The sequence below is a fragment of the Carya illinoinensis genome, chromosome 2 (assembly GCF_018687715.1).
Source record: "Carya illinoinensis cultivar Pawnee chromosome 2, C.illinoinensisPawnee_v1, whole genome shotgun sequence".
In the NCBI taxonomy this organism is placed as follows: domain Eukaryota; kingdom Viridiplantae; phylum Streptophyta; class Magnoliopsida; order Fagales; family Juglandaceae; genus Carya; species Carya illinoinensis.
Window position 1 is genome coordinate 1570754 of NC_056753.1, and position 72089 is coordinate 1642842.

The 72089-nt window shown below is 35.6% G+C and overlaps 4 protein-coding genes and 2 pseudogenes across 4 annotated transcripts; 3 read left to right on the top strand and 3 right to left on the bottom strand.

The window, feature by feature from the left end:
• Window positions 1-1480: 1480 nt before the first annotated feature.
• Window positions 1481-9753, top strand: LOC122296311 (annotated as a pseudogene).
• A 1452-nt stretch (window positions 9754-11205) lies between these two features.
• On the bottom strand, window positions 11206-12765 carry LOC122296318 (mitogen-activated protein kinase kinase kinase 20-like). The gene has a single exon (XM_043105914.1). The coding sequence runs from the start codon at window positions 12707-12709 to the stop codon at window positions 11540-11542; it is 1170 nt and encodes a 389-aa protein (XP_042961848.1). The 5' UTR covers window positions 12710-12765; the 3' UTR covers window positions 11206-11539.
• A 7828-nt stretch (window positions 12766-20593) lies between these two features.
• LOC122301593 (protein RALF-like 34) lies at window positions 20594-21589 on the bottom strand. Its single transcript, XM_043113002.1, has 2 exons — window positions 21245-21589; window positions 20594-20689 (listed from the first exon to the last, which is right to left on the bottom strand). The coding sequence occupies exons 1-2, from the start codon at window positions 21587-21589 to the stop codon at window positions 20594-20596; spliced, it is 441 nt and encodes a 146-aa protein (XP_042968936.1).
• Window positions 21590-26310: 4721 nt separating this feature from the next.
• On the top strand, window positions 26311-27501 carry LOC122301953 (transcription factor HEC2). The gene has a single exon (XM_043113298.1). The coding sequence runs from the start codon at window positions 26549-26551 to the stop codon at window positions 27347-27349; it is 801 nt and encodes a 266-aa protein (XP_042969232.1). The 5' UTR covers window positions 26311-26548; the 3' UTR covers window positions 27350-27501.
• Window positions 27502-45619: 18118 nt separating this feature from the next.
• Window positions 45620-49026, bottom strand: LOC122296326. Its single transcript, XM_043105927.1, has 5 exons — window positions 48241-49026; window positions 47032-47377; window positions 46614-46695; window positions 46138-46389; window positions 45620-45914 (listed from the first exon to the last, which is right to left on the bottom strand). Exons 1-4 carry the CDS (start codon window positions 48815-48817, stop codon window positions 46180-46182), a joined length of 1215 nt encoding a protein of 404 aa, XP_042961861.1. The 5' UTR covers window positions 48818-49026; the 3' UTR covers window positions 45620-45914; window positions 46138-46179.
• Window positions 49027-59725: 10699 nt separating this feature from the next.
• The window catches only part of LOC122301594, a 14211-nt pseudogene continuing 1847 nt past the window's right edge, over window positions 59726-72089 (top strand).

Here is a 72089-nt window from a genome sequence, read left to right on the forward strand (position 1 = left end):
GCAGACCGGAAAATATTATACTTGTTGTCGGATCAAGCCGACGTTTGGATCGGATCAATGAGTTAGATGTTGAGAGACTTAATGGACCAAAATTCTTTCGACTCAACTCAAAATGCTTTCGACTTTAGCAATGGAAATACAATAATTTGTTTATAACTAAATATAAAAAAAAAAATTATTATTTTATTTATTTTTTACTGTTATAAGTACAGAAATTTTGAATTAAAATGAAAATTATTAATATATTAATATGTAGTAGCAATTGAGTTGTAATATGATTAGTGATGTATGATTGTCCTTGAGCAGAAATAGTATTCGGACACGAAGAACACTAATGACAATAATATAAGGCCAGAATTACTTACCAGAAATTCAAAAAACAAACCTAGAATGCGAAACAACACAACATGACAAATAAAGAAAAATGAATTTAATAAGGACGTTAAAATACTTCTGTAATTCTTATTACCATTGAAACTCTTTCTAACTGAGAGCAATGCGATGACATTTGTGATTCTCTGTCATGAGAGACGTTTGAAATTAAATATCTATTTTTTAACTTTTTATAATTTTTTACAGGATCATGTCATATAAACGATTATCATAAGGTTAATTACTGCATTAAATTACTTTTGTAACTCTTATTGAATCTCTCTGTCACATGGTTAATGAAGAAAAAGAAATATTTCTGTATTAAATTATTTGTTTGTAATCCTTATAAAAGCTTTCCAGTCTGGTGGGTGTTTGGGATAGTAATGTTACGTATAGTTTTGAAGTGGATAAATGTCGTGCAATCCTTTTAAAAAAGAGGAGTCTACGATTAAAAAAGTTAGTTTTTTTCATGTGGGTCTTGTAATAATTAAATTTTTTTAAAGAGATTACATGACGTTTACACAATCACAACTGAAAATATAGAATTACGAGACGTTTATACATTCTACGACTATATGTAGTATTACTCTTATCATAAAATGGATAACCCACCTCCTCTGTTTAAAAATAAAAAGATTAAAAATAAAGAGTTATTGTTGAACGATCTCAACCCTCTCTAGTCTTTTTGTTGCCTCTCCTTGTTTGTCTCTTGAGAAATGGTACTCAACCTCCCCAATTTTCACATACTATATATTTTTTTAAAAATTTAATTTTTTTAAATTTAATTTTTTTTTTGAGTTTATTCTTAAATTTTTTATTCATTATTCATATATTAAATATTTGATAAAAAAATGGTAAAAATTAAATAAAGTGTAACGTGTGGAGATTGGGGGAATAATAAGAAGTTGTGTAACTTTTTTTGTCTCTCTCTTCGTCTACAATACCTAAAATTTTTTTAAATCTTTCTTTTGAGTTTATTTTTTTAAATTAATTGAATTTTTTATCCATTATCCATGTATTAAATATTAGAGAAAAAAAAAATGGTAAAAATTAAATAAAGTGTAATGTGTGTAGGTTGTGAAACTTTTTTTTGCCTCTCTTCGTCTACGATACCCTCCCCCTCCCTCCCGCCCGCCTTCCCTCCCTCTCTCTCTCTACCCTGTCGCTCTTCTCTTTGCGTCGCTTACTTTCGCATTCACAAAGCATGGAGGCGGAATACGGTTCGAATGTGGAACACTCGGGTCGGGTCCCGCTACTGGATGGGCCCGCCAACCCCATGGTTGCGCCTCTCCGCAGGGACCTCTACCAGTTCACATGGCTTACTCTTAGTGGAAAGCTGGCAAACACAACGAACGAGCAGTGTGAGTTTCACGTTCTTCCTTATCTTCGTTAGTTTATTTCTCTTCGTCCTTTTTTTTCCCAAACTTTTCTCTGTTTGGTTCCCATGAAAATTGGAAAGTAACATATTTCATTATCTTGAAGTGAAATTCGTTGGTTCTCAGAACGTCGTTAGTTTGTTTATTTGAGCTATGCTAATTGCAGACAATGATGAACAATTTCTTAAACTATGTTCCATTAATACCAAACCCATTATTTTTCAATTACGCGTTAATGAAGCTTGTATTGATTGGCTGATATGCGCATAATCCAAGTTTATTTCGCATTAATGAGTGGGGATTTGATCATTATGAACCATGCAATAAAGAATTTCGCGTTTCCTACTAATAATGTGACGTGTCTTAGTCTAATATCAAAAGCGAACCATGGTGTTTGATCGGTAACTGTCAGTGTCAAAGGCGGTTACATTCCTAATAGCATCTCATATACTTCGTCGCTAAGCCACAAACTCTGTTGCTTCCTTCTGGTGTAGCTATATTTTAAGAGGTTAAACATGCTGTCTATTTGTTTAAGAAGTTTCCGTTTGTCTAATTCCCATATATTTTTTTAGGTTTGATTTATATTTTCGAAAGAACTCGTTTGGTGGTGAATATACAATCTTTGCTGGTTTAGAAGAATGTTGAGTTTACTGTTTGTAATGAATTCTTAGTCTAGTTCAAGAGAGGTTCCCCATATGGCTATCTCAAAAATCAGAACAACTGTTATTATTGACACGTATTAACGGTCATAATACATATAAGTCAGCTTTTCCAATCTTATATCTTGTAAATTTTATTAATATGTAATGAGCAGTGTGCTGAAAGTTGTTTTGCCTTTTTTTATTAATCAGAAAAGAAAATAAAGAAAAATACAAAAGGCGGGTGGAGATGAGCTGTAACTCGGATATCATGGTTTTGATTCAACTCTATTAGTTCCCTTGGGTTACCTGATACACAGTTCTGTTGAGTGGGGCCGTGTATCCAGGGTCTGCTCCCCAGGGGTGGTGGGTTTGGAGGGCCTTGTTTTGATAAGGTTCTACATCATTCAAAAATCGAAGGAGAAAGAAGAACATTGTGCTCGTAATTCTAAAAGTTTCTAGGTCAGGTTGTGATGTTAATTGTATTTTGAATTTTGAAAAATTTTTCGGGGGGGGGGGGGGGGGGGGGGGGGTTTGTGCATATGTAGATCTGCCACTGGACATGGCTTCTCTATGTTACCATGTTGTGTTGACAGCAATATTGCAGCTGGGAGGTTATTTGGAATACCGCTTTATGGAATGCGTTCCCAGTCCTTCATTAGCTCATTTATGGTTTGTGTTTCTTGTAGGGGATTTCATTTCATCTTTGTATGGCATTTGCAAAGAGCAAATTTACTGCACATGAAGTCGATTATAAAATGTTTATGCTCTGTGAATTACGTCTGCTTTGCTCTTGACTATCTCTTACTTTGTGCACAAAGCGATTCTTTATCTTATTTATTCAATGATTTGCAGAGCCCTGATGAAATCATAGATAAATCACTCAAAGCAGTGCTGGCTCTAGTGTCTGTTAGGATTTTGTTAGTCTAGTTCAGACATGGTTCAGAAAAATTCAGGTATTGTTTTCAGGTTTATTATGGGGTTTTGGAATATGTGTTCATGTGTTCTTCATGTATTTTACAAGAGAACTAAGTTAAATTCTTCTACTCATTATCTAGACACCACACATTTAGTAAGAGAAAAAAATAAAAAATAAAAAATTATGTGTGGTGTGTGGTGTGCGGGGATGATGAGTAGAATTTTTCTTGTTTTTAACACGAGGTGGTGAGAAAACACCGGTGAGATATGATTGAATAGTGTGCATGTGACCCTTGATAGAGTTGTGTGGCAAAAATTGGATATATGAAACCAAACCCAACAATGAGTTGTAACGTAACGTTTTGTTTTGGATTATAATTTTTTTCTAAAAAATTCTTTTTCTCGTCAGTAAAATATATGTTTCTTGAGATGAATAGGTTTGAATGGATATATTTGGGTTTTTTGCCTTGGAATTCATAAAAATCATGATGATACTAACATCCATGCATTCTTTGCCGTGGTCAAATTCATTATGTGGTGTTTTTAGTGAAATCAATCAAAGTGAGCTAACTGCATTCACGTCATATGCCTTGGCATTCCCTAATAACTTTTTAGCTCTTGTTGACACATATGATGTAAGTGAAAATTTTGCAAATTACCTGAGAATGTTTAAATAATGAGACCTACTTATCTTTCTTTGTTTATTAACCAGTGTTGGTTTCTATATCAAGAACTAGTTTGTTTCCTTATCATGTTTTAGCATTTGCTTTTAAAAGTTTGTGTGCTGTAGATGATACTCAATATACAAACTATAACCTCTCTCTCTCTCTCTCTCTCTCTCTCTCTCTCACACACACACACACACACACACACACACACACACACACACACACACACACACATTATACTTTGGCTGGATTGAATTTGGGTCCTCAAGCTGGTCAGTTTCTGTTCCAAGATTTGGACCATGCATTTGGTTTTAAGAGAGAAGAAAAAGCCAGCTTAAAACTTGGTAATTAATTAACGTGTTTGTGTTTCGTATCTAGCTAGTTGGCTTTTTAAGGTGATCTTGAAATGATTGTGTCCTACACAGAGTCTGATGACTGTGATGTGTGAAAGCTTAATGCTTGACCAAGTCATGCATCCACGACCATTTTATCATTTATAGTTAGGTTTCTTTCTGGTTTTGCTAAAAACTTAATAAATCCTAGCATTGAACTTCTGAATGTCACAATTGTGTCGACGCAAGTGCCATGTTCATGAAGTTCATGTTTGTACCTTTCCTTCTGGATGAATATTGATGTGTCCTATATTTTATATCGGTTTATCCTATATTTTCTTTCTCTTCTTTATCTTTTTCCTATGTTGAGACTGTAACCATATTACAATTCTCACTCTTTTATAGTCATACTTAATTTTGGAATATATACATAATTGTTTGATGGCATGTCATTGACATTCATTGTACAGGTCATCAGGAGTGGCATCCCAAACTTTTGTGCAGTTGCTTTATCACCTTTTGATTTGGAGTACGTCTGAAAGGTTTTTGATTTACTTATGTGCGCAAAATCTACAAGACATGTTCTTCCATCATTTGATCCGTGCATATAGGACAATATTTATATCTCAAGTGCTGAATTTAGAAGATGTGATGCACAGGCACAAAGCAGTAGGGATTAGGTTGGACTCTGGTGACCTAGCATATTTGTCTTGTGGGGCCCAGAAGTTTTTTTTTTTTTTGGCTATCAAGAAGGAATTTGAAGTGCCAAGTTTTGGAAAGATGAGTATCACAGCTAGCAATGACCTCAATGAGGAAACTTTAGATGCTTTAAACAAGCAGATAATGATTTCAAACCAAATTTACTGTAAATTATATTGGTAGTTGCCTCAATTCTATGTAGATGCAATTAAAACCTTAAGATAGTTTGTCTAAGCTAAGTATTCAACAAGTATTTGCTTCAAGTAGGATGACCGTATGAAAATATTAATGGTACTATGCAACAGAAACCTCTTTTGACGGATAGTTGCATTGCAGTTATTTCATTCAGCTGGCAGGCTTCCTGTGGTGATCTCATTTTAATATAGTTGTACATGGCCGTGGTTTTCTGGGATGCTCTCATTTTCCCATTATCTCGTTTTAGTGAACTATTATGGTTTCAATCTCCTATAAAACCAAGACTCTAGTTACCCAACAAATTTGTCTTTTCTAGACATTTCAAAACGTCTCCATGACTTCGTTTGAGCAGTTAGTGACCTGGTAGTTGTTGTGAAAAACACCACACCCACACACAACGATAACAAGGCAGATAGTGAAATAAATGCGAAAACACGGGAATTAAGTGCGCGCACACACACAACACATAATTAACGTGGTTCGGCAACATGACTACGTCTACTGAGATGCAAAGGATTTTATTCTAGAGGAGATTGCAAGATTCAGTGAGTTACAAGAGCTTTCCTCTACTCACACAATCTTAACTCTCTCTTTCTCTCAAGAGTGCTCTACACCTTTTGCCTCTCACAGTTCTCTCAATATTATACCTTTCTGAACAAAACATTACATATATATGGAAAATGGCACCGGAAACCCTAATATGGCAAAACAGGGTTCTTCACTTGAGTAGGTGTTGAGCATGCCGCGAGCGAACATCCAATCCAACATTGGCTCGAGCGGACTGTCAAGCAAGCCTCAAGCGAACTTTCTGTCCAAGTTTTGCTCGAGCCAACTATCGAGCGCGCCTTGAGCGAACTCATTGCCTGAGCTTCGCTCAAGCGACAGTCGAGCGAACAATCCATCTACACCTTTTCCAGTGCACAAAACCAATCAAGCTCCATAACACAACAGTAATCCTACATACGACACATACATTCTTGACTAGCCGTAACTTGCTCAAGTTAATGTCACATACTGAAAATAGTACCTTGTAACATTTTTTTCTCATATCTTTCTCTCTTGGGATAGTTTCTCCCCCTAATGTTTCATCTGTCTACATCTGATTTACGTTTTCTTTCTCATAAAGGTAATATGACAAAGAAATTTCATGACACTTACCAAAAAAATAAATTGTGATATGATACCGAGTTTTAAGTTTGATCAAATTTCTAATTAAATTTGCTTGTCCCATGCAGGGTCATGAGGTTGATGCATTTGGAATTGGAACCAATCTGGTTACGAGCTATGCTCAAGCTGCTTTAGGTTGTGTTTTCAAGCTCGTTGAGATACATAATCAGCCACGCATCAAACTTTCTGAAGATGTTTCAAAGGTTTGCTCATGCTGTCAACAAATCTCAAGATTTCATTTTATTTTCTTCAGCTGACGTTCTTCATTTATTTTTAGGTCTCTATTCCATGTAAAAAGCAGTTCTACAGGTTGTATTGGAAAGAAGGTTATCCCCTAGTAGACATAATGACAGGAAAATGAACTGCCGCCAAAGGTATCTTGTCAATTTGGTAAATAGAAGTTTTCTTTCTCATCAGCATATGTATATTTATGTATGTTTGTATGTATGTCCTATCAAGATTCATATGATCTAAAATTAGGATTACACAAGCGGACAATATTTTCTTATCACCTTGTCAACTTGTGGATTTTGGCTTGCGCATAATGCATAGGAGTAGGAGAATGGAGTACAAGAAGAAGAGGGCATCTTTTTCATCTTCCTTTTCAATATGATTCTTTTATATGGTGTGAAAAATAACCACATCTAGCTTAGTTGTTCTGAAGGCACCTGATTCTATATTTTATCTTTTTACCGTGTCAGGCTGCATTTTCCTTTATGAAGCCTTTACATATAGATGCATCATTCTTTACTTATTTTTGTCTCTCTTTTTTTTTTTTAAAAAAAATTTATTTTTTAGTTCTAATTAGAATTTCTAGTTTTCTACAATATTCTCTAATTCCATACAAGTTAGAAAACATATAGAGGAACCAAAGACAAGAAAAGTCTCAACCAGCAAGCTCTTCTTCAGATGTATGTAGTAGATTGTGAGTTCCTTTTTCCCTCAATAACATGACTGGTAGTGTCTCCTAAGTACTTGGGTGAGGGAAAATCATGATAGAACTGCACGGGAAGTGGTTCAGGAGATCTACATGTATCCTGGATAACCAAAACAAATGGGCTGCCAAATGAAGGATCTGGTATATCTGGGGACAGGTAATGACCATGTTCTGTGGCTGCGCTATCTTCAAACTGGGATTGAAGGTCATAGAGTTCCTCTGATTTTTCCCTTTTGGAATTGGCCAGTCAAAGCAAAATTTAATCCCGAGGACTCTGGTGTCATGATTAACACCTTTAGTTTTAGACAGCCAGTCCAATCTTGGATGGAAGAGGATTGCGGTAGGATTTAATCCCACTGTAAAGTCATATTAGATGGTGAATCATTTCAGTTGACCTTATATAGAAGCTACATCTAGCCATTTCCATGTAATATGGATTAAGGCTTATTTAAGTGGTGCTTATGGCGTGAACGTAATGAGCGGACGTTTGAAGATAAGGAGCGGTCTTTAGAGGAGCTTCGGTCTTTAATTTTCCGTACTTTTTGCCTTTGGGCCATAGCAGTAGACTTTAATGGCCTAAGTTTTCATGATTTTCTTGTTTCTAATAATTCAAACTAGATAGGTGCTCCACCTGTATACCTTCTTGTGTACTTGGACCCTGTCTTTTATCATTAATACTACCGTTTACTTATCAAAAAAAAAAAAAGAGGCTTATTTAAGTGTCCAGTAAGATGGTCAGAGTCTCCAAGCCATTGATTATTCTACATACTATTATTTGTAACTTTTTTTTCCACAAATGTATCCATTAATTGCTTTCCCTTTTGATTTTACAGTTCACTCACTACGTGGAATTGTGTAAGCAGACAGGTTTCTTTGTTTTGTCTACTTTTAATATGCAGGTAGGAGAAAGAATCATATGATGTCACCCTTTCAATGAATCTAAGAGAGCATATGTGGTGCCACAGCCTGTTGATGTGCTTCTAAAATGTTACTGGCCTGGAAGCTCAGGTGGATGCTTCGGAATAGTTTTTGAGCACTTATCCTTTTCTCAATTTGTTTTTACCCATAATCTCTTCTGTGTGTGCGCCTATTGGTACAATTTTCTAGACTTATTGGGGATGCTGTTATCGCACTTTCTATCCGGCTAAAAACTATGTTTGTCACTTTATTTTTGAAATCTCTGAAACCTTACTGAGAGTAAAGTTTGTGGTCACAGCATTGTTTCTGGAGGACGAGGACTGGGTGGTCAGCATTATCAGCTACCAGCTACGTCAACCTTAGATGCAGCTTGTGACTGATTATTCAGTTTGCTTAGTGTGTGAACAATGTCTAACCTCAAGTTTTATTTCTTGCAGATAAACCAAGAGAAGATTTACCGCCACTGAAGAAAATCAGGGAAAAATGCATCAAACAACTTAAGCAAATGCTTCCTGACCACACGAGGAGATTGAACCCGACCCATACAAGGTATTACATATATATATGTGTGTGTGTGTATGTGCGTATATATATATTCAACTATTGAAATATTTTTTTTGATAAGTTATATTCAACTATTGAAATTATAATTGCTTCCTTGAGAAATGACTGCAACTTTAACATTATAAATGGTAAGCAGGTAATTCAAAGATTTTCGGATCAATGGTTAAATCTTTAACAATTTGGTTATCAAAAATAAATGGTAAGCAGGTGAGTGTAAGTGCAAAATTGTATGACTTATTAATTTTCTATGGCTCAACGGGGCACCTGTTGGGGAGTTGCAGTAAAGATGATACGATGGATTGCATGAAGCAGGTTAGAATTGCAGTTAAGGAAGGTAAGATGGATTAATTATTCCAATAACGTTTGCCATAAAAAAAAATAATAATAATAAAAAAATAATAATCCAATTAAGTGGCAGAAGCTTCAAATAGACAGCACGTATTCATGTTTAAATCACATATGTTCATTGGATTGAGGAACAATGATCTGTTCTTTTGTTAATATAAACTTTGCTTGCTTGTTCATACCTGCCTCTTCCAAGATGCGGCCAAATCTAGCATTGGCTGAATCTTGGCCAACTCTTTTTCAAGCTTTAATCTATTGCTGGCCTCCATCCGCAACGCCAGGAGCGACAGAAGCTTGAAACAAGCACACATTTTCAGCAAATATTCCATGACAACTTTGTATTTCAGCCCAAAACATGGATTCCCATGCTGTGTAAAGTTAGGCAAGAATATATTCAGACACAGCACTGATACAGTAACAAGATTCTGCAGTTAACGAGAGTACCTGGGGAACCAAACCTTCGATCACGCCACTGGATGCAAGTGACCAAACCTGCAGTTGTGAACGGGTTGTTACCCTATCACTACTCTCATGACCGTAATTGTTTAACAATATGATTAGGAACATGTAAACCTGATGTGACAAAAGTACTAATCAATGTCAATCATTTACATTTCCAACCCATCTTTTCTTTTCGGTTCAGCAGGATGTCTAGAACGCTGAGCAATCTCTGTTGAAGTATCTGAACTAGTTTCCTGTCCATAAAAGTGGAAAAAGGACGTAAAAGAGGCAAATTGATTAAAAAAAACCATGACATCTAAAATGCAAGAGCACCATTTTACGGAGTGGCATTATGCATCCGTTTGAATTTTAAAAGAGTTTTATCTTATTTTATCATTATAATTTTTTTAAAATTTTACATAAAATATAATAAATAATTAAATTTTTTCAAATTATAATTTAATTTTTTCAAATTTAAAAATGATAATAATATTAAAAAAAATAATATTTTAAAAATTTTACTATGTGTAAGTAAAGTTACGTATTAATTTATATAATAATATTAATTTTTTTATATTCAAAATTTAAATTAGTATTGTTTTTAATAAAATTTACTTTTTGATTAATTATATTAGTTTGGTATACATATTAATGCGTAATTATACATGTAACCATACATGTAACCAGATTTTTCCGTTTAATCCTTCTAGCAGCTATTTCTCACATGGGTCTAAAGAGTCGTTTTTGTTTTCTGATCTGCTTTAGATGTTTCGGTTCACCGAATTGTGTCTTGTTTCTACTTACCGAAACTCTACTCCAATGATTTGGTATAACTTGTAAGACAAACTTGATCCTACCCAACAAAATACCAAATGGAAGCGTCAACTCAATGCCTCAATGGTAATCTAATCACCATAATAAAGTATATAATCCTCAGGTATTTGTTCATATGCGCATATGAACTCATTTGCGTTGTCAGAATCCAAGTAAAATATTCTGGGGATAATTTAATTCACCTGTGTTTACACTTTATACAAGAATAACACAAGTCAAAAGCTACGGTCTGCTCTGCTCTACTCCCCTTAGAATAAAACAACCACCCCCCCCTGCTACACACTGCTTGGAGAAGAAGGAAGGGATTGAGGACAGGGACATGGGGGGTTTTAGGAGGTTCGATTTATATATATATATATATATATATATATTATAAAAAGGAAGAATATTAAACCGATTTAATAAGACTATTATTTGCTTGGAAATAAATGTAGAGGTATGCCAAAGTCAGAAAACTTAGAAGGATCCAAAACAACTTGTTAAGACTGCAAAATTGCTTTATTCGCTTATGTGTTAGTCCGTCTTCCACTCCAAACCGCATAAATTAAACGAAGCCGGTACTGAAGCACAAGACATCTCTCAAAGAATAAATGGTGGGTGGAGGATAATCTACCAAAAACAACCAGAAACCTCAACCCAAATTGCATATACATACATATATCTATATATCAAAAAGTATTCTTTTAAAAGAAAAATATTTTCAAAATAACATCAATTTCATCTGCCAATTGCACCCACAAATTGCTTGGGGTTGTTGGCCACCTCCCTCCTATTAGGAAGCCTAATGTCTTTTGCCAAACATTCAAAGAACCACTTGAGCCACCACTTGCCCATCTTTACTAATCCCAATATAATTCTCTTTATGACCAACAAATAAAAAATATCACAATTTTTTTCCAAAATTTGAGCCTGATGAATAATTTGTTTGCTATTTACACTCCGTAATCGGAGTAACCAATCAGAATCATTCAATCAAGTCAAGTCACTGTTCAAATGGATTCTCTTTTTGTTCAAAGTATTTACAATAAAAAAGAACAGCATCTAATCATAACCGTCAGATGTGATGAAAATCTTGCCCAAAATTGACTTCCCACACCTCCATCCCTCTACTCTGCTCAAAATTATCCAATTCCGGTCACCTCACCGTCAACCAAGTCTCCGAGAAATTCCAATTGGGTGACTCATCAGCCACTAGCTGCCGGAGCCGATCCATCGGAGAACAAAAACCTGACAAAGTCGACGAACCGACCCCTGAATTCATCACCTCCCACTCAACCACTTTACCAGAATTCGGTGACGACTCCGGCGAAACCACAACCGAAGACTGCACCGACACCCATTCTGGAAAATCGAAAGGACTTCTGGGTGACGAAGACGTCTTCGATTCATCTCTGTCCTCCAATGGAATAGCGTCATGATCGTTATTATCATCAGCAGCAACGAAGGGATGGTCCAGGAGCATCTCAGCCGTCCATCGCTTTCTCGGATCTTTAACGAAACACTTCCCGAGAAAATCTTTCCCCTCGAAAGACAATTCCTTTGGGACTTGCGGTACTTCGTCACCAACCCCAATTCGAATCAGAAGCTTGCAGATATTGTACTCGGGCCCACAATTCCACGCCGGCTTCCCAGTGAGCATCTCCACCACCGCGCACCCAAGAGCCCAAATATCCGCAGGCGATTCGTACTCGCTGTCGTTAACTGATTCCGGCGACATGTAAAGGGGAGTTCCTCTGAACTCGGTTCTGTTTCCTTCACCACTCTGTTCTTGCTCTGCTTTTCTTGCCAGTCCAAAATCCGCGATTTTGATGGCTCCATTGCCGAACACTAGGATATTCTGAAGCTTTATGTCGCAGTGAACGAATCCTCTCGCGTGAACATCACGAAGCCCTTTGAGTACCGACTTCACGTATCGCCTAACATCGGACTCGGGTAACGAGCCGCCGCGGTTCTTGAGCTGGTCGGCCAAACTACCATGAGATGCGTACTCCAAGAACAGGTTGTACAACTCCTCGCCGTTCTCGACACTGCGATCCTCTCCAAGACACCGAATTACATGGGGGCAAGTGGATAGCTGATCGAGCACTTGTTTCTCGTTCTTTAGCGACACAGAGCAGGAAGATTCGGAAGATTTCACGACCATTAACGGAGAAGCATGAGTGGAACCGTTTCTGGGTATGGCTAAATTCACGGTTGCAAAGCTTCCATGACCCACTGGTTCACCCCGAACCCACTCCATGGACGGCGATCTCAAAGCGATTTCTTGGTGTGGTTTTCTTTGTGAGAAAGGAAGAAACATGAACATGCAGTATTAAGTCACCAAAAGAACTCTGCTCCAACTTGGACTACAAGCAAGCAAGTTTCTTGTATATATATACATAGGAATAAGAATTTTATTTTAAAAAATAAATAAAATCAAGGGTTACAAAAATATAATATTAATATTAAAACACATAGACATAATAGAAGCACGTGGTAGACGAGCAAGATATTCTTAGCTCCACGCAGACCGACTCCTTTCAAAACGTGTTTGATAATTATGGAAGGGAAAGATCCTTTTGAGATATCTTTTCTTTACTCAAACTTACGCGGTCTTTTATGGTATGCGGTCATGCATGAGTTGTATCACAAACGGAATTAAAATTGCCTTAACTGATGCATATCTCACTATTTATAATCACCTCAACCTATTTAACATGGAATTAATTTATTTTAATTAGTTTAAAATTTATTTTAATATTAAAATTTTATTATTGTTAAATTGTAATATTGATATTTCTTAATATGTTAATGTTTTTATTATTTTTATTTGGGAGATTTTTCCCAAAGCATTAGGCCCAAAAGGGTCCAGACCAGGTATCAGGAGGGTCCCCCCACCCTAGAAGACCCAAGAAACCTAGCCGGGTTAGGATGGGACGTTACAAAAGGAGTGCTGGAAGCCAAACTAGTGGAAAGGAAGAGAAACACACCAAAGGGAATGGACGAGACTCCAAAGTAGTACTAGGAGATAATGCCGTATTAATTGTTTCACCAGATAATCATGTTACATTAAATGAGGTCTGCTAGGAGACGCTCCTCCCCTCGATCCCAGGTCATGGATCTTTGATCCTGGATGTAGTTATAAAAGCAGCCTACAGTTATTGAAAATGAGGGTTGGCCCTTCTTTCTCTCACAACTCTATTAACAGGAGTCCATGGCTTTTTCTCTTACGCTCTCACTGACTTAGGCATCAGAAGCCCCACCCGGCTACCACCCCGGTCGCTAGATGCATGAGTTATCTTGTATTCGTAAGAATAGGTTGAAGATCCGAGTTGTTGAGGGCTTGGCCCAAAAGCGTACGAAATACGCCATCTACAGTTTTTATTGTTGAGATTATAATTTTAAACCTATGCTTGTATTTATTTATTATTTGTTTTTTGTTATTTGTTATTATTATAATCGAATGTTCATGACTTGGCACGACACGACACGAATACGACCCAAAAATACAATTTTCCACCCCTAATTTTAGGGTGTGTACTACACATTTAAAAAAAAAAAAGTGAGGTACAACATTTAAAATTTTTATTTTTATTTTTATTTTTTATGTGAATCATAAATTTACCCATATTTTTCAAAGGAGTTGTGCTGGATCTGCATATCTTAAAAATGTAAATATCATTTCTCTTAAAGTTAATCTAGTTTGTTTTTTTCAACACCCGACTCAATCAGTTAGTGATATGAATCATGGGGTCGATTATGTTTTCTTTTACTCCATGAGTGGATCTAACTAAATTGTCACGAGTATGAACAAGACTCGAGAAATTTTGGTCACAATCTATTAATGACAAAAAAACTTTTTACCTCCACTAATGTTATCAAATTATCAAATGTATTAATATTAATGAATATAAGTACCATACACATTGGCCCTTCTAAATTTTAATAGCCGTGATGGTGATCAGAAGATCCATCGTTTGAATTAAAGTGGAACAAAAAACAACTAATATATAGTCTTAATTAACCACGTGAAACTCGTTAGCATCATGTAATAACTAATAGCTTGAGAAATCAGAAGAAAGATATATAAAGTAATTAATAGTGATTACTAATATTGACGGTTCAGCTGATTGCAAGTGCCTGCCTGCTCATTTAATTAAGTGGCAACACAGTACGAGAATTAATTTCTTACAATTTCATATCTAAAATATTTTTTATAATTTGAAAAAATAAATACTAAATATTAATGTAGATTTTATATATAAAAATTGCACCAAGCACCAATATGATTTTTATGTAACGAAAAATTATACTCGTCATTCCTACACTAAATACATATTTTTATTTTATTTTTATTTTTTTCTTTTAATAAATATGTAGTGTATGTAGAGATGATGAATAGAAGAATTAATCTAATTAGTTTAACATGAATAAAAAAATTAAAATAGAGATGACGTGCGGTGTAGACAATTGGGTAGCAAAACTCTTATTATATAACATTAATGCTCGCTCCAATTATGAAGCAAGTAATTACCATGATGAATTTAATCAAATAAGGAGATTAATGCAGGGTGGTCATAATTAAATTATAATAAGAAAGGTCAAACGAGCCACAAGGTTAATTGGTATATATATGACAAAAAGAAGGTAGCTGCTAGGGGCCTTCATGCAAAACGTGTCAATATATATATATAGGTACATACACAAACAATTAATTAAATTGTCCCCCCACTCCTCCACTGATCTTTCACACTCTTTGTCAAAAGAAGGTACGTGTAAGGGGGCCTGGCCTAGTCAGCTTGTTTGTTGCTTCAAGAAATAGAAACGATATTGTTATTAATTCCTCTGTATATTCTAATTAAATGGATCCAAAGGAAGCTAGCTAGCTAGCGATATTAATATTGATTTTGATGATCTGAATGTTAATATTAATTGTGACCAGAAGATATATATTTATATTTATAGGGGACCTGCTAATTAAATATTAATGAATACGACTAGGATCAGTAGTAGTACGTATACATAACTTTGCTTTCTGTGTGGGTCAAAGTTGACCTTCGAAGGCGTACATATATATATATATATTTATATATATATATATATATACGTGTATCATGTGTAGAATATTGGCATTGACTCACGATTTTGATTTCAAAAAAGAATTCCCAGCTTATGGGGTTTATTTATATATATTATGATTAATATTGTGCGCGCACGCGTAGATCATTATTTATGTGTATATATAAATAAATGAAAATAAAACAGTGTACGTACACCCACACAAGCCTGGCTAAAATTGTTGCGGTTGGCATGGCCGGTGGCGATCACTGTTCTCGATCTACAAGCTGATAGATCAGATCACCAGAAACTTTGGACCCAATACTCGCTTTCAACCTAAATTAATGTTTATCATTTATTCTCAACAAAATGGATGTGTTGGAAACCACATCCAAATCCATATTTTATAAGGAATTAGTACTCATCACGAAATATTTTGGTTGCAATTTATACATATCAGAATGTTCATACCATCACGCCCCTCTTAGTCATGTGAATTGTGAGTAACTAGGTCATCATGTTCAGCCTTTAAATAAGATATATTTTAATCTACACGAAAGAAATATATATATTTATTGTTTTGGGAAAAGAAGATCAAGAGCTATATCTAATTTTAATTTAAACAGTTACATCATATATATGCGTACGCACACAGGAAAATGAAAACCCATGCAGTACCCCGGATTTCCCAATCTGTGAGCTGCTGCTAGCTAGCTAGCTGGTCACACATATCATCAGCAAGCTAGCTGCCAGTGTGAAGAAGCATATGTCAATGCAGCAGTACTCTATACACGATTAATTAGATGAGTAAAGTAGGGGACTGCGCATCGAGTTCACGTTATTGGTCTGCAAACACTAGCTAACCACGTGGTGACTACGTTCTTCATTGATAATCATGAATATCATGTCTGTTTGCATGCGCCTTATTTTCGGCCTCGGGACACATGCATGCAACTTCTCTCATGTGTTTGCTTCCTACATTAAGTCACAGAGTTCATAAAATCAGAATTAATATGCATATCTATAGCGCGCAGCCGTTTTTAGTTAAAAGGTTCGAGCACCAAAGCCCGCCTCACGTGCTCAACTATATATCTTGCTCCTTATTTTTAGCTGAAAGGCAGCCCACTTGTACCTGCCAGTCTGCAATTTAGCATCACTTAAGATGGAGACAAGGGCCAACCTTTACCAGTGGGTTATTTTCAAGCTACGTTAAACATTAAAATACGGGACAAAGCTTACGTAAAATCATGTGATGGGATATCTTATTTTTGCTCAGCATTTCTCAAGCATTTCTTTGCATGAAAGTTTTGGGGAAAAGTCAATATTATTGGCTGCAAGTCACTGGATCTAAGGCATATCCCATTGATCGGTACGTACTCTGAATGTGTCTCGAATTTGCCGCTTCAAATAATTTTCTGGGTCTTTGTGGTTACGGCTGCATTGATTTATATCAATCTTCTCTTGACAATCAAGTAGTACCACTAGAATGCTTTGGCAATGGCCATCAAGTTGTAAATAAAAGATCTAATTTATGTTTAAGCTATGCCGGCGCCCTCATGCGGTGCATGCTTTAACTATCCACTGCACGTGAAAGTTCACTTTATGACATTTACAGTTCGATACATACAGCTCCCTTTGCCTCCATCCAAATAAAGACAAAGTAATTGGAAAAAAGGTGATTTGCTCATGATTCATCAGAAGAAAAAGGATATATATAATGCTTTGCATAGGTTATTTTACGCCTCCGTCGAAATATTTAATTATAATATTAGCAATGCCCTGCCTCGTTATTTATCATGTGTTCATTGTAGTTTTATTAAATTGATTCAGAATTTATTTGTAATTAGATATGACTAATTAAAGATCGTGTAGAGTAATGCTACAGCTTTCTTGAAATCCTAACTCATATATATGTTTTTCATTGTTTAGGACTTTAATTAATGATAAGAATTGTTACAATAATAAAAAGATTTCATAAAAATAAACTCATATAAGCCCGACATAACTTATATATGATATATTAGATATACTTTATAAGAAAAATAACTTTACGTTATTTCAATGTACTACATTAAATTACGTCAGTTTATGATTAATTTATTTTTATAAGATCTCACAAGGCATTTTTTTAACCTAATTCGTTAGTTTTTAATCACATTTTTCTTTCATTTTAATGGCGGTAATCGTGTGCTTAGACATAAAAGCAAGATAGCATCACATGGTCATGTCGTCTTCACAGTGCATATCTTTTAGGAAAATGCTATATATATATATGTATAACATCGTCATTATCCATGATCTATTTTTAAATTTATTATTAAAAGAAAGATGAAATTATTTAATTATTAATAATGAGTAATAGTAGCCCATCAACACATCGAGAAGAAATAAACTTTTTATAATAGAAACTGTAATAACTAATGTAGACATGCAAAAAAAAATTGTCCACAGGAAAAAATCACCCTATATTTCAACGTCAAGAAAAGTAGATTTGCACCATATAAATATATAATATATATATAAATAAATGCATACATCCATCCTTGTCGACCTTTTTTCACAAATGATGTCTGCAACAACGTCATCACGCCTCGGTACCATATATAACGTATATAGAAAAAATTTATTTATTATTTTATTTTTTTCATCCTTTATTATTTTATAATATAATATTAGATAATTAGTTCATAAATAAAATATAATAAATAATTTTTAATTATTTAATAAAATATTATAAAATGATGATAGGATGACGATGATAATTAAGATTATGAATAATATTGCTCATTTATATATGTATTGAGATATATAATGCTATAAAGTATAAATTATTAGCGTCCATAAGATGATATTTATACAAGTTGGAACTACTTGAAACCCAAAAAATCAGGCTCAATCGCCGTCAGGTTAATGCCCATACACGAGACGAAATAGTCATGGGATTTGTCGGTTCACGTCGAAGCGGACGTGAGCGAGCGACAGATGATGCGTGCCACCAAAACGAATGCATGAACCTACGGTTTACAAATAAAGAAGAAGACCCCCACAGCAAACTGCATGTTGTTCTTACTGGTGGTGGGTGCAACAAGAGTTGGTCACCGCTCGTTTCAGGGTCCATCTCCTCTGTAACTTTGCGTGCGCGGGTCCCATTCAAATTGCTCGGCAGCTCTATTCTAATTTCTACTGATGTTTTGCTTGGGTCGACGTCGTGGCCCACCAATTTAATGATTTAATATTTCATGACCTGGACCCCACACTTAAAAGTAGATTTCCTCCGTCGATCGTTGATGCAGCTGGGTTCCTTTCCTTTCGAATCTTTTTATGCTTGATGGATGTGTGTTCAATATAGAAGCTGAAAAACGTACCGGTACGTAATGATGTGATCATCAAATTGTTGCGCGCATGCAGCCGCATGTTGGATTTTTAGGCACGGGTCCAAATTCACAGCAGCCATATCTGGTGGAGAGAGATCAGAGAGAATTCAAACTAGTCCGAGTTCATTGTTCAAATTAAGCATGCATGTACATACGTACGTAGTTTCCGGGAAGCTCTCAAGCTGGTGCCTAATATTTGATGAATATTTAGGTCGTAGAAAGTTAGTCAAAGACCATTAGGAAATTATAGTTAGAGCCGCCAATATTGTAATGATCCCATTAATTAATCACTTCCAATTTGGAGTTTGGAATGCTAGGCCAGTACGTACGTGAAGTCTTATACCAAGTTTTCTGTCCCGATTCATTTCACAAAGCTCAACTTGCTATTCATTCTTCTTCTTTCTTTTTTTTTCTTTTTTCTTTTTCGCCCTCACCATGAACAAAAAATACCCTAAAAATAAAAAACAGCCGCTTTTTATAAGATAATTCATGAAGACAGTTGGTTTTCTAATCTAAGAACCAGGCCCACGAACTTTTGGGGGATATTGTTGGTGGAGCGTATCTTGCAAAATAATAGAGATCATGTAAATCTTGGAGGTCATGTCCTCCTACGATCAAATAATTTGTATATTCCTTTTGTAGCAACAGTCTCATCATAGAATTTTATATTTTCGATTCATAGATGAGATGAGATAGTTTTTGATAAAAGTTGAAAGTTGAATAAAATATTACTTTTTAATATTATTATTATTTTGAGATTTGAAAAAATTGAATTGTTTATTATATTTTATGTGAATAATTTGATAAAGCTATAATGATGAGATGAGATGAGATGAAACACTCTGAATCCAAACGAGGTCTTAATAATATAAAATTAGTATATTTTGGCACCGAGTATTAGAGAACAAAATCTCGACTAAATTCAAGCGTACAAAAAAAATTTTCGCAAAATAATTTGCAGGACGTCAAATTGCCACCCATTTGGGATTAAAAGGAAAAGGTGTTACTTTCTTGTAATAAGACCCGATTCATTCACACAAAAATGCTAAAAGCCAAGCCCAGCCCAATTACGTAAGAAGCTAAAAAAACCTAGGGGTGAGATCTGACTTGAGACCCAGTACTCCATTCTCCGGCATTTTCGTAGGCATGCATTACCATTTATCTTATCCAAATGGCAACCAAATGAAGACCGTAGTCATGACTTTGAAAATACGACTATTACTAAGAGCACTACCATTTATACCTAACTAAACATTCACACAGACACAATGAATCAGGATAATCTGAACTTCTTTGGATAATTCTTCATCAAAAGTGCTCAAGACATGAAAGGTGTTCTACTGTTCATGTGCGGGTCCATTTAATTTGGATTTGAAATTCGAATCAACCATGATTTCAATCCAAGATTTTGAAAAACTTAAAAAGTTCGTCTGGTTTTAGTGCGAATCCAAATCCAAATTTTGATAAACGATCCAAACAAGAACTTTGAATTTGAATTTTGAAGTTCAAAATCCAAATCCTATTCTCAAATCTATCCATCCGAACCAACCATAATAACAAATAGTTCACAGTTCCAAAATTCCACTCCAGCAAGACGTAGATCTTTGAACCATCTCATAAACATCAATGATCAAAAGCCTCTACTTTTTTTTCTTGTTTTTTTATTGTCAATTATCAAATTGGGTCTCTCCTGTTACAGAGATCTGATGCTTACAACTTACAAGATTGGTATAGAACAGTTGCGGGATAAAAAACTAAAGAGCACAGAACATGTAATCCTAAAGGCAGGAATCCAAGTAGAAAACATGGACTGGGAAAGCCTCATCAAGGCCTCCTGCTTGGCTTGTACGTGGATTTATCAAGGATTGAGATACCTGATAATGGCCACCATCAAGTTATCAACTATAGAACAAGAACAGAGAAAATTCAAACACAATCCAAAACAAAAACTGCGGAATTCCCATGTAATCTTCTTTTTCTAAAGTTCATGAACAACACTTTCAGTTTCCATCAAATCAACCTATATAAAAGCCCGTCATAGCACTCGTATTTTTCAAGCCTCTGTACAGATCCTGTACTCAACGCTTCAACCTTTATAAAAATGGTGATTAGAGCAACAAAATGCGGTTATTTCTTAACAATATTCATTCATGAGCAAAGCAATTCTCTACACGCTGAGAAAAATACCAATACATTCATGCAGCATCAAACCAATGCCCATCAACAAATTTCTCGCCTAATTAAATACCCCAAAAATAACGCTGCCAATATGGGTTACAACACGTCATCACCCTAGCGGTTCTCACACATTACCCATTAACACAACTCAAACAAATAAACACTTAAAGACAAATATTCTTGCTTTCTCATCTCCTACAGCGAGTGATACTCGAGCAGCCTCTGGTATAAGGGTGGACCGGGCCACTTGCCTTGAAGCAGTTGTGGGTGTAGTAGGACCGTCCTGAGCGAGGTGGGCACGGGATTCTGTCGGCAGTGAGCGCACCGTACGAGATGTAGTACCTCATTACTCTCCGCCACAACAGAGACCTACGCCTCCCGAGCGACCCACCTTCTATATCCACCTCTCCCCCCTCCTCGCCCAAGTTGTCAAACTCGTCGTACGGTGATGACATTGTTGTCGGCCATTCAATCGCCTCCGTCATCAGCTTCAAGCTCGTCCCCTCGAGCTGAGCCCGAGCACACGGACCCACACTTATGACTATAGAAAAGAGCAGGCAAAGGAGGAGAAGCTTGGGAAGAGCCGGGTACGCCATGGATAGCCAGAGAGATGGGGAGAGATAAAAGAGAGAAGTACCGGGGGTTTAAGAGGCAGTGAGCTCTGTGTGGAGGAGAGGAGACAAAGCGGTCAGTCGCAATGTCACATGCAGCAGTGCGAGCAAGAGAGAGAGAGAGAGAGAGAAATAAAGAGGAAACTGATTAGGTTACCGCGTAGTCGACCTTTCCTCGTTCTTCGTGTATCCTTTCGTTTCCTCACGTGAAGAAACCTCCAATGCGAAATGGGCCCAGACTGTTTAAATAAGTAGGTGTTTGACAGCCCAAAAGAGTTATGAGCCGCTACTTCCTCTTTGAGACCTTATTGATTATTATGTATAGAGTTCCCAGAGGGCCCACACTTGGCTGGAAACATTTTTAGCCGATTCTATTTTTGCAGCTTTGAAAAAGCATTTTCAATGCTTGGGTAAAGGGTCTGAGCCCAAATGAAAATGAAATTGGGCCGACGTCAGCTTGACTCTCTCAGTTTATACCACTTCTAAGTTGAATAGTTAGTTTATACTACTGAAACAAATTCAATTCAGTTTAATTTTAAAATAAATTTAATATTTAAATAAATAATTTTTATATCATTAAATTTATCTCAATTTAAAATTCTATAAATTTTTTCAATTCAACACTTTTTTAAACGTGAGATTTATAATTTCTTTTAACTTTTTATAAAAAATATTAAATTAACCTTAACATCCAAACACATTTAAATTTATATTACATAAACCCTACAAAATTTACTTCATCATTTTAACTCAGTACTATTTATAAAAAGCTTAGTTTAACGTCCAGATACAACCTAATTGTAATCAAAATTATTTCATGCACGTCCTACATATGAGTAATACTAGAGGCATTATAACTTCTATTGTATAGATTTTACAAATCTCTTCTTCGGCCAAATACGATATACAAGTGGGACTTGCATTATGAGCAAGCTGTGAGAATGGGCCCAGGTCAGTGCTATGCTGAATTCCCGGTCCACTACTTCTATGCATGGCTGGACCAGTATTTTCCTCAGCCGTATATGAGATTGCCGCACAAGTTACTTTTCTTCCAAACTCAACTCTATTCTCGCCAGAAAGTCGAGAGGCAAATCGAGGAAGAGGATATGGTAATCGGCCTCTAGTTTCGACCTATCTCCCTACTCACGCAAACACCTCCTGCTCGAGCTTTCTAGGATCAAAGGCTGGTCAATGAGCAGCATCTCTATCTGAATGAGTAGAGAGCCGTATGAGATAAGGCCAAAAAGCAAACAAAGGTTCGAAGAAGGAACGCGCATAAGAGTTTTACAAATTTATGTATCAAGAGTTTAAAATTTAAAGAAAAAATTCAAACCAATATATTAAATTGCTAATGTGTCACCAATCACGTAATTAATTTCTAAGATTTTTCTAGAAAGTTTAACATTTTCCGTTACTTCATTGCAAGCCATATATTATCTGACAGATGAATTACGTTAACGAGGTACGTAGAAAGTGCGTTCTCTATGCTAATTTGTGAGTAAAAGGGTAAAGAAAAATGAAGAAATAAACTGCAACAAGAGTTAAAGGAAAGAGACACAAAGGCAGTACACACTTGTTTAAAGATTCTTGCATGGTTTAACATTGCAGTGAGAACAACTCCCAGCTTTCCCTGATCTCTTTGTCGTTTCCTTCTTGTATGGCCATGTCAATATATTCAAAGGAAATATGTTGAAAGTGTTTTGGTCGGATTTGAACGGAAGCTTTAAGACTTTAGAAAGTGATAAAAATAGACAGATACTAATTTGAGTCAGAAGAAGGTTTTGGAAATCTTGGAATATTGATGATCATAAAGGCTACCTGAGGCATTCAAGGCCCTAGCTAGTAGCTAGAGCCTGGCCTCCGAATAATTAAAATGGGCTTTAGAAGCCTCTTTTTAGGGGGTGGGGAGGGCGGTGACATGCATCGTAGTAATCTTAACTTTATTTTTAGAGAGCTGGAGTAATTGATTTGCCCGTGCAGCGCTCAGATTCTCTAACGTCGAATCGAAACTGCATGGGACAAGGTCAGTGTCATATATATTTATATATGCATGAGTGTGGTATTGGATGCGTTTCATGCTTATCATCGCCGGCCACGACTTTTATTCAAGATGGATGACGACAACTAGTCTCACAGAGGCCGCGATAGACGACTCAATCATGGCTCCAGATCGATTGGCGAAACTTCATACTGTTGTGGTCCAGTCTTTAATTTGGTTGTTCTTAATTGTCATAGATTCCTCCCCTTAGTTGGCCACTTGGCCGACTGGCCACAACATCAAAGTTTTAGCTCTGCCTTTATCATTATTGCAAATCTCAAAAACAAAACGCCAACTGACCTTATCTCAATTAACTTTGTCCAATCCCTTAGACATGACAATTAGATGCATCGAGAAATTGCGAATATGGATAACAATAATTATACCTCGACATGTAGTCACTACATTGTGACTAATATGAACCTAGACAAGAACAACGCGCGTTTCTGTATAAATGCTTGCTTTCTCTTCTCCTGACGATAAAAAAGAAGAAGATGCAGTGTGCATGGACGTGTAAAACTTTAAATATCCATCCCGTGTTGCTGCCAGAATTAATTTCTAGAGCTTTGGTTTTGATGAAAGCCCGCCCACGTCCAACCCTAACAATTTGCAGAGTTAAATTTAATGAGCACCAGCTGCTACGTTAGTGTTCCGGCCGGCCTAGAGTTAAAATTTTTAGACTCCGCAGTACCATCAATCTTACCTCTTTTTTGCGTGCATTGCGAGCTGTTGCGTAAGGGTCCTTTGGCTAATCTGATGATACATGCATCATGCAAACCAAAGCGAGTTTGTCGATATCGATAGGGAATTAATGGCAAATTGAAAACCAAAAGCCAGACAATCCGAAAAGGTTGGCCATTTCTGGTGTCGCTGTTTGTTTCTGCAATTTAGCTAAAAATTAGAAAAACTCACCATTGGAGTGAAGATGATCTTTTGATGAATGTCATGATGTATGCAAAGAATAAGAGAGTCATACATATATATATATATATATATATATAAGAACTGGTCATGATCGTGGGACCACTCTCTGATCAGCTTTGCAATTATCGAAAACCTAGCTAGCTAGCTCTTACCTGTGCTTCCTGGTTTATTATACATATGATTCTATAAATGAAATAATATTAGTTTTGTTTCCATTTTGCATAGGGATACCTGAGCAGATAGAGGGTAACATTAATTATGTTCATGTTCAGAAGATATATATTATTTTACTAAAATACTGGCAAGTTTTTGAAACTTATATGTTCAGAACCTACATGTGCACTTCAAAATGTATTTGTCGCAATTGGCTGTGATACAATACCTAGCATAGTATTTATTTTTTAAAATAATAATAATAATAACAACAACTTAGCAGCTACCTGCAGTTATAGCGCCAGTGCAGTTGCAGCAAGCTTAAGTTCAGGGAAAACTGATATTTCTGTGAAGAGTAAAGGATTGAAGTACTGAAATTGGAAGAATAGTAAATACCTTGAGTACTTAAATATTGTCTTATGCTTTTTTTTTTTTTTTTAAATTAGAGCTAACCCCTATGAATTCAATTCTCTCTACGTTTGACTTGAAAATGGACAAAGCAGTACTCTAGCTAAATGGAGTACACATCCGTTCACGTGACTACTGTTCTATTTGCCTCACATTGATTAGCGTAATTACTTCAAAGTGATAGTACTGATACGCTTTCACGAAGACTCAAAAGCTGGTTCACGAATCTTGCAAACTTTGTTTACCCTTAAGTATGCAAGAAATCTTTGCAGTGCAAAATCATGAATATAAGGCTGAAGTCAACAGTACTTTGATACTTGGAGAGGGGTCGGCAATCGGCATCACCGCCAGCTCCTCGTGATCCACCTCGAGAACCGTGCCAATGGAGCAGTGTGATCAAACAGTCGTGCATCATCATCGTCGGTACGTAGGTCCAATGCTTGAATAATATTTGCTGTGTAGTACGTACGTCCCCGGACAACCCACTTCTTTTTATTTTTGGCACAGGTTCTAAAAATAAAATTCCTTCTAATTTCGAGATCAGTATGAGACTATGATCTCAAGAAATGAAAGCATAGTCTTGAATCAGAACGTCTTGTTTATATTACTCGCTTTAAGACCGTAATTATTCATCTCTTGAGATTATTAACAACCCATTTCATTATTCACACACACACACATATATACATATTGCCATACACTGACACACCGGAATATCTCACCGGTCGGCAGGAGCACCGGTTTCCTCACATTTGCACAAGTAGCTAGCGTCGGCGGTGGGTCTGACAAATGTCATGTGACTGTGGGGTTGCAGGGTCGATTTGTTTATCAGAAAGTAAAATTTTTAAAGCAAAAGCTAACGAATATGAATTAACTTTCAGTCAAAAGATATCATCACTTTGAAGGGAAGTGGTTCATGCATCTTCATTCAATCAATCCTTCGATCTGAAACTCCAATATATATAAATATATATTTGTGGGCCCAATTCAAAATCGGCCGTTGATATCCTATCCCATGCATGCAGCTTTGACCTTTAGATTAGATGGTTGAGACAACACTTAGAGGTAGCCCCACAATGATGGGCGGTCCTTATCAGAGATCATAAATTCACTCATCAACAAGTTTTAGATTTTTCCCAATGTTTCCAAAGATATATATAATATTGATCGCAACTTGCTATATAAAGCCCTTCCACTTACAGGGGAGCCTGCTAGATTGGTGGTCGGCTCCAGAGATAATCTTACACTACTTTCTATCACTATTTTATTCTTTCCACCCTGCAGCTCCTCATCTCTGTATATAACTGATAAAACCCTAAAACTCCTGTACTTCCTCTCTCTCTCTCTCTCTCTCTCTTCCCCCATACCTCTATTTCATCTCTCTCTTCTCTTGGGGTGCACAAAAGGGAGTGCGAGAAAAAATGGATGTTGACATGCTAAAATCATCAACAGGGGATCACATGGAGGTAATGACAATGATGATGCAAATGGAAGAAAGGCTTCCTGAATTCTGTGACTCTTTCCATAACGCTTCCACGTACCCATCTGGAATCGAATTCTCCAGTGGAAGCACCAGCTGCAGCATTGCTACCATACCACCCATATTCCACAGCGCCCCAATTAATAATTTATCTCCACCCACGCTGATAAATATTCAACCTTCCTCCCTACCATTCATTGGGAATCCCAATATCGATCAAGAGCCCTTGAATACACCACCTCTTCAAGCCCATGTTGTGTCAGAGAGATTCAGGAATGCTTCCGTTGATGCATCATCGCTCAGGAATTCTTGTGAGAAGAAGAACTCGTCCATGGCAGCAATGAGAGAGATGATTTTTCGGATAGCAGCGATGCAACCGATTCACATAGACCCAGAATCGGTGAAGCCGCCTAAGCGCAGGAACGTGAAGATCTCTAAAGATCCACAGAGCGTGGCGGCCAGGCACAGGAGGGAACGGATAAGCGAGAGGATAAGGATTCTACAGAGACTAGTTCCAGGAGGGACGAAAATGGATACGGCTTCCATGTTAGATGAAGCTATACATTACGTGAAGTTCTTGAAGAAACAAGTGCAAACTTTGGAACAAGCCGGGGCGAACAGGACACTGCAGGTTGGTGGTTTCCCAGGAATGATCACGAGTAATGTGAACAATGTGAATTACTCTAGTTTGGTGAAAGGTTGCCAGCCTGCTCAAATGGTGCTGGGTCCCATGGGCTTGTAAAGGATATACTGTTCAGTTCTTCCTAGCTAATATTATTAGTATTAGTGTATCCAAGAGTTCTCTTTTAATTAATGTATGGTACGTTAATGTTGATCAATCAATCTCCCGGGCTTTAATTTCTTGAGGACACTTTTGTTTCCTAGGCAATTTCTTGAGGACAGTTATAAGTACTTCACGCATGGATCATACGTGGCCAAATTAATGACAAGGATTAACAAAATATTATAATCCGTAGCAGCTTGTTCATGTTCTTTATTCTATATTTTATGATCAGTTTCCTATGTCATATCTGTTATGTGACATATCCAAGTGATTACCATTTAAGTGGGTGATTGACACATCATGAACCTGCATACTATACATATTATTCCACATCATGCAACATGCTGTATGAATAGGAATGACAACATTTAAGATCTTAAAGAGTAGTATATATCGATCTTAGATCAGTATATGATATGCCTAAGAAAACATAAGATCATGGGTTTATAGATTTCGACAATTCAACAATTTAGTCATCGGCCATGAGGATTAATTGACCTCCTAGCACTACAAGAAAAATAGGTATTTATGATCAATATTTTGCAACCAAAGTGATTATTTGTGAGTACTTTTTTGCCGGATCAGTACATTTTTGCCTAAAATAGTCTTTTTAGTTGCAAAATATTGATTACAAAAATTCATTTTTCTTGTAGTGTATAACCTATTTCAATGAGAGACTCTTTTTCCCATGATATGGTAAATGTGTTTTTTTTTTTCCTTCATGAAAGTGTGCTTGTGTATATATATATAGGGAACTTTTCTTGCAATACTGGGCCGGTGAAGGGGAGGCCGGGTGGGAGAATAGGAAAAAGAAAGATAGATCACCTTTCAATGCAACTTAGTAATTAATACCCTAAAAACCTCCAAAGATTTGCTTTTCATATGGTGTAAATTAAGGGTAATTCTGATCATGCTAAAAACAAGATTGAAGATCATGACCATAAGATCACACCTATATATATATAGTTTGTGATCAATAACTCAACCACTATAAGACAATTCACGATTGCAATTAAATATCTTTTCTCATAACTTATTTATCTAGTTATCTACAACACAGCTAGAGTGTTTGATATAAATTGCATGTAAACTCTATGACTTTATGATCTGATGCATGCTTCTCTGTATAATGACAACCTGGTCTGCACAATCACTCAGTGCCTGCAGTGAATTACCCCCATCATTATCTTGTTATTGCGTTAACTTTATAATGATATGGTAACAGCTTCTTTTCTAATAAAGGGAAACAAACATCTTTATATTAATTTATATACTCTCGCTCTCTGATCATCTGTTTTTCTATATATGTAACGTCGAACAAGTATATATAGGCAGATACCCTCAGCTTTCATTTTGGGTGTTCAGATTTAGCTCCTTAGCTTATATAAAGCTGATCATGATCCAAACATGTGAATAAAAATTATGTAGTATTAGTAATCGACCCACCATATATGCATATAGATATGTTATCAATTAGCTCTGCATGGGCGGCAAATAGCTAGCTAGCTGATGATGATTCCTGTCCATTACTATGCATGTTTGATCTACAGGCCAGTTTTACAATTTTTGAATTGAAGACATACATACACACACACACCCGCACATATACTGCTTGCTGAAATCCACTCACAATATATACACACACACTTGCTGAAAATTAAAGAAGACAATAGACGCGCGGGGTCTAGCAGCTTCAAACTAATTAGCCAGATCGATACTGAGACTTCGAAATTAGTCAATATATCCCTGGCCTCTGAGTAGTACTTGACATATAAAGCGATTTAAATATATATGATAGAAACTAACAAAATTTAAGGTGAATATTAATAACGTCATTGATATTTTTTTTTTCGTTGCAGAAATGAGAATTAATTAGGTGGGTGAGGTAGGTTGCCTCCCAAGGCAGGATCGGCTAACAGAAGTGTTCGTGTCTCAAGGGTCATGCCTCTGATCAACACAGCCATTTTTCCCAAGCATATCATAATAAAAGAAGAATAAAATATATATATATGTACTTGGTCAAACTGCATCTAGCTAGCAAAAGGACCATGTGGGATATCCCCACCAAGGTCCCAACATACCCAAACAGGCTAGCTAGCCATGATTAATATTATAAGAGGGTGGAGACAGACACCCTTTTCCTAATTTTAAAACGTGCATTTGCCTATTTGGCTCTCCCAATTATAAGCTCCAAGTTCATTGTATATTTCTTCTCTGACACATTCCTTCTATCATTTCCTATCCGCATGCATGCATGATCGATCTACCTCTGATCTTCTTTCATCATTGGATCATTTAATCCTAGCTCATTGTACTGAATCATAAAATTAAGGAATTCATGATGTTATTATTGACTTAATGATCTTATCGATCCATATTCTAGAAATAATTAATTTAATTAATTGTCGTACAAATTTTACTATAAGAATAATGGATTTTTATGATCAATAATTTTTTCGTTGCAATAAATTAATCACAAAAATCTATTTTTCTTATAACGTTTCATCATGAACTGATCTTCGAAACCAAAATGACGGGCAAACATAATTATAGTACATCATTTATCTCAAAAATTTAAATTATTAGAGAATCAAAAGTACTCGTAGTATTGCATTTAAACCAGCTTTAATATTCCATATTAATCAGATAAACTAATACCAGAGAGAGGGAAGCTGGGTCTTGATGTCGGCATTTGAAGGCATGCATTATATACAACATGTCCCATGTCCGTGTTCAAGAAGATTCACAAGAGCTAGAGAAACAAAATTACAACGGTATACATGCATTAGACTTATTGGAACGTAGTGGAGATGCATGATAGCCGTTGGCTGTTGGTGGAAGACGTGACTATAAAGAACAATAAATGAAGATAAGGTCACAGGAGATACAGTAGTACTACTGCGCGCAGGAAGTTTATTAATTATTAATTTATTTGTTTATTAATTTATTTTTTATCAGATTCATTTGTAGAAATAATACGTATGAATACAGACAGTAGTGAAATGGTTGGTTGGATTGGGTTTTGGCAGAAGTGCCCAATTTAAGGGGGCAGGTAGACTACCCAGATCTTGGAACAAAATTCTTCACCTCGTCCCTTATGCTAAGTGAGACGTATTAGAATGTTAGACCACGTCCGACAATACCAGCCTGTCCGAAGAAAAATTTAAAATTTTTTACGTCCAGTCAAATTTACTTATTTTTTTATATATTTTATTAATGTAATTAATTATATATTAAAAAAATTAATACAGTCAATCAATCACATCAACAAAATACACAAATAATATATAAAAATGACTGTATATAGTATTACTCATATTTACAAAATATAGAAAAAGTTCTTGAACCCTCCCGAGAGGTGAGCCAATAGCCACACGTCCAAGTGTTGGCATTAAACCTGTTATAATATATGTTTTTAATTTGCAAGCTAAATTATCCAAATTGACAATAATTAGCATCATAAACCATCAGATCTCGACAATCTGCACATGCAGGTTGAGATATAATCGTTATGATTCATGAAAAACAAGACATATATGGCACAACGTTAACGTACGATTGTATCTTGAATCCTTGATTATAGCTCAATGGGTCCTAATGCCAATAATCGGAAAGGTATTGTATATGCAAAATAAAGAGAAGAGTTTTGGGTCCAAAGTACTCATGCTCCAGTGGACTCATCGGCCCGATGGGCCAAGAATGGCCCATTAGATCAATAATAATTGGCCCATAAAAATGTATAAAAATAAGTCTTTGAAACGTAAATACGAAAATGAGAAATACTACGTGAAAGTTTTATATGACACATTAATCTAATCAATATATGATTTATTATTTTTTTCATTTCTATTTAATCACACATATATTTAAGCATTCAATAGTGCAGGAAAGCTAGCTAAAATATTTCTTGATTTCCATAAATATCAAGAGTTTTCATGAATATCCATGCATGTAATTTAACACAAGAACTGGTGGAATATCAATCAACCAGAAGAAACTTCGATCCGACAAATATATGTTGGGTTGCTTGCATGCATGCATGCATCTTGTGTAATCCCTTAATTAATCCTTGTTGTGCATGAAATGTCAATACAGATTGAAGAATCTCCGATCCATTGAATATTGGACTCGACCACTTCTTTAGAATTAAGCTTTTCATGTTCTTCTTCGTATGGCAGCCTGCATTGGTGGTAAATCTCATGATACTGCGGGTTGTTAGTAATTTTGATCATTTTGTACATCGATTGGTGCTGCAAAACAAGGAGATTAATTTCCTGTTACCATTAAATGTATAACGCCAAATATTTACCACACCAAGGATCATGTCGATCGAGCAATGCATGTAGAAGTATACATATACATACATATAATATATATTTGTACGCAATTAGTATGCATGACTAGCTAGTTGCTAAATATCGAACATGTTGAGCAGTGGCGGAGCCATGAATTTATTTTGGGGGCCAAACAAAACTATAACAATATGCATAAAATATTTTTTGTTATACTTTTATACATTTTTTTTACGATATATAATAATCTGATAAGAAGATTTACAATAAAAATAAAATACATTTAATACAACTTATGTATTAAAAAAGTATTTGATATGTCTGTAAGATTTTGGAGAATATCTAATAATAAAAAGAATCGTTAGAACACTAACCTCTGGCCATCGTTGATCAAGTATTTGTAGGAACCAATTGTTTCTGGATTGTGAACCCTCACAGATTTCTATATGGAGAGTATTGGGTAGGGGTTTTCAACCTATCCTTTTTTTAGAGCATGAAAATTGTGACTGATGGAAAATCACAGGCATTTATATATAGATAGGCCAAGACCCTTATCCACTGTTTTCTAAGTGTTGCTTCCTTCCATCAAAGAATGTAACTATTGGGTTTTAAATGAGTAGTATCTTTATTTTAATTACCCAGAGTTTTAATATATATATATATATATATAAAACTATTAAATAAATATATATAATATATTTGAAAGGGTGTGGCACGTAAGCCACCTTCAAGTCTCCTACAAGGAGACGTGTGCTTTCATTCTCCCACTTGGCTTACGTGACAGTCATTTAAAATTATCTGGGTAACCAAAACCGAATATGGCCACAAATAAAACTACTCAAACCATAAACTGTAGTAGAAAGATATAATACATGAATCATGGCGGTTATGTTATTATATTAACATTTCCTTCCATGTATTACATTGTATTAACCTCTCTAAATTAATTTTCATATGTGAAATATCTCTTTATGAATGACTTCCTATAAGTCATTATGGGTCTATACATCATAGATTAGGAGCAAATACTTTATGTGCACAAATAAAAAAATATTATTCTTGACAACAACAAGTACTGTATACAATACTTAAATCAAACATAAAATGAGCTCATTAATCCCATGCTCTCTACATGTTTCAAAAACATTTTTATTGAGAGCCCTTTTGTCATGGGATCTGCAATCATAAAGGATGTACTTATATGTTCTATAGTGACTTCTTGTTCCTTAACTCTCTCTCTGACAGCAAGATACTTTATGTCAATATGTTTGCTTTTGCTCCCACTCTTGTTATTCTTAGAAAAGAAAACTGCTGCCAAATTATCACAGTAAATTCTTAATGGCTTAGATATTGAATCCACAACTTGAAGCCCTGTGATGAAACTCCTCAACCATTTTGCCTGTGAAGTTGCTTCAAAGCATGCTATAAACTCTGCCTCCATGGTAGATGATGCAATGATTGTCTGTTTGGTACTTTTCCATGATATGGCACCTCCTGCTAATATGAAGACATACCCTGAAGTGGACTTCTGGAGTCATGACAACCCGCAAAATCTGAGTCTGAATATCCAACCACTTTTAGACAATCAACATGCTTATAAGTAAGCATATGATTCTTGGTTCCTTGTAAATATCTCATAACCTTTTTAGCAGCCTTCCAATGTTCTATTCCAGGATTGCTTTGGTATCTTCCCAACATTCCCACAGCATATGCAATATCAGGTCTTATACAAACCTGTGCATGCATTAAACTACCAACAGCAGATGAATATGGAATGTTTTCTACTTCTTTCTTTTCCAAAGCATTTTTCGGACATTGACTTAAACTGAATTTATCACCCTTTAATATGGGTGCTGCGTTGGGTGTACATTCATTCATTCTGAATTTTTTCAACAGCTTTTCAATGTAGGCTTTATGAGAAAGTCCTAAAATTCTTTTAGACCTATCTCGGTGAATCTCTATGTCTAAAACATAAGAAGATTCACCTAAATCCTTCGTTTCAAAGCTTTGGAATAGAAATTTTTTGGTGTCATGTAGTAGACCCAAATCATTAGTTGCAAGCAAAATATCATCAACATATAGGACTAAGAAAATAAACTTACTCCCACTAAATTTATGGTATATGCAGTTATCCACGATGTTCTCTGTAAAACCAAATGAAGTAATAACATCATGAAACTTCAAATACCATTGACGGGATGCTTGTTTTAGTCCATAAATTGATTTCTTTAACTTGCAAACTAAATGACCACCTTTATCAGAATGAAACCCTTCAGGTTGCTTCATGTATACCTCTTCTTCAAGAATCCCATTTAAAAAGGTTGTTTTCACATCCATTTGATGTAGCTCTAAATCAAAGTGAGCTACTAATGCCATGATCACTCTAAATGAATCCTTTTTAGAAACTGGAGAGAAAGTATCATGGTAGTCAATACCTTCTCTTTGTGTAAATCCTTTAGCTACAAGTCTGGCTTTATATCTATCGATATTACCATTTGAGTCTTTCTTGGTTTTATAAACCCATTTACAACCAATGACTTTAACTCCTTTAGGTAAATCGACAATTTCCCAAACTTAATTTTTAGCCATGGATTCCATTTCTTCTATCATAGCATCATGCCAAAATTTTGAATTTTCTCCACTCATGGCATGTGAAAATGAGATGGGATCATCTTTAGGTCCCACATCAAAGTCGGACTCTAGTAGGTACACATAATAATCATCAGAAATAGCAGGCTTCCTTGTTCTAGAGGATCTTCTTAATTCTACATTTTCATCTATATTATGTGGATGTTGCAATGTAGAGTCAAAGTTGGTATGTTCCTCATGAGATGGTGTTGGTTCTTGAATTGATTGATCTTCAAGAATATCATATTGATTTCCTTGAATGACAGTCATTTCATTTCCATTCACGGATGTAGTATCTGAATTCCGTGTTTCCTCCCACTCTATCTTTCGAGAAACATTATTCCAACTTATTCCAAAATCCTCAATAAATTTTGCATTTCTGGCTTCCACAATTCTAGGTGTATGTGAGGGACAATAAAATCTGTAGCCCTTAGAATTTTCTGCATAGCCAATGAAATAACCACTGACTGTCCTTGGATCCAATTTCTTTAGTTGTGGATTATAGACCCTAACTTCAACTTGACAACCCCATATGCACATATGCCTTAAACTAGGTTTCCATCCTTTCCATAATTCAAATGGTGTTTTGGGAACAGCCTTAGATGGAACCCTATTTAAGATATACACTGCAATTTTTAAGGCCTCACTCCACAAATATAGAGAAAGATTACAATTACTGAGCATACTTCTTACCATATCCATAAGGGTACGGTTTCGCCTTTCAGCAACACCGTTTTGGTGAGGTGAACCTGGCATTGTATACTGAGCAATAATACCTTCTTCTTTAAGAAAATTTGCAAATGGACCCGGTCGTTGCCCTGACTCTGTATATCTACCATAATATTCTCCACCCCTGTCAGATCTTACGATCTTTATTTTCTTATTTAATTGTTTTTCTACTTCCTTTTTATATATTCTAAAAGCATCTAGTGCTTCAGATTTATCAAAAAGGAGGTAAAGATACATAAACCGTGAATAGTCATCAATAAATGAGATAAAATATCTCTGACCATTCATGCAAGGGGTACTAAACGGTCCACAGATGTCAGTGTGTATGATCCCAAGAATTTCCTCACTCCTCTTGGCACCTTTACTTGTTTTGTTGGTTTGCTTACCCTTTATGCAATCCACACATGTACCAAAATCTGAGAAGTCTAAAATCTTTAGGACTTCATCATTTACTAATCTTTTAATTCTCTCTATGGAGATATGTCCCAATCTCCTATGCCATAATATAGAGGAGGACTCATCAACAATATTACGTTTAGTGCCAATATCATCATACAGAGTTAATAGACTTTTTTCAAAAATAGAATCTAAATTTAATTTATACAAACCATTTAACAAGGTCCCAGATCCTACAAATGTGGAGTTTTTAAATACATAAACATTTGAATTCACAAAATTAAATTTAAATCCCAAAGGTACTAATCTAGATATAGAGACCAAGTTTCTAGAAAATGAAGGTACATAAAATGTGTTTTCAAGATCCAAAATATAACCATTATTTAAAATAAGTCTAAAAGTTCCTAAAGCCTCGACGTGCGAACGCATCCCATTTCCTGAGTAGATGCCTTGTTCACTTCCCATCGGTTTCCTTAGGCTGAGAAAACCCTGCATGATATTGACAACATGAATTGAGGTACCCGAATCAATCCACCATGTATTATGATGAGAGTCTACAAAATTGGACTCATAGCACACAAGAGAATTGAGATTACCTTTCTTCTCAAGCCATGATTTATACTTTATGCAATCTTTCTTTTTGTGTCCTTTTTTCTTGCAGAAGAAGCATGCATCATTGTCTTTATAGCGTTTGAATGTCGCTTTCCCGTCCTTCTTCCACTTATTAATACCGACACTTTTGCCTTTCTTCCATTGTCCCTTCCTTTGAGTAACAAAATGAGCACTCTCAATATTTTCATGTTTCAATCTCTCTTCTTCTTGTACACACATGGTTAAAAGTTCATTGATGGACCATTTTTCCTTATGTGTGTTATACGAAATCTTAAATGGTCCATATTCTGTAGGAAGAGAGTTGAGTATGAAATGGACAAGGAATGACTCTGAAATCTCAATCTCTAAAGACTTTAGTTGGGCTGCAATATCCCTCATTTCCATTATGTGCTCACGCACACTTTTGGATTTGCCATGCTTCATAACTAATTTATTCATTAGGGTGCTAGCCAATGCCTTATCAGAACTAACAAATTGCTCTTCAATAGCCTTTATGTAGTCTTTGACTTTATCACACTCTGGGATTGAACCTCTAATGCTCTTACTCACATGTGACTTGATGAGCATTAGACTTAATCGGTTAGACCGCTCCCACCTTTCATAGGTATTTTTATCTATCAATGAACTTGATTCAGTGGGTATAGGTGGTTCATCCACACGGAGTGCCAAGTCCAAATCCATGCACCCTAATGTTAAAAGAACCTTTTCTTTCCAGTCCGAAAAATTTTCCCCATTCAGAATTGGAATATTAGAAGATTCACTATTTAAAAAGGAAGACATAGTAGCTGCAATAACATAACCAATAACATATATCAATGCTTTGAATCAAACAATAACTATAGTTTGAATTGACCAATGTCTAATTCAAAAAACAAATCTAAATCTCCCTGTGTGTAAAGATTACAATATGCATAAGATTTGCTTATATTTTCTTTATAATAAGACTAGTGTTTTACAAATACTTAGGAAACGAGATCCCGCACCTATGGGTATAGGAAATCTCATTTCCCTAATATTGTTTTTCACTATCTTATTCTAATTAAATCATATATATATATATATATATATATATATGTTGTAAATCAATCAAAATAAAGAGAGAGTTTCAAAACATAGAGAAAGAATGAGAGAGAACTCAGAGAGGTTCTGTAATTGATTTTTATATCAATCTTATCAATTTCTTAAAGAATTCAACGATATATATAGGCGTACAAAGGGGACTATGCTAGCTCACTATGCTAGCACTATGCACTATGCATTTGACGACTAGATAAATGTGGTCATACAATTCAAGATAGTTTATAACACTTCCCCTTTGGATGACCATATTTAAAGAATATGCCTCGTTAAAACCTTGCCAAGGAAAAACCCTGTGGGAAAAAACCAATGGCGAAGGAAAAAGAGTACAATATTTATATGTATCGCCGAGTGCTTTAGGATTGCCTCATTAAAACCTTGCAAAGGAAAACCCAGTGGGATAAAACCTTAGCGAAGGAAAATGAGTACAATCAGCACAAGTCTTCAAGACATTACTTCCCTTGAAAAGTGCATGATAACAGGTCTTCAAACCTCCACATTCCAATGTTCTGCATAATCTTCTTAAATGTTGCAGTTGGTAATGCTTTAGTGAATAAATCTGCCAGATTTTTTACTTGACCGTACCTTCTTGATATCAATTTCAACTTTCTTCTCATGAATTGCAATGATCTTCTTGTGTGTATCTGAAAGATAATTCGCATTTGTACATCCAACTAACTGTGGACTTGATCCATGTTGATAAAATAATCACAACTGGATCTTTCTGCTGATCACTACTCTTCTGGAGTTGTACTCTTCTGGAGTTCCTGTAAATAACACAGTTAGTGGAGAATTCATCAACATTAAACCGCTAACCTCATTTTTAATAAAAACGGTGGCCAGCCTTTTGAGATCAGACAAGCACCACAGATTTTCAACTCCTCTGTAGGTGTCAGGCGTGCTGTTAGGTGCTGCAGCTGTCAGGCGTGCTGTCAGGCGCCTTAGCTGTCAGGCGTGCTGTTGGGCGCCGCAGAGCTATGAAGCTATATTTCGTCTCTTTTCTCTTGCTTCACGAGAGATGTTGTATCATAATTTTCTCTATAAAAGAGATATTCAGCTCATCTTCATTCACATCTCATCTTCTTCACTTTTCTGTAATCATACTGCATTTTTACTCTGCAATCTCTTTCTGCATTTTTACTTTGCAATGGCTCAGCGATCTTCTCATGGCCAATATATGAGGTACTCTGCACCTCGTTCATCAGCTGTTCCTGCTTCTACCACAGGTGCTATCATGCAATATAATGATCTGACTCGTAGGGCAGATAATGAAGCTATCTATGAGCTTGTGAGTCTCGGTACCCGATACTCATCATCCATTATCGCATTTTCTCAGCGACTGCAATCCAGAACTTGTGGAGTTGACGATCTCCACGAGAATATTGCTATACTTCAACGACTTCTTCTGGAGTCCAACATGAAGATAGAATCAATAAAGCAAGAGAATAGGAATTTAAAATCCTTGCTTAAGTCTTCTTTTCGATTGCCCACCGCTTTAGATAGGGATGCCATGCAGATTCTTGAAGAACAAGAGCATTTGAAGAATGAGGCAAAGTGCCTTAAATTTCTGTAATTCTTGTTTCAAGATAATAAAATAATATTTCACAAATATTCATATTTGTGTTTCTATCTTTTAGTAAATGTTCTGTGTGCTTTATTTCTTCTTTAATAATGCACATTTCATATCAAACCCATAATATGAATCTGAAATACTAATTGTATTAAAAGATGGCATTTCATGACTAATAACATCACCCATCTTCCCCTTGAAGCCGCAAGGGTTTCAGATTTATATTTCAAATATGTGCAGTTTTTATGAGCTCTTCTGGAGTTTCAATGACATTTAAATCATATATATAAACTGCAATAATAGCTTGTTTTCATTTGCGTTTGGATTGCTTTAGATCATATAAGGATCTTTGAAACTTGATAGAATACATATTTCCAGATGTATTCATATTAGAAGTTTCAGACATTTTCTATCCTTCAGGGATTTTCATATATATATATATCATGATCCAATGATCCATATAAATATGCAGTTAATCATGCATATCCAAACTCTCGGTAACTTTCAAACTAATAAAAATCTCAATATGATTTCAATCACTTTAAAAACATATCAATATTGTTTCTTCGAGAAACTAACTTGTGATCTCTATATCACATTTTCATATTAAAAACTTCAGGCTTTTTATATCATGTATATAAATATCCACTGATATTTAACAAAAATCACCTCTTTAGGTATTTAGACTTCAAGTCAATATTTATCACATTTTACTTAGTGATATCAATTCTGCATATCAATTCTGCAGGAATTGAGAAACTGACTCGTGATTTATATATCACATTTTTATTTCCTTTCTATAAATACCCACTGAAATTTAACAAGCATCACCTCTTTAGGTGTTTGGACTATAAGTCCCGATGCATCATATTTTACTAGTGAATCAATTCTGCAGGAATTGTTTCTTTCAAATTTGGCCAATATTTTACGTCGTATTTTTCGACGATTCTTGATTCACTTTCATCATTACTTCTGGTAATGTCAATTGCCATCTCATATGGAAATACGTTGTTGACAACGATTTTATTTCTATTCATAATTTCTCCATTATTCATGAAATGTAACGAGATCTCGTTATTTTCAGGTACCTGTCCCTCTTCAAGGGAAGACATTTTCATGATAAACCTCTTCAGGAGGCACTCTTCAGGAGATTTGTACTCTTCAAGAGTTTATATAAGAGAATTTTATACAGAAAATCTGGATGGACTTTATTGCTTGTTTCGTGGGTATGGCCTCTTCAGGAGCACCAATTATTTGTGTCTTTCTCTTTTTGAGATGCTCTATCTTTTGTATCAATAAGTCTCACATGCCTTTAGACATGTCTTATGTTCATTAGACTGCTGAATTTCTTAATTGTCCTTCAGGGACTTCAATCCTCGCTGGGATTTTAGCAGTTCGAATATGAGACATTTTTATCTTATTGCATCCATAATTTAATTATCATATGAACTTCTGGTTCACATATGATAATCAAAATAACGTCGAATTATTTCATCTTATTTGCTTCTGACAAATTTTTCTTTCCACTTCTGGTGGTAAGACTTTATAGTAAAAGAATATTCTGATTCTTTTATGGACGTCCATATGAAAATCATTCGACTTATCGTAATTCATTTTAGATTATCAAGATGATCATGAAAAGATACAAATATTTTGAATCATATCACTTTTTGATGCATCATAATATTTGATTCAATAATTGTATAATATCATCTCAAAGAGAAAGTTTATAACTTTTCCAATACGAGCTTCTGGCTCGAAAAGATATTAATTATCACGTTCAATCTCTTAGTTTCTTTGAATGAAACGCATCATTATTTTCACTTCAGGGAATAGAATGATATAAATTCATTATCATTCACTTCAGGGAATGATATAGATCTAGTAAGACGTGACTAATGATTCTTATCAAAAGCTCATTATTTTACTCAGTCACTGAAAGACTAGATATAAATTTAGAATATATTGTGAACGTTTGGATTTTATATTACTACTTCAGGAGCATACTTGATATTGCTACTTCAGGAGCACATTCGAAATGTTCATTCAAATATATATTCTTTCCACCATTCCAATTATGCAATTTCAAGTACATAAATCATAATAAGCTTTTAGTACAAGTATCAATCATTTAAATTATGAGATACTCAAAAGCTGTTATTGATTTAGGGCGATCCTTCAGGGATGCTCCATTTCCATTCTCAGATAAATCATATCATCAATAAATAAAACTTGTATCTAAACAATATGAATAAAATTAATCACATTAAAATGTGAATTATAAAAATTTTAATTCATCAAATATAATTAATATGTAAACTATGTTAATAAATATAAAATTTTATCATACTATATTTGACTAATGAATCTGATCACAGCTTTGAAGCTCGTGTTTTGCCACTAAGGTGTATCATTCCTATATGGACAAGCATATTCAGAGGCTAACATAATTGATAGTACCACCATATGATAAATTGTGAAGAAATCTGACACCTAGGCTGACAAATGGGAAAAGATGACATCATCCCTTCAAAAGTCTTTAGTTTTGTCTATACTTTTATCTTTCTTTAATATTTATGTTGTCCTCATCTTGATTTTAATATTGATGCCTAACAAATTTATGCCCCCACATATGTTAAAAGCGTACGTACCTCAAGCCATTTTTAACTAATGATTTCTATTATTATTATTTATTTATTTATTTATTTTGACAAGAGCGACTATATAAAAAAATTTTACAGCTAGCATGCCATATTTGAAACTTTTTATAGTTGGCATATTTGACTAATGATAATGTGTTTAAAATTGACTTCCAGCATTTTTAGAGAATCATTGAACCAAGACCTTACCATGCTTGTGATTTCACCCGACGGGCCGACACACATATTGAGGGCCCACGGCATGCCATATTTGACCTTACCAACCACTTTAATAACAATAAAGAGAATAATATATGACGATAATAGTTGAATAAACAATACCTAGTATTTGCTTTTGAAAAACCGTTTTTGATGACCGACAAAACCATTATCGTAGTCAATGAAACGGGAAAGAAAGATCAGGCCACCTTCACTTGAGATCTAGAGATGGGATCTTGCTGGATTTACGTGCGACAATAGCACACGCGTCGACAATATCTGAAATTTCCTCTCTCTGACGCCAACACCCATAGATCCTGTGAACCCAGTTTTATCCTCCATGTCCTCTCTGATCAGTACTGGGTACGAGTACGGTGATTGGAGTTCCAGTAGTCACTCCTTCATAAACGCCTGAAAGTATTCGACAGGTATCAGTCTCGTTCCTCGGTGTAGTAATCCGACTCTGACTTGGCCTCCTTCTCCATGCGATTCTCCAAAATTTGTTATGCGAAAATAATTCCCGCCCGTACTCCCAGCTGCCTGAATCTGGATGGAAATGTGTACGGGGGAATGAAGAAGGTGTGAGGGCAGGTAACGAATTCCAGAGAAGGCGTCGTCGGTTCTGGAGGAGCCGAGAAATGGCTCTGAAGAGAGAAAGGACGAAGCCATCGATCAGAGTCTCGGACAACAACGAACAGGGAGAGATCGGTGACTTTGTCGGACAAAAGAGAATAGGTTGGGGTCGTGAACGAAACCAAGATGTTCATCAGAACAAGAACAGTGAGAAATCGTCTACAAGCAGCCATTTGCTATGGGTCTCCTGTACTTCTGTCAGACTGCGTATTGTGAAAGAATTTGATTGGGGAACTCTGCGAGAATAATACCAAACGATTGGAATTCGCTTGTGCCGCTGCTCCAACGAACGTTACAGTGGCAAGTCCGATGCGTTGCTCAACTTTTTATTTATTCTTTCTGTGATTGAATTTCCAAGATATTCTCTTCTTTTCTTCAGTGACCCTTTTTCTATCTTCCACAGAACAGAAGACGAGGTGCGTCCCAAGGAAGGAGTGGCCTCCACATATCCAAGAGTCTCGCTTTTAAAGCTGTCTGAGCCTGAGCTCCTCCACAAACTTTTGTCTTCTGTCTTCTTCTTTTTCCCTGCTAAATTGTGCTTGGAGACATGGTACTTTTCGGATATTGGTGTTGATTGTTGGGTTGCTGGAAAACCTTGAGCTTGTTTTGTATTCTCTTGCCGTGTGAAACCGAGCACACAACGGTAGAGCACGGAGATGCGAGATTTATTGTCAGATCGATACTCATGGATTGCAACGAAAATCGTGCTGATAACGTGTTGTAAATCAATCAAAATAAAGAGAGAGTTTCAAAACATAGAGAAAGAATAAGAGAGAACTCAGAGAGGTTTTGTAATTGATTTTTATATCAATCTTATCAATTTCTTAAAGAATTCAACGATATATATAGGCGTACAAAGGGGACTATGCTAGCTCACTATGCTAGCACTATACACTATGCATTTGACGACTAGATAAATGTGGTCATACAATTCAAGATAGTTTATAACAATATATATATTTTATAATAATTACCTCCCTGTAGGGCTAAGTAATTATTATAATGATTTAATTGCAATATAAAATGCCATTGTAAAATCATACAGATAAATATATTAAAATATTATTATGTGTTAAGATGCTGTGGCTATTCTCAATACACAATAATATTTATACTCTAATATGGCATTATTCACTATAACGTACTTAATCATGATGCTATCACATCGACTAATAATCAAACATCAAGATGATTCAAAATATATATACACATTGACTAGTATCATTGCACGAAACTACATGTGAGTTTTTAAACCTTAACCGAATAAATTATTCATGATAAATCAAAATCTGTTGCCCAAGAGTCAGTCAAATACGTGTTTATTTATCACATGGGTCAAAGCGATTTAATTTCATATCACATTTATGAAATGAAAGTGCAAAGCCTTGCCCATCGGAAATGAATTAACAATTGCTAATTTCACCAAAAGTCAGTACCACTTCACTCGAACCTTTTTTTTTTTTTTTTAAATCCAAACGTCTTATCACCAAAAGGTACCATTTCGTACTCATCCCTAACCTTCATCCCTAACCTTCAGACCGCTCTGGAATTCAATTTCAGTTTCTATTCTAATCTCTTGGTCAAAAAATCGAAAGATTTTCTTTTTCTTCGAAAAAATCTCAAATCACCACTAATGATGAGTTTAAAAAAATATATGGATACAAAAAATAACAGATCAAATTTTGAACCTAAACCAGTTTATAAAGTTTGAACGTAAGACTTAAACATAAATCCACTCTTAAGTATCAAAAATTCACAAAGTTTTTGATTTACAAAGTCGAAACACTTCAGATCAAAAGGAAAGGAGTAAAAACACGTATCAAAATAAACCTTGATAAATAAAAAAAAATCTTTGGGTCAAAGACTAAAAAAAAACGAAGATGAACTCTAATATGTATTTCGATCTGTGTTCTTCCGTATATGCCCCAACATACATTTTTTAATTCACAGAAATGAACTCTAACCATAACACACAGATCAGAATAATCCAAATATCCAAACATGTATTCTACCAATTAACAATCCGTGTAACAATCGAAATCCATACCAAACAACGTGGCACAAGAGTTTGCTCTGATACCACTATTGTAAGATTTTGGAGAATATCTAATAATAAAAAGAATCATTAGAACACTAACCTCTGGCCATCGTTGATCAAGTATTTGCAGGAACCAATTGTTTCTGGATTGTGAACCCTCACAGATTTCTATATGGAGAGTATTGGGTAGGGGTTTTCAGCCTATCCTTTTTTTAGAGTATGAAAATTGTGACTGATGGAAAATCACAGGCATTTATATATAGATAGGCCAAGACCCTTATCCACTGTTTTCTAAGTGTTGCTTCCTTCTATCAAAGAATGTAACTATTGGGTTTTAAATGAGTAGTATCTTTATTTTAATTACTCAGAGTTTTAATATATATATAAAACTATTAAATAAATATATATAATATATTTGAAAGGGTGTGGCACGTAAGCCACCTTCAAGTCTCCTACAAGGAGACGTGTGCTTTCAATGTCAAGAACAATACATCATTGAAATAATATAAAGACATTCATATAAATATATTAAACAAAAGAAATATAGAGTATCTAAAATTGTAATTTGCATTCTTTTTAACAAACTAAATTATCAAGTATTGAATCTAAATTAAAATTCTTAACTATTTCTCTTTCAATATAGACAATGGAAAGAGGTGAAAAAGGCTACTGGTTATAGTTATATATTTTTAAAAAAAATTTATTTATAATAAAAATATATATTTTATTTTATATGAGATGTGTTTTAATTATTTTATTTTTATATCATATTAAATTTTATGGAGTGGCCAAAATAATTTTTAGAAGAGAGGCCAATACATGATAAATTAATATTATTTTATTAAATCAAAAAAATTAACATATATATATATATTTTTCAAATTTTGGGAGAGCCATGGCCCCTCCTGCCCCAACGTTGCTCCACCACTGATGTTGAGGAATAATTTCACATTATCCGTAGATTATTTTTGGCATGTTTATATGAAATGAGCAACCATTTCTTATTCAACTGATTTTATGAGATGAGTTAAGCCATGAATTTCTTCATGATATCAAATCCTGCCACAAGACGAATAGAGACTCACACTACTTACCTCTTGATAAGGACTAGCAAATTAAAATGGATCGCACTTCACAAATTAAATAAAAAATATTGAAAGGGACAATGATATGATCAAGATCAGCTTTTATATAATATATATATACACACACACAAACACCACATGACACGAACGACACATAAAATGCTGCAACGAATTGTAGTTTCCATGCCAACACAGTAAAACTGATCTCTTCTCATCGTATTACTACTGCATGCAGCAGCGAGGGCATAGCTAGCATGCGCGCAACCTGGCCCTGACGTGGCATGATCAAATGATTAACTCATCAAGTGAATGAGCTGGAAATTTGACCATATGTATATCCACATAATTGTGCTGGACTGCTGGTCCAGTCATTACATCCTCTGGTCTAGCAAGCAAGCAACATAACAGCTTATTGGAGTAATACTTCCATTACAACTGTTCTCTCTCTTGGTTTATCTATATAATATAAAGAACTAAAATGAGTGAGAAATAGTTATTTAGAATCACCAAAATCTCCATCTTCTATCGTTTTCTCAGATGATCTGTATCATTTGTGGTCGTCTACTGTATTGTTGATCTTGCAGCAAAACACCACCATTTGAGTTCTGTCAAAATTCTGGATGTGAGAGGCATCCCAAGATAGTGTTCTTTATATCTTATTTTGTGGGTTCTATAAACAACAAGGTACACATCAAAGAAGTCCAAATTTTCATGTTTATGTTTCCAACCCTTCTTTTCTGAATTTATGGACGGTTTACACGAGTAAACCAATACCAGAAAGTTCTTTGAATTGATTAAGGACTGAAACTCTAAATTTCCATGCATTACCTGGTAGAAGGCTAAATTAGACCAACACTGAATCATGAGGATTTAGAACGCATGGCCGGAGGTAAAGCAGCGCTTGAAGGAACCCATTCGCACCAGCTTTCTCAAGGAAACACCCTTGCGGGAAGTCTTGGGAATCTGATATCCTTCGTGGTTTGACAATGCGCTTCTCATCTTCTGGGCCTTCATCTCTGCCATGCTCAGCTTGTTTAAGATATTATCCATTGATGATGATCTCTTCTTCTCTAATTTCACCTAAACCAGGCTTTGTAGTCAGTAGAAACAAGACTAAAAGAATCAGAAAATTTTCAAATAAGAACTAGAGTTTTTAAACAATTCTGGAAAAGAATTTTGGTACAGGAAGAGATAATGCTTAGAAATGGCTTCTCCAAAGCGTCTCATCATTTTTGGCGCTGTTGAAAGAGCAAAATCCTGTAGCTCAGCTAGTATAAGAATTAAAATGCTGTAAATGAACTCACCTCAAGTTTTCGTATTGCTGCTTCAGCTTTTTCTTTCTGCAATTTTTCCCATGCAGTGATCTTGGCTTCCTCTCTTAGCAACCTGCACATGATAATAGAATGAAATGGGAAAGTCTTGCATAGGAACATATTGTTATCAACTGAATCTTTCAATTATACAGAGGAATTCTTGGACAAGTCCAGTCACTCCATTGGAAATTTCTCGGTAAGAAGACTTTTTGCCGTTTGTTACCAAACAGAAAAGGAAGAATTCAATTTGACTAGTTATAAGTTTCAAACATTACGATGAAGGGAGCATGTTTCTCAATAAATAACCAAGAAACAGAAGGATAACGTTCAAGTTGCTGGGTTCCACGAAATATTACTTCTTAAGGATGATTATAGAAGAGTTGCAAGAGATAATGTATAGGAAAAGTACTTTGAAGTGCTCATAATTTCTTCCTCTGAGATATTCCAAGATGAAGCTTGAGCTTCCATAGAATTATTGAAGTCTTTAAAACGTGGAGACCTTTTCTGAGTTGTATTGGGTATTTGTCCTTTAGACCAACTAATAAATTTGGCAGGTTTGTCAACCTGCATATTCCTGACTTCAACTTTTGCGGAACTGTCGCCATGTGTTTCCAATATAGATGGAAACGATGGAGTTGAAGAAACACCCCTTGGAGATGAGTTGATGCCACCCTTATGGCTCACTCGGGTAGCCATATCTTGTCGCAAAACCGCACAAGAATCCATGGTCTGCTTAGCTCCATCCAGTTTCTCATCTGTATATAACAGAGACAAGCTTACATAGTTACATGTAAATGAATGCTTCTAAGTAGGTTAATCATTCATCAAATTATATCAGTTATAAGGAGTTACATTTATTGTGGCAACAAAATTACTCAAATTTGTTTGAGACAGTATTTCGATGAGTTCATTTATTTTATGTTCAAGCATTGTAGGATGTCATTATCTCAACTTCAAATGGTCAAAAATATTGGAGTAGTTTGCAACTCTGTTACAGCCTTTCGAGTGAGTTCTATTGTTTCTTCTAGGCAGGTTCCAATATTATGTCCAATATTCTTCCCTGATGATCTCCTTCAAGAAGAATATACAGAAGCAGAGATAAATTTTATCCCAAACCTGTAGTAGGCGACGCCCTTCAATTTTATCCCCTTTAATTTTATTATAGCCCTGAATTTATGAACTTGTGCTAGATCGAGGTGATTTTAGAAAGTTGATTGTAGACTAGATGTTGAACGTCCATGAAACACCAATGCACTAGATCACCTATATTGACCCTACATCAACTGTCGCATCATCTGTGATTCAAGCCAAGAGTGCTGCCAGCTCAAAGAATTTAGAAGAATCTGGTCATGGCTAATATCAATCACTCAATCCAAGATCTTAGGCTCTATTGCTTGTAACAGCTATTTGTCTTTAATTTATTTCCTCGTATATCATACAGAGCTGATGTACAGGTGTACTAATCAATGGAAAAGGTGTGGAACATTTCTCCTCCAATTTGATTTCTTTCAGGTTATGCATTCACAAAGGTTTTCTCCACAGCCTAATACCATAATCAGGCTGGATTCATTCTCTATAATTTCCCTACAAAAACAGAAAACAACAAGGAAGAACATACCTTGAGAGCCAGACAAGGATGGTTCACTCAACAACAACTCCGACCACCCGGGCAAAGAAGCTGATTGTATTTGTACCCCACTGTTCTTAGCATCCGCAAGATGAGACTGTCCTACCTCACCTTTGCCATATCGAGCAAAGAGGCCATCATCTGCAACCAGTACTCCAGCTGAAAAAGGAGGGCCCACCAGGAAACTCCTCACAGTACTGCCATCTTCAAGCCCCTCCATTGCAGGCGAATAATTTGCATAGCACACAACCCCTGCAGGCATTATTGGACCACTCTTGGATTTAGGCCGCTTTTGAGGCTGGGAATGTGAAATTTGACCGATCCTCTGTCCTGAAACTGGGCTACAAATCCACCTCTCGGCATCCTCCCACTTTGAAGGCAATGCCCTTCGGTTATTGAGTGGCATCAGAGATGCAGCACTTAGGTGCCTCTGGCTGCTTTTACCTGGCAATAATAGTCGTTCAGAGCTCCAACTCTTTTGGCCCCCAGCATTTTCATCACGGTTACTAGTAGCTCCCAGGCTTTGGAATACACCTAAATTTTGGGAAGAAACAGAGGCTTTCTTCATGGTTTTCTGATTTCAGAGCTCTTGTTTCTAGGCTTAACAGTGAAGCAGGTCCCGTCCTGTAAGCGCAGCTCACTGCAAAAAAGAAAAAAGATACTGAAAAGACAACAAATTTAGTTTTTTCTCATAGTTGTGTTGGGGTGGCAATCCTAGTACTGTTCTGAATTTGGACCACTCCAATCAGTTTGAACTTCCCTTGGCCGTATAACGCCAGATGTTGGATCAAACCAAAGAATCATCTCAGAAACCGAAGTCGACTAAGTTCATTTAAATATAAAATTAAAAAAAAAAAAGAACGGGTTTGTACAGCAAACTCATAAACTTGATACCTAATCTGGTGCTAATTATGTTTTCAATCATTTTCCAACAGGTGGACAATGTTGGCGTTTTGTTGTACTATGTTGTTTGTATTATTTGTACACCAAAAAAACCGCCAATACCAAGTTATACATATTTTCGAGGATTACAAATTTACAATGCATTGGCTCATAATCATTCGTTAATAGAAATATTTTATACAAAAATATATAAAAATAATTTCACAAACTAATATATTTTAATATAATTTATCTAATTATAAAATAAATATAATAAATTATTTAAAATTACTTAAATTTATAAAATATTTGTGGTGACTCTCTTGTCGCTCTAAAACTCCATAACTATTCATTAACGAACCGCTTGTTTTGTTTGGAAAAGCGCGTGTACGTACTTCACTGCGAGGTCAGACGGATAATGATTAAAGACACATGGGTTAGGCACAATTTCGCCTAATTTTATTAAAAAAGTTAAAAAAAACATATAATTTGTATAAAAAAATTAATTTTTCATAATAAATTTTATTTTTTTATACGTTTGTAAAAGACTTATCCATAATAATAATAATAAAAACATAATTTAGTTTTGATTTTACAATTAACCCATATATAATTGATTATATGTTTGTAAATCCTTGCACAAATAAATTTTCAACTTGGAAAATGTTAAAATATAAAATATTTAATAAAATTTATATTTTTTTATAAGTTTAAAATTTTAAAATAAATAGTAATTTTATGTGATATTAAACAAAAGTCTTGAGTTAGAATCTTTATTTTACATCTTATTTTATTTTAATTAAATATTTTACGTATTAAACTATTTATTGAGAAAGAATTCAACTATAGGTAAAGGATGATGCTACGCTACCGCTCTTAGTTTCGTTTGTGTAAATTTTTTTTTACATTTTTTTAGATATATTTTTTTAACACTATTAAATATTTAAAAAAAATAAAATATTATTTAAAAATATTTTCTTAATCATTAAATAAAAAAATATAAATTTTTTTTTACAGCGGTGACTATCAGCAGGAGCTGAGAGTGGAACGCATTGCATTTGTCATAGGTAAAAGAGAATATTGAGATATAAAATATATAATAAAATTTATCTATTTTTATAAATTTAAATTTTTAAATCAATCGATAATTTGAGACTGAATATTGCTTTGGTTATCATAACGTGTGAAGGTAATAATTCATACTTTTCAAGGAATGACAAGGCAATAATAATTGACATAGCAGACTCTGACTCATGGTAGATGTGGTAGCAGTTGAGAGATTAATATGGAGTGAATATGCAACCCGACCCACACCGATGTAGTACGGTCCTCCTTGAAGTTCTTTTGGCATCATGGAAGGCTGGAAGCGTTGTAGTGACGACATGGGGCGTTGATGTAGTGCTGATGAGGTTGATCGAGGAAACTCCCAAACAGTTGGACGACGTAAGAATTCTAGTCCATTCAATTAATACTACTTGTTGATCAGTATTTGAGTAGAATACTATTTTGATTAGGAGATATTATATACTTGACCTAAGTTTTTCTTATAACTATGCTTTTTATTATACATAATAATCATTTATTCATAAATAAATAGAAGTCTCATTCAAATTCTATTTTACTTATTTTCTATATAGTATGAGAGTCATAAGTTCTTCATGGACTATTTGGTAAGAGAATAAATAAAGAAAAAAAATCACGTGTGATGTAGAAATAATAAGTAGAAATTTTTATTTGCACAATTCTTTTAGCATTTTTATTTTTTGAGCCTCTCTCTGCTTGGTGCTTTCCAACCTTCATTGTTGCTTGTTTTGAAATCAAATTTCATAATCAAATTCGCAAGGTACATATAGTTAGATATATGAAAGACTCAATCCATCTACCTTCACACTTTTTTTTTATTTTAAAGAAAAATGACAGTATCTCAACTTTATTAATTATCTTTACCATAGGTGGAGGAAAATTGTGGTTCTAACCAGATATGTAAGGGTTACAGATTATCAAGAAATCCACCTTCACAATCGCCACCATGACCCACCACAAGATCCAACCCTCACCAAATTAGTTTTTATAAATGATTCTTCTAGTTATACTTCGATATATTTTTTGCAATATCGATCTGAACTTTTAAATATTTATAAAAGAAAAAACTATCACAAAATGATCCAAATTGAATTTTAGTCTTCCATCAAAATATTTTGTTTAGATAATGCCATGAAGTATAATGAAAAATCTATTCTTGACCATTTATCCCAACATGGGATAAGTTTTCAACACTCTTGTTCCTTCCATTCCCAGGAAAATGGACGCGCCAAGAGAAAAGACATTTCTTGTCTCTGCCTCTATTCCTAAATGATTTTTGGGTGAAGTTGTTCTCACTTCTGTATACACTACCAATCGGATTCCCTTACAAATGATTCACAACAAAACTCCTTTTGAGCTTCTCTGTAGTAAAATCCCTGATTACTCCTTACTTCATATTCTTGGGTGCATTTGTTTTGTCACTTTACCTCCACATGAATGCACCAAACTTGAACCACGTTCTCAGTTATGCTATTTTCTTGATTATGGTATTTTAGAAAAAGGCTATCGTTGTTATGATTCCATCACTATATGCCTTTGTGTTTTTCTTCAAGTGACATTCTTTGTTCCATGTGACATTCTTGGAACAAAGAGTGTTTACTAGTCTTTCCCATTTCTCTTCTTCACATTCATAGTACTATATTCCCCTATTTTCACTAATATCTCCATTGATTTAGTTCCTAACTTCATTGCAGAGCCACCCATCTCCTCGCATCAACATGTTGATATGCCTAATGAGTCTGTTGATCCTCCAATTGCATCACATGTCCCATAGTCCTCTAGGTATTTGAACCTCATCACTTTAGTCGGGTAAGAGCACCTCCAATACACCTCCAAGATTATCATCATTTTTATACTCTTGTTGCTTTCCACGAACCTTGTACTTATCATGAAGCTAGTTCTGACATTCTTTGAAAAAAAAATTACGTTTGATGAATTAGATGTATTCATTAGAATTCATACTTGGGACCTAAGGGATTTGCATCCTGAAAAATTTACAATTGGATGCAATTGGGTATACAAAATTAAGACTCGTGCAAATGGATCAGTGGAGCAATACAAGCCTCACCTTATTGCCAAGGGTTTTGCACCTGTTACACTACTTGTTGGATCTTTGCTTGCAGTTACTGCAATTTGTAAATGATAATTATTTTAGATGGATGTCAAGAATGTCTTTTTGAATGGTGATTTTGTTAAAGAAGTATATATGCAACCTCCACCTAGCTTTGAGCATCCTCCTTGCAAAGTCTACCGCCTTCATCGTGCTCTTTATGATCTCAACCAAGCACCTTGTGTGTGGTTTGCCAAATTTAGTTATGTCATCGCTCGAAAAGGATTTGTACCTAGCTTCTATGACTACATTGTTTCCAGGGCACTTATGTAGGTATTATCATCATCCTTCTATGTGTTGATGACATGACTATAACAGGGAATGATATTTTTAGGATACAAAGTTTTCAAACCTTTTTAAGTCAAAAGTTTGAGATGAAAGATTTGGGCAAACTCAACTACTTTCTTGGACTTGAGGTTACTTCTGATAAAGATAATTATTACCTTTTTCAATCTAAATATTCTTCTGATTTGCTTTCTTGGACTGGTTTGAATGATAGCAAGATTGTCCACAATCCTCTTGAAACAAATGTCAAAATTTTTGCTAGAGATGGTGAGTCTATTTCTGATGCTACTCTCTATAGGCAGCTAGTCGATACTTTTATTTATCTTACTATTACACAACTAGATATTTCCTATACAATACATTTGGTTATATGATTGTCCCTCAATCTACCCATTATGCTGTTGTTCTTCGTATCTTACATTATATCAATGGAGCTTTATTTCATAGACTTCAATTTTCCTCACACTCATCCCTTGAGTTTTGGCTTATTCTAATGCTAACTGGGCTGGAAATCCTATTTATCATTGACCTACCATCGGCTATAGCTTCTTACTAGAGACTTCTTTGATTCCTTGGCATAGTGAGAAGCAGTCTATTATTGCTCACTCTATTACAAAACCTGAGTATCATTTTGCTGACACTACATCTTAGCTAATTTTATGGTTACGTTGGCTTTTGGCGGATATGGGTGCCCCTCAAATGACTTATTCTTTCATTTATTGTGATAATCAAAATGCCATACAGATTGCTCATAATAATGATTTCTATAAGTTTACCAAAAATATTGAGATTTCTTGTCACTTCATTAGATATCCTTTTCAGCGAGTCACCTTGCTTCTTTGCTCCATCTCCTCTGAAGACCATCTTGTTGGCATTTTCACAAAATCTCATGCACTCGATCGCCTTCTTAATCTTGTTTTCAAACTCAAGTTTGCTCCACCATCTAGAGTTTGTGGGGAATATTGATGTATATTTTATTAGAATACTTATTTGATCAGGAAATGTTGTATACTACTTGGCCTAATTTTTCCTTATAAATAGGTCCTTTATTGTACATAATAACCATTCATTTAGAAATGGAATTCTCATTCACTCCCGCGAGTTGATCACGTTTTTCTCTAATATGATTGTTCTAACCGTTCACTTTTAATTCTTTTTATATTTCTAATTTAAATGAATTGGATAATTACATATATAAAATTTGAATTTTAAATGAAAACTAATATTTTTAATAAAGGTATGCGATCTCGTTGATTTTTTTTAAGAATAAATAGTAAAATAATAATAAAATATCATTACCCCTTTACATTTTTGTCCATCATAAAACTGTAATCCAGACAAGTTCAGTACTGCTCATATAAGTACCAGCTCGTCTGAACAACAACATGCAATGTTTCTGGTGCTAGGAGGAAAAACAAAAAGAAAAAACCACGTGGGATTTAACATGCAGATCGAGCGACTCATAAGGAACACCCTGGTCCCTACGTAGTTACTAACGTGATCAACATGCCCGACTATTGGAGATGGAAAGGGATAGAGAAACTCCCTCAGAGAGATAGATCGAACACCATCATTCATATTAATAATCATTTAGGACTTGTTTTTAAAATCCGATCGAGAAATATATAATTGGTGCTAGCTACTGCATATATGGGAAATTAAGCTAATAAGAATAATCAGTGGTCCTCACTCAAAAAGCTCCACTGCATGCATGCATGCTGCAAATATTATCGTACGTACGTATCAACTACAATTCTTAGATAATGACTACTAAATCCCATTTTCAAAAAATAACCATCAACTCTCAATTTCTATCTAATCGATTCAAAGTTGATATATGACAAACAGGTTGAGATTTAAAAATCTTATAAAACGGGCGCCCGCCACTCCATAAGATGGTAAAAATAGAAAAAAAAATATTCTCAGTATCTCTTTTGGATTTCATTACTAGAAATTAGAAAAAAGTGATCACTAGCTAACTTAATCATTGAGTGTCCCTATCCTTTGGAATCTGGTGAAGTGACGATTTTCTTGTTTAACGGAAGGAGTTTAAACAACAAGTGATAAAATTAGATCGAGGGAGTCATCTCATGACCATACTATTAATTAGGACTGCTCATCCGAGTCGAATTTTTGTCTGGCCCAGAACCCAAATGCCCAGATTCCAGTTCCGGCGGATTAAATCAGGGCCGGAACCCACATCATTAAAACCGGATTAAATCTGAGCCTGAACCCGCATCGTTAAAACCGGATTTAACTGGTCCGGACTCGAGTATGAAACCCGGGTTCCATATTCATAACCCGGTTAACCGGATTGTATATAACGGACTAAAAAAGAACCCTAGCCGTCTGTCTCTCTCGTCTCTCTCTCTCTCTCTCTCTCTCTCTCTCTCTCTCTCAAACGAAAACCTTAGCCGCCATATCTCTCCATCGTTCTTCACTCCTCACAAGTGAAAACGAGTACGCCGTATCTCACCCACGATGCCTTATGTCTCCCTCCCCCCCGATTCACTTTCTCTCATTTGTTTTGCCGTTCCCTTCTCTCTCATAACTCTCTCTCACACTTCGAAACTCTCTCTTTCTCTCTCTCTCTCTCTCTCTCTCTCTCTCTCTCTCTCTCTCTCTCTCTCTCTCTCTCTCTCGATCTATGAGTAATGCATTTGAACAAATCTTATGTGGGTATGAAGTATATACTATTATTTTGTTAGATCTAGGTATTTTTTGTTATTTTGGTAAGCATGGGGTTTTTTTTTTTTTAATGTTTTTGAGAGTTTACATTTTGTTTCTTCTGTTTCTCATGATTGGTTGTTAATAGCCATATAAATGAATGGTCAGAGACTTGCTCTTTGTTTGGCCCAAAATGGTAACTCTCTCACTTAGATAACTCTCTCTCGCAATCTTGATCTGTTAGCAATGCCTTTGAAAAAATCTTATGTGGGTATGTATATTATGTTATTTTGATAGAACTGGGTATTTTCTGTTACTTTGATAGATCTGGATATTTTTTGTTACTTTGTTAAACATGGGTATAATGTATATGCTGCTATTTGGATATATCTGGATTTATTTTGTTATTATGATAAACATGGGTATAAAGTATATCATCTTTAGAGATCTGTGATGATTTTGTAATAGATTTGGCTTGGCTCATAAATATATCTATGATGATATTGTAATTTGCGAGAGCAAAATGCATTTTAATTTTGCTTGACCCAAACAAGCTTATATGAAATAATAGGATTTAATGTGTATCCTCATAGAAGTATGTTAGATTTATTATGTTTCTTTGGCAGTCAACCTTTGATTTATTTTGATTGCTTTCACAGAATTAAGTATAACTTTTTTTTTATAATTGCAGCGCCTTTTGGTACTGAGCATTTTATCATCCATCCATCCATCCAAATGTTAGGTACCATTTGAACAAATATCTATATCACTGATTAATTATATAAAGTGTGATATTTAAGAATTCTTTTGTTGTTGAAAAGCTAGGTTTCACATGTCTCTCTTTAATGCCTTGAACATGCAGTTGTTTAATTACATTACTTTGGTTTCCTTTCTCAAAACTTTTTCAGAATTGCTTCTGTGTGCGCTTAATAATGATAAGATTAATACTATTCTTATTCTGTCATAAGAGTTGATACAATGTGTATTTTTTTTATTACTTGTTTTGCATTAATACAACTATATAGAATTGACCACAAGAGACATTTTGAAAATGGGGACATCCATTTAAGGGAATAATTTTTTTTTCCTAAGCTGTCATTGAGAGAATTAATTATTGAAGGGGGTTATTTTTTATCTAGGACAACTTTGGTGCTGTTGCTAATTTAAAAATAACTGGTAACATGCCTAGAATCAATTTTGGACTCTATATTGATCATAAGCCATTGTAAAATGTTAATATAAGTAGGAAGCATAAAGTGTTTCATTGCATTATTTAGTAATATTGTGGAATATTATGACTAATTTTGGACTCTATATTAAGATTTCATATCCTTATGCTTTTTGCCTGTTTTTCTTTCTGGGAGTATTTTCAGAGTAGATTGAGATGGAGTTTATGGGAGTTTTTAGGATGTTGTGGAGTTACAATCAGTATTTATTTAACTGATTTCCATGTCTTTTGCTTTATATATATTAATGTGCAAGTGGATGCTGTGGCATGCCTCTAGTTTCTAGAAGCTCGATGTGTTTTGGAATTGTAATAGAAGCTTGATGTGCAAGGGGAGCAATGAAGGAGATTTGGCACCAACTATTCCAGAAGCTCTTCCTAATTAAACTCATGATCAATCATGACAATGGCTTGTAATTTTGTAATGTAATGTATAAAATATCAAATAATGTAATATGTAGTAGTGAGTTGCATTATGTGTTGCATGAATTTTATATGATAAATATTGAATATATTTTTTTAGATGCATTTATTTAAAAAAAAAAATGGTTAGTTGTTTTATATATAAAAAATATATTTTTCAAACTTTGTTGAGGAAAAATTTGTAATAGAATATAGGCTTCCAGATTAAAAAAAAAAAAGAAAAAAAGAAAAAAAAAAGATTTTTAGGGTTATCTTTTTCTTAAAAACAATTTAATAATAATCTTTGTTAAAAAAAATAAAAAAATAAAAAAAAAAAACCGGGTACAACCTCCACGAGCTTTTATCTGTTTGTACGAACAATATTGTAAGGAGGTGAGGTCCTCAATGTTTGAAAAGAAAATCGTGTACTAGTATTACCAGGAAGCAGCTTGGAGAAGTATCGATTGATTTGATGTAATCGATCACTGTTATGATCAAAGGATGAATGGAAAATGAAAAGATGTCTAGGGATTGTTGTGAGGGGTCCCCTCCCTCCCCCCTCCCCTTTTTTCTTTCTTCTCAGCACTAAGGCCCATCGCTTACTCGCCCAAGCACAAGAACCTCAACAATAGCCCACGATAGCCTAGGAAAACTGAAGGGTATCCATGTGAGAATATATGGAGCGACCAGGAAACAAATGTAACCAGCCGCCTAAGTAATGCACAACCATCTCACCCATTGGAAATTGAAACCACGAGAGAAGACCAAGGAAAGGGAAGCTATTGATCCCCAAACCCTACAAAACAGGCAGACAAGAAGAATGCAGTGCAAGATAAGGTGAGATGGGCAAAGCGCTACATTTTATGGCGCCTATGCTGAAGCACGCTACATTTATGGCAACCCAGTCCGAACCAAGTGCTGCATTAATGGTGCTGCCGTTGAGACATGCTGCATTAATTAATGAAACTGAATCAAGAGTCATGATGTGGACAAGAGACCCATGCAGATGGAGAGGATCTACCCCCCTCCCCAGATGCCAATATAAATACCCATCCCTAGGTATGAGAAAGGGCTCTCTGGCTCTCTCTAAATTTTATTTACTTCAACGTTTATTTGCCATCATCCCAAAATCCTTACTAACTTTGACATCGGAGATTCCCAGGCCGCTCCCCTCTAGCTTCATCTTCTCTAAATTTTACAGACCCAATACTGAAGATCCAAGTCGCTAGAACTTGGTCCAAGAGCATACAAAACACGACGTTAACAATTGTAATAATTGGTTTGAAATGCGATTAATTAGTGGACTTTTTATGAACCAATTAGTAAGGACAATTTATCATAGAAATCCTCACTGGAAACATAGAAACTGTTGTTTTTTTAGTTACAGTACTGGAATACTACGATATTGGAAGAATATATAAAGTGCCAACCCAACATTAATACATGCTATATTTTTTCGCTCTTGCCAGCTTTTAGATTGTTGTTGGCAAAAGATTGTCGGCCCTCACAAGAAAAGGAGAGGATATGTTTGTATAGAACATCAATTGTCATGGAATAATCTTGAATTGATAAAATATATATAATTAATTAGAATGACGTACTAGTGGCTAGCTCTTGGGCAATGTAGCAGTACACACTCATCATGTTTAGATAAAATCTAGAATGTAAAATAATATTAATGGTGGAACCAATATTGTCAATTGTATGACCTCCACAATCCCTTGCCTACTACTGCCACTACATTAATACCAATATCAAGGTTGATGTTCTCAATGTTTAGCTCTTTTATCATGAGGTTCTGAGGTGTTGCCATAACCATTTGTTAACCTTTTAGCATTTTTGGGTCAAAGGCCGGACAAGAGTTAATTTATTCAATTAACTTATTTTTCAAGATATTGAATCCATTATGTATTTTCTTTTATAATAATTATATTTACAAATCGGTAACTTCTGATACAAAAAGATTTAACTTATAAGAGAATTTAATTTGAACTTATCTTATATGTCCCATCAATATCAATCAAAACTTTTGGTCACTTTACTGATTTTTTAAGCTCCACAGCTTAACACCACCATCGGTACCCTGCGAGTGACCCAAGAATCGTATCTTCATTTAAAAATGGTATTTTATAAATACTATATAATTTTTTTTTTAAAATAAATTAATACAAAATTCACATAAAAAAATTAATTTTTTAATCATAAATTTTATTTATTTTTTAAATAATTATAAAATATTTATACACTATACTCGTTAGTCATCTTCATTTCTCTCTTCTTTTCCTTAACTTTCTAAAGAAAAGGACTGTACCTTATATTCCTCGTACACCAAGGAATAATCGAACGGGTGTTTTTTATGAGAGGTCCATTGCCGTAGGATATTGAAAGTTGATAGAAAATAGAGCACCCCTCCATCAAAGACATATGGCAGTGATTTCTTGCAGGCTGCAGGGCAAAAGAACCAAGGCACTTCTTGACTGCCACATGGCTTTGGGATCGATACTGCTTTTGCTTTAAATTCGTGGATTGGCTGCTAACCTTCGCTGCCCCGCGCACACGCACTCCCTCTCCCTCGCTCGGTTTCTTCCTTCCAAAAGTAGGAGATTACCTTTTCTCTGTTCCCAAACACAAAATCCAATAATCAGACCGAAGTCTTCCTCTCACAAGAAACAAAATGGCTCCCACTTTGCTGTGCAACTCGGCTTCCAACAGTTGACTCAAGAACCCACTTCCCAGTAGACTTTCCACCTTATATACACTGTAACTATTACTTCAAAGCCAGAAAGCAGACGAAGAAGAAGCTGGCGTGGGTGAAGGCCAAAATGGTAGACACCCCTACTACGCCACCGCCAAAGCAAAGCGGCGGCGAGCCACAAAAGAAGATTTGAATACTTGTTGTAGGAGGTGGGATTGGAGGGCTGGTTTTTGCGTTGGCGGCGAAGAGGAAGGGGTTTGAGGTGGTAGTGTTTGAGAAGGATGTGAGTGCTATTAGAGGGAAAGGACAGTATAGAGGTCCAATTCAGATACAGAGTAATGCATTGGCTGCTTTGGAAGCTCTTGATTTGGAGGTTGCTGAGAAGGTCTTGAAGGCTGGATGCATTACTGGGAATAGGATTAATGGGCTAGTTGATGGGATTTCTGGTACTTGGTATGACTTTTTAAATGCAATTTTTACTTTCTCTTGCATGTTATATGTTTGATTCTTCAAGTTTGTGATATGCATATTACACGGTATGTACGTATTAGTGGCTGTTTTTTTTTATCTCCGTCACAAGTATTTGGAGGAGTTATTGCCAATTCATAAAGGACCGGAAGCTAATAACGAATTTGTTACTTTTAAGTCCTTACTATTTTCGTTCACTGGTTTGGTTTCAGAAACTTATAAAACAGGGGGCTAATGATGGGACTTTGCACAAGATGTAGATTGTAGATTAGTATATCCCATGCCAAAGCATAGAGACATAATTCAGAAGTGTTAATTTTCATTTTTAACTAAATTTGTTGTTTATTTACGCTAATTGTAGTTTTCAAGATTCCTACTGCGAGAAACTTCTAATTGTCAGCATATAGTCGCATAAATTGATCTGTAGTTGGGTATCAGGTACATCAAGTTTGACAAATTCACTCCTGCAGGGGAACGTGGGCTTCCTATCACGAGAATTATAAGCCGAATGGCCTTGCAACAAATTCTTGCTTGTGCAGTCAGGGAAGATGTCGTTATGAATGACAGCAATGTTATCAAATTTGAGGATAATGGAGACAAGGTGATTCTTTTCTACTTTATTTCTTAATTTTTCTTTCTGGAATATGCTTATGGTGAATTGATGTGCCATGTCTTAGATGTCGACATTTTTGTTTTGTCCTTGTGAATTGCAATTTTAGGTCACTGTGATGCTCGAGAATGGGCAGTGTCATGAAGGTGATCTTCTGGTTGGAGCTGATGGTATATGGTCGAAGGTAGCATTCTATACCCTTTATTTACAACCTTTTTTTTTTTTACACCCTTAATTATTTAGAACATGTTTATTTATGATGCACTTTCTCTTCCTTTAAATATAGTCATTTAGCTATATGTTTGTGTGTGTGTGTGTGTAGCAAAATGACTGTCCACGATGTGGATGGAGGGATCATGTTTTCTGTCAAAGATGTGTATGGTAATATGTTGTCTTCTAAACGCTGCCATTTCTGAAGTGCTGAAAAACATCATTACCCACGGATCAATAAAGAATATTTCAAACTCAAAACATTGGGACACATGATGTGTTCTGTCACCGACAGGAAGCTGTCTGATGGTAAACAGATGTAGAACGTAAATCTCATCAAATTGATACTAAAATTGTAGAAGGCTTTTTACTTTGTAATAGGTGAGAAAAAACTTATTTGGACCAGATGAAGCTATTTACTCAGGCTATACTTGCTATACTGGTATTGCAGATTTTGTGCCCACTGACATTGAATCTGTAGGGTATGTTTCTTTTATTTGAGTCACATGTTTGCTCTTCATTTTCTTGCTGCAGGTACAGAGTTTTTCTGGGACACAAACAATACTTCGTTTCCACGGATGTTGGTGCAGGAAAGATGCAGTGGTATGGGTTTCGCAAAGAGCCACCTGGTGGTGTTGATAGTCCTCGCGGTATATATTCTTCCGATATGCTTAGCCTTTTAGATATGTGTGTGCGTGTGTTTATATTAAAGTTTAGATTTTTTTAGAATTCATTTTATAATTATTAGATTTTAACATATAATTTTATGAATTTATTTAGATTTTTTTCAAATATTTTTTACTTTAAAATTTTTTACATTATTTGTATTGTTATGAAAGTTGAACAGTCCAAGTTTTGATTTTGCAATTAATCATTAATTTAATGATAATACAATTGGAGAGTGGACGATGTGGCTTTATAAGAAAAAACTTCCCTGATTTGAAAATTATGTAATATACACTTGTAACTTTAAGTAAATTGGTTATTTGCTTGAATGATTTTTTATAAGTTTAAGGATATATGTTATATTATAACACAAATGTAATTTATAGCCTTAATTATTATTTAATAATTTGGGATAATTGATGATGTGGCTTCATGAAAGTTAAAATTGATACAAACTAACAAATATGACCAATTTGAATTCTAACTAGATGTTTTTTAATCAACACAACTGAAATTAATAAATCAACATACCAATATTCAATAGGTCTAAACATCTAGGCAACTATAGATATTACCAATTTCAGTTATTTAGTTTAATTATCAATCTAGTTACCACATATATCAAAACCAAAATCTAAGAAAGCAGTTAAATAATCAACTTATAGATTTTAGTAATGAAGTAGAAAGTCATGTGAAGAATCTCTTCAAAATCTAAAGAGAATTATATCGTCTTTACTGGAATCTTATAAAAGTGATTGCACTTGCTGATATGTCAGTCAGTTTTCTTCTGAATTAAACTTTTGATTTAACTTTTTTTTAGCCAAAACTGACATTATAATTGCCAAGTCAGGTTGTAACTTACCTTCTACAAAAACTTATGTAGACATATCAGTTCCCAAATCTAAAACCACTATGGATCCAATCAAAAGGCATACACTGTAGAAAACTTTGTTACAAATTGTTCTGACATACAAAACCTTAATATCTCCAGAAGCCCCAACTTACAACCCCAGTAAACGACCAATTCTTTCCCCACAACAATAGTTTCAAAACCTCTCGCCTTTTTCTATATGGATCACCTTTACGAAAGACCTCTTCCCTCTCTAACTTGAACTCCAATAGCTGTAGGCTTTTTTTGGTTTTGTATGAGGAAAATAATCAATGAGAGAAATTATCTTGAATGCTCAATGTGTAATCTCTAAGGTTTTCTCTCAAGGAAGACAGCATAAGAACTCTGAAAATATAGATTTGATCCCACATTTTTTTAAAAATTTGAACGTACTTTTCTTTACCCACTAAGGATGTTTCAGGAAGAGTTTTATTTCATTAAAATGTGAGTCGTTTTATAAACTCTCATATATAATGTGATGGAGGGAAAGTTACTTAATTATTGTTTACTGGAGAAACAGAAACAAAGAAAAGGAAAATAGAAAACTTTGCTTTACGTACTAATTGTCAATGTTTTACAACTTTGCAGGGAAAAAAGAAATGCTGCTTAAAATATTTGGGGGCTGGTGTGATAATGTGATAGATCTGATACTTGCCACAGATGAAGAGGCAATTCTTCAACGTGACATATACGATCGCTCATCAATTTTAAATTGGGGAAGGGTTGTGTGACCTTGCTTGGGGATTCTGTCCATGCTATGCAACCAAATTTAGGTCAAGGGGGATGCATGGCCATTGAGGCATGCCTTTCTATTTTTGATTTGGTACATCTTGATCCCATTTTTAAGTGTTATCATCATGATTATATTGATGTCACAATTAATTCAATTGGAGCTAAGCATCGCCCATAGCATGTGAGGTCATAAGCAATTTCTTCTTCTCTTGTTTTTATTTTGTATAATATGTTTGCACCATTTATCTCTGACAATTTCTTGGTCCGAATACTCTGGCCTTGAGATTTCTCTTTATTATATAAACTATGTCACCGAATACTATACATGGAAAGTCAATTATATACAACAAACGGTGCCTAACATTCCTCCATAATTCTCTTAATACGGTGCCTAATATTCTTCCTCGTTGACAGCCCCCCTCAAATTGATGCCCGTAAATCAACAAGCATCAATTTGTTACTTAAGAAACAATGTCGATGACGAGTGAGAGCCTTGGTGAAGATATCAGCGATTTGAAGTTTAGTAGAAATATGTGGAAGAGTGATAACACGAGCGTCAAATGCTTCACGGATAGAGTGACAATCGACTTCAATATGCTTCGTGCGCTCATGATAGACAGGATTGGCTGTTATCCGAATAGCACTCGTATTATCGGCATGTAGAGGTGTGGGATCAGTTTCTAAAAAATCTAGTTCAGCAAGCATACCTCAAAGCCAAATAATTTCAGAACAAACTAAAGACATCGCCCGGTATTCAAATTCTGTAGATGACTTAGAAACTCTGTCTTGCTTCTTACTCTTCCAAGAGATCAATGCATTACCTAAGAACACACACCAACCAGTGATGGAGAGACGTGTATCCGCACAACCAGCCCAATCAGCATCGCTATAAGCAGCAAGATGAGTAGAGTTGCTAGCCGAGAAGAATAAACCACGGGCAGAAGTGCCCTGAACATAGCGTATGATCCTACGAACAGCAGCCAAATGAAGATGACGAGAAGTCTGAAGAAATTGACTGACTTGCTGTACAGCAAAAGAAATGTCTGGTCTAGTAATGGTGAGATAAACAAGACTACCCACCAACTTTCGATATAAACTAGGATTAACAAGTAAGTCACCCTCCTCTTTGCGAAGCTTGACATTTAATTCCATAGGTGTATCAACAGAAGTAGCCTCCTGTAGGCCAGCTGTAGCCACCAAGTCACTAGCATACTTATGTTGATTGAGGGAAATACCAGAGGGACTACGATGCACCTCAAGACCAAGAAAATATGTGAGAGATCCAAGATCTTTCATATGAAAGGACTCTAAGAGATGGGTCTTGAGCTGGTCAAGTAAAACAGAATCGGAACCAGTGATCACAATATCATCAACATAAACTAAAAGAACAACAATACCCTTATCTAATTTTCAAAGAAACAATGAAGTATCATACTTGCTTTGCTTGAATGAAAATTGTAATAAAGTTGTGCGGAATTTATCAAACCAGGCCCTCGGAGCTTGTTTGAGACCATAAAGAGAGCGACGAAGCTTACACACATGTGAAGTTGGAGAAGTGAACAATCCCGGGGGTGGTTTCATATAAATACACTCTTTAAGATCCCCGTGAAGGAAAGCATTCTTAACATCCATCTGATGTAATGGCCAATCACTAGAAGCAGCAAGAGCTAAAATCGTACGAACAGTAGTCATCTTAGCCACAGGAGCAAAGGTCTCTTCATAATTGACACCATATTCTTGATTATTCCCAAGTGCAACAAGTCGAGCTTTGTAACGTTCCAAACGTCCATCAGATTGGACTTTGACTGAATAAACTCATTTGCAACCTAGAGGAACAATGGTAGGAGGACATGGCTCAATGTCCCAGGTGTAATTGGCCTCTAAAGCAGCAATTTCTTCTTGCATAGCTTGTCGCCAACAATCTCGCTTGACAGCATGTGAGTAGCATGTGGGAATATCAAAATTGGATAATGTAGCAGTAAGAGCAGAAGCAAACCATCCATACCTATCCGGAGGTACTGACACTCGAGAAGAGTGACGTGCCCATAAATTTAACACACACAAGGGCAGAATCCATTGGAAAACAAATTGCCGAGATAAAAAAATAGCACTAAAGATGCCAGGAAGCAAAATCACAAAAAAATTAGGAAGCTAATAAAACTGCCGAGAGGATACCGAAACTGTCAAAAGATAAATGACCCACGGACTGTGTGCTCGAAATACCACACAAAATCTCAAGAAGAATTTGTTCAGTGGATTGTCATCAGCCTCAAGAAGAACAAAAAAGGACCTGAACCCATATATATGGGGTTTGAAAATAACAGATGCTGTGTTGGAATGATTGACCGAGGCTGGGAATAATTGACCGAGGCTGGGAAAAGAGGAATAATTGACCGAGGTTGGGAAAAGAAAGAAAAAAATACACGGGAAGAGAGAAGCTACAGAACCTGCCGAGAGAAGAACCAGCAGAAGCTGTTCTCGTGTGGTTTGCCGAGAACCTGCCGAGCGGAGGGGAAATGAGACCGAGAGAAACCGAGAGGAGAGAAGACAGACCGAGTGGATGATGATTTGCCGAGAACCTGCCGAGAGGAGGGGAAATGAGACCGAGAGGAGAGAAGAGAGACCGAGTGGATGATGATTCTGCAGAACCGAGTGGATCCAACGCAAAGAGGAGAGAAGAGAGAAACCGAGAGGAGAGGGACCTGCAGAACACGAAGCCAAGAACAGAGTGCCAAGAAACTGCAGAACACGAGATGATGGTGCCAAGAACCTGCCGAAAGACAACTCACAGAGTGCCGAAAGATACAGAACAGAACAGCTTGGTCGAAAATTTCTGTAAGAAAAAATTTCTGTAAGATCACACTACTAAGATAGACCGAAACACAAGAAAATTTAAAAAAAGCTCTGATACCATGACAATTTCTTGGTCCGAATACTCTAGCCTTGAGATTTCTCTTTATTATATAAACTATGCCACCGAATACTATACATGGAAAGTCAATTATATACAACAAACGGTGCTTAACATTCCTCCATAATTCTCTTAATACGGTGCCTAATATTCTTCCTCGTTGACAATCTCATCCTGGTGGGATAGTTGAGTGAGCTAAGATTTGTTTGCACCATTTATTTCATCCTGACTGGATAGTTGAGTGAGCTAAGATATGTTTGCACCATTTATCTCATCCCGACAGGATAGTTATCAACTGGCATTGGAACTTGATAAAGCATGGAGACAAAGCATTGAACTAGGAAATCCTATTGATATTGTTTCTTCTGTAAAGAGGTAATATGTCATTTTTCTAGTAAGATTTCAGAAGTGTATTCAATTTCAATACTAAAATCGATTGTTTTACCTGATAACTGTATGATTGTAAAACTCTGTATAATAAGAAACAACAAGGGTATAGCTGGAACCCTTTTTTCTTTTCAAGTGAATACATCATGACCACAAGGTTATAGGGAGAGGAGGGGAGTTGACCTGGTGATCTTTCCTTCATGATATGTTGTCATTGATACCGTGCTACCCCATTTATTAGGATAAATCACAAAAATTTGGAAATAACACAGTTGTGTTTAGTTGAGTTGACTTAATAAATCACTCTTCACATCAGATTATTCCCAAGAATAAGCTTTATTGGTCTTACATTAATGTCGTTTAAGTTTTGGCTGCCATACAGTTTCTCAGACAACATTAAAACTAAATGATTTATGGTCTCTTCAATAGTTCAATGTCACTCAATCTTTTTTGGGTCCCCCCAGATATGAGGAATTTAGAAGAATATGTGTTGTTGTTATTCATAGAAAGCTGCATTGATGTCTTCAATTTACAAGGAGTTATCTGGAATGGGATGTGGTCCATTATCGGTAGGAATTCAATTGCACAAAATAATAACGAAAAATAAAAGGAGATTGATGTTGCAGTTGGTATTCTGTATGGATATTCATGGTGCCTACATACCTAATTGCAGTTTTTGACGAAGTTTAGGATATGATATCCCAGGATAGTTGGTGGGAGGTTTTCCATTGACTTGGTGATGCCCCTGTTTTTAAGTTGGGTCTTAGGGGGTAACGGATAAGATCTTAAGAATCAATGTTTTTTTATCATGCTCAAGTTGTTCTCTTGTTTTACTTTTAACTTCTGGAAGATCATAAATTCCATGTAAGTTATTTTCATGCGGATGCTTCTCAATTTTTAAATGTCTCGCAAAATAATTTTTTCAGGATTTTTCATTATTTTACTTTTTTTATTTTTGGAAATTATGTGGGGAATTGATTATGAACACAATTGTTCCGCTTTCAAATTTCCATACTTCAATTCATCTATACAACATTCATGTTGGAAATCAAAGCCAATGGTAAGCACAAGGAGCTACTAAGTAGTAACCATAGTTAAGCACTGAAAAAATATGCTTTTAAAAATTTTCTTAGTTCACTTTTCAAATTAACCTGAAAGAATAGAAAGATGAATAAAAAATGACCTTTCAGCTGTGGTAATGGACCACTTTTTTGCATCAGTTTGTTTTTTTCAACTGGTTTTTTCATTTGCAGCTCAAGACTTGAAGGGAGTTCACCATGTTGAAGACTCTCAGACAAAATATGTTGCTCAAGTAATAAAATTGCTTACTTTTGCGATTTTGGAAACAAAGTATAGCCCATCCCATTATGTGATCTAAATTAATGTATGATCTGGATGCTAATATTTCGTCAATCTTTTGTGAAGGCAAATGATCAGTTACGCAGATGGTTTGAAGATGATGATGCATTGGAGCGGGCTATTAACGGAGACTACATCCACATAAGTCCAATATTTGTGAAGGAAAATGATTTGTGAATGTCATTCCTTGATATATATTTATCTTGTCTGTTTGCTATAGATGGTTTTTGTTACCATGTGGAAATGAAACTGGCCATTCACAACCTATTTGTTTGAGCAGAGATGAGAGCAGGCCCTGCATTATTGGGTATGGCAATTTTGATGAACCCTTTCTTTTTGTTTCGTATAAAGCCTGGTTTTTAGATGCATTAAACACATATATATAGAATCCTACCCAGTGCTAGCTCCAGTTTGGAATTGTTCTTATTCTCTTCTATCTTCTATTCCCCATGAATCCATGATTTACCAATCTTTTCACCAAATGAAAATTCAGCAATTGTTTTATGTATTATTTTGGTTGCAGGAGAAGAGCACATGAGGACTTTCCAGGAACATCAATAGCAATACCTTTGGCACAGGTGACGTTCTCAGTTTCCTCCTCTTTTTGGTGTTCAAGGTTCGGTTATGACTAGTTTTTTCCCTTGCAACTATATGGATCAGGTTCTGAAATGCATGCTCGTGTTAGCTACAAGGATGGTGCCTTCTTCTTGACTGACTTGCGAAGTGAACATGGTATCTGGATCTCTGAGTAAGTAATGGAAATCAGCATACAATTGATGTGTTTATATTTTTTATTTAGATTATATATATTAGACTTAGTGACTCATCTACAGCACATTTTGACAAACAGATGGAATGCATACAGGGCAGCTCGACAATAACAGAATGGCAGAGTCATGAACCACGCCACAAACAACAGCAGACCAATATTCCTTCTTATTCTGTCCAGATTAGAACTGTAGATAAATCAGTTAGCAATTCTCTCAAGTTGTACAAATAATATTTCTTTTCTATTTCTCGTACAGCCCTTTGATTTACTGCTACTCTCTGTATAAATACCAACACCTTCAATGAGAATGTAAGGAGGTTTTTCTCTGCATTATGTTTTCAGCTATGTTAATATGGTATCAGAGCTGTCGAGACTAATCGTCAGTACTCTGCTATCATGGCTGCTTCCTCTTCCTCCCCCACGCTTTCTTCTTTCTCCCATATAGTCACCACAAAGTTATCAAATGATAACTACCTTCTATGGAAGGTATAGATTTTAGCTTATCTATGGGGACAAGATCTCTATTCCTTCGTTGATGGCTCAGTTTCTCCCCTGACACATTTTCTTAGCAACCATTCAACAAAGATCGACCTACATGTCAGGTTTGCAACAAGTTTGGACATGATGCATTACAGTGTCATTACCGATTTGATCACTCTTATCAATTTGAAACTCCAAAGTCATTTTCAGCTCATTACACTGCTCCTGACTCCTTGACTGATTCTGCATGGTATCTCGACTCGGCTGCCACACATCATATTACTAATGACTTGTCTAACTTGAATATTTCTTCTGAACAATACATTGGTATTGACTCAATAAGGGTTGGCAATGGCTTTGGTATACCCATCCATAATATTAGTGATTCTCATTTCTCTGTTAACTCTTCCAGTTTTTCTCTTCACAACTTACTACATGTTCCCAACATTACAAAAAATCTAGTTTCATTTCTACATTTTTGTATTGATAATTCATGCTATTTTGAGTTTCACTCGTCTCATTTCTCTGTGAAGAACAAAAAGACCAAGAAAGTGCTCTTCACAGGGCCCACTCATAATGGGCTCTATGTTTTTCCTTCTAAGCTGTCATCCTCTTCCAGTCCATCTGCTGACCTTGGTGAACGGATAAGTCTAGCTCAGTGGCACCGAAGGCTAGGCCACCCTTCTCTCGCTCTCGTCTCACGCGTTCTTCACTCAAAATGTCTACCACTCATGTCAACTACTTCTTCCTTTTATTATTCAGAATGTCCACAATAGTCATCAACTGCCTTTTTATAATAGTCGGTCTGTTTCTACTAGACCTTTACAGTTAGTTTGTGCTGATGTTTGGGGTCCATCACCTTATGTTTCTAGACTTGGTTATAAATACTATCTTTCTTTTGTTGATCAATTCACACGTTACACTTGGTTCTTTCCTCTCAAACTAAAGTCGGATGTTGCAAACATATTTGTTACATTCCTACCTTATATTGAAAGATTATTTAATACCAAACTCATAACTCTTCAAACAGATGGTGGAGGGGAATTTAAACCTCTTACTACCATTTGTCAAAGATTTGGTATTACACATCAACTCTCATGCCCTCACACGCATCAACAAAATGGACTCGTTGAAAGGAAACATCGACACATTGTTGAAACTGGATTAGCACTTTTGGCTCATTCTTCTTTACCCTTTACCTATAGGGCTGATGCTTTTGAAACTGCTGTCTATTTAATAAACCTTCTTCCTTCACAAATTCTTAAAAATAAATCCCCTCATTTCCTTGTGTACAATTGTGAGCCTGATTACAAATTTTTAAAAGTTTTTGGATGTGAATGTTGGCCCAATCTCAGACCTTATCTCTCACATAAACTCAGTTTTAAATCCACTTCGTGTCTTTTCTTGGGTTACAGCCATTCACATAAGGGCTATAAGTGTCTAGATGTAAGTAAAAACAGAATGTACATATCTAGAGATGTGGTTTTTAATGAGGTCTCATTTCCCTTTTCTACTACACGGCCCGCTCTAATCAATTCTCCCCCTATTTCTAAAAAGGCCTCACTACCACTTTCTCTTCCTTCCATCCTTGGACCTGGCCCAAGTCCAGAAAATTCTCATCTTCCAGAATCACCACACTTACCTTCCTCTTCATCGCCTCACTCATCCCCTGCATCTGAAACAACTTCAACCCCCCCTCCTCAAAATACTAATTCAATCTCTTCTTCTCAAAATCCATCTTCTTCAAATCTCATACCACCCCGTTCTCCCATCATCACACGTGCCCAAACAAACTCCTCTAGACCCCGCAACTTCACAGATGGTACCATACCTTATTGTTTCACTACCCATGTTTCGGTTCCTGATGAACCATCAAGTTATTCAACTACTTCTGAGTTTGCTGAATGGTGTGCAGCTATGCAACAAGAATTTACAGCTCTCCAGGAAAATCAAACATGGTCTTTAGTACCACATTTTCCCACTGCTAATGTGCTTGGTTGTAGATGGGTCTTCAAACTAAAGCTTATGGCTCTTTTGACAGGAGGAAAGCCTGCTTAGTTGCAAAGGGATTTCATCAACAGCATGGTTTGGACTACCACGAGACCTTTAGTCCTGTGGTCAAGCCTTCCACAATCCGATTGATTCTCTCTATAGCAGTTACAAGACAATGGCCTTTGAGACAACGAGACCTTTAGTCCTGTGGTCAAGCCTTCCACAATCCGATTGATTCTCTCTATAGCAGTTACAAGACAATGGCCTTTGAGACAACTTGACATTCAAAATGCATTTCTGCATGGGTCTCTAACTGATGAAGTCTATATGCAACAACCTCAGGGATTTGTGGATTCAGCACACCCAACTTTCATCTGCAAATTACATAAAGCTATATACAGCCTCAAGCAAGCCCCAAGAGCTTGGTTTGCTCAACTTAGCACTTGGTTACTTGACTATGGATTCAACTCCTCCAAGGCAAATCCCTCTGTTTTTGTTCTCAATTACAATGGTATTCAAGTTTATTTTCTGGTCTATGTCGATGATATAGTGCTTACCTCTTCACATCAATCTGCCATTGACAAGCTTATTCATGATTTGAGTCGTGCTTCCCAATTAAAGACCTCGACATCCTCTCTTATTTTCTTGGACTTGAGGTTGATCATATGACTACTGGTTTGCTGTTGTCACAGAGAAAATACATTAAGAACCTGCTCATTCGAAGCAAAATGCTCCTTGCCAAACCCATTTCATCACCAATGGCAGCCTCTCTCAAGTTTTCAAAATTTGATCCATCTGATTTTGAAGATGCTACCCTCTAACCGTAGCATTGTTGGAGGACTTCAATACTTGTCTTTAACTCGGCCTGACATATCTTTTGCAGTAAACAAAGTATGCCAATTTATGCATACTCCCAAAGCCTCTCACTGGAGTGCAGTCAAGCATATCCTAAGGTATCTAAAATCCACAATTAATTTTGGGCTGTTTTTCAAGACTCAGTCCAGTTTTCAGCTTCATG

Bases quoted from the DNA above. Each gene is read 5' to 3' on its own strand.
- LOC122296318 (XM_043105914.1), bottom strand. From the start codon at position 12,709: ATGTTCATGTTTCTTCCTTTCTCACAAAGAAAACCACACCAAGAAATC.
- LOC122301593 (XM_043113002.1), bottom strand. From the start codon at position 21,589: ATGGCGTACCCGGCTCTTCCCAAGCTTCTCCTCCTTTGCCTGCTCTTT. The intron at 20,690-21,244 runs GCAAGTGGCCCG...GGCCATTATCAG, and splicing joins ACACCCACAACTGCTTCAAG to GTATCTCAATCCTTGATAAA.
- LOC122301953 (XM_043113298.1), top strand. From the start codon at position 26,549: ATGGATGTTGACATGCTAAAATCATCAACAGGGGATCACATGGAGGTA.
- LOC122296326 (XM_043105927.1), bottom strand. From the start codon at position 48,817: ATGAAGAAAGCCTCTGTTTCTTCCCAAAATTTAGGTGTATTCCAAAGC. The intron at 46,696-47,031 runs GTACTTTTCCTA...TATCATGTGCAG, and splicing joins GAAATTATGAGCACTTCAAA to GTTGCTAAGAGAGGAAGCCA. The intron at 46,390-46,613 runs GTGAGTTCATTT...AGCCTGGTTTAG, and splicing joins CAGCAATACGAAAACTTGAG to GTGAAATTAGAGAAGAAGAG.